Source organism: Elgaria multicarinata, chromosome 19, assembly GCF_023053635.1.
Source record: "Elgaria multicarinata webbii isolate HBS135686 ecotype San Diego chromosome 19, rElgMul1.1.pri, whole genome shotgun sequence".
NCBI classification, from domain to species: Eukaryota; Metazoa; Chordata; class Lepidosauria; order Squamata; family Anguidae; genus Elgaria; species Elgaria multicarinata.
The window spans coordinates 19,221,966-19,293,182 of record NC_086189.1 but is presented as its reverse complement, the minus strand read 5'-3'; the positions used below and the strand labels follow the sequence as shown (position 1 = coordinate 19,293,182).

Here is a 71,217-nt window from a genome sequence, read left to right as displayed (position 1 = left end):
CAGGATCTCGACCCAAGCATGATTTTAAAAATAAAATAAACCTGAAAGTTACCATTCTTTAGGGGCTGGCGTGGAACAACCAGAGGGTAAACAGGAATCCTCTAGAAAAATACAGAGACATCTAGTCCTTGGGTAACCAATGGATCCAAGGGCGAAGCATGCTTTAGGCCGACGAAACACTTTCTGCCAATTTCCTCCTCCTCCTCCTCCTCTCTGTCGTCGTAGAAAATACCAGCTTTCTGGCATGCCCAGGCTTGCGAGTGTTTGTACACACAGCTGCTTGGGAGCGAAAACATTAATCAGCGGCGTCTTGGCTGCCAGCAGCCAAAAGGCTATAAAACGCACCATATGGTCCCCTTCGGGGTGGCGCTGGAGAGAGACGTGTGCCTCTTTCCTCTCCCTGTACGGTTGCGGAGGGATGGGGGCCACGTTGACCGTCCCACGAGGGTCGACGTACCAGGACGCCGGATGTTAGGAGAAGGCTGACGCAAGTTCAGGTGAGTGGTGGATTATCAGCAAGGAAATCTACATTGCATAGGAGTGTCCAGAAATCTCTGGCCCACCAGCTTCCTTGGCTGTTATCTCTGATCACCGGTCAGAGGTAACAGGGTGCTGAAAAGCAAATTAACCTTGAACTACCCTGGAAACAATCTGGCTGTTGCAAAGCGCTTGAGCTGTGCATTTGGTAGGCAAGGATAGGGTGACCATATTTGGGAAACCAAAAAAGAGGACACCTAGTGTGTGTGTGGGGGGGGGAAGCAGCTTTCTGAGTCCTGCAGAAAGTACGTTATTCCCCCACCACCTTAAAGAACCCGATTGGAGTGGAGGAGGGGAAAGGATTTCATTCTGCACCACCACCATCCACTCCAATTGGGGCCTTTTCTATAATGTCCACGAATGACCCACTTTCCCCTTTAAGACCTCGGGGTGGGGGAATGATGTACCACTAGAAAGCATGTCATTCCCTCCTGCCATGCTAATGGCAGCCTTAAAGGGGAAGGTGTGTCATTCCAGGACATTATTGAAAATTATAGAAAATGCCCCCTGACACCATGGAAAGAACAAAAGCCAGGACAAATCCGGGGAAATCCTGACAGTTGGTCACCCTAGGCAAGGAGAGCTACTTCCTTGTGAGTAGGCATCCAGCAACTTGGGACTTGGGGCATTCTTTGGAAGTGCTACTGTCAGCTTTTCCCCACAAGTGGATGTGCAGAAGCCTTGCCCTCAGTGGAGGCTGGTGGCTTTGATGTCAGTGGGGCGATGAATCCCATTTCTTTCAGAACCAGTCAGAACTCTAATAAAGCTCTCCAAGGTGTGGAAGCATAAAATGGGAATAATCACATTTGGCCCTGCCCATCGATGGAAGCCGGCCTCCGAGACCGTTTCCAGTTTGCAATTTGGTGGAAAAAAGCACCCCCAACCCCCTATATTATACAAACTTATTTGATTTGATCAATTGATATATTTATTTCATTTCGATACTGCCCTGTGACCCGAGTGCTCTTGGTGGGTTCGGAAAAATGACAAAACCACAGTTATAAACGCTAGGTGATAACATTATTATTTGTTTTATTTATTTACAACGTTTACATACGGCTCAATTATCTAACACGGACTCCAGAGCGGTGAATATCCGTATGAACAGTAGAAGAAAGAAGGTTTAAAAAGCAGATTAAAATTGTTCAAATTAAAAACAAAGGAGCCAGGAAAACTGTGGCTGGTCAAGTTGGGGAAAGCTTCTCACAACAGAGATGTTTTCAGGAGGCGACGGAAGCAGCCTCATGTTGGCACCTGCCGGACCTCCAGGGGCAGGGAGTTCCACAGACCAGGGGCCACCACACTCAAGGCTCTTCTCCTGGTGGATTCCAGTGAGGCCACAGGTCCACGTGGAGACACCAGGAGCAGGCCCTCTGACGACCTTAACATTATAATACCAAATCCTTTCACATTCAAACTTTAAAACAATTTAAACTGCTAAAACAAAGTCATCATAAGAGACTGGGCCTGATGAAAGCGAGGGACATAAATGTGGACGGAAATGTCAGGTCGTCTTCTCTGAGGTGGGGAGTATTTTAGGCAGCCTGGACGTGGTTGGGAGGAAAAGAGCACAGCCCTCGGGGGAAACTCGGAGGGCCGGAAGGATTGCAACCGCCATGAAACTTGCTCTTCTGCTGCCCTCTTGTGTTAGGAAAAGGGTTTGACTTGACGTAGCTGTGGAGGGAGCTGTTGAAAACACTTCAAAAAGGGTTACCTGGAGCATGTCAAGGTAATAGCTGCACGGAGTGGGATCATGGCTCATCCTGGTGCAGGATTCTTTCTTCCCCACAGTGGTGGGTATCAGAAACAGAAGAGGGAAATGGGGTTCCTCTGCTTTTAATAGCCCCCTCCGCCTCCTCTTCATCATTGCCACCACTTGCTTGCTTGAGAAGCGGGGAGCGTCTGATCCTCCTCCTCCTCACCCCCCAGCTCCGTTGCCTGGGCCAGAGGGGGAGGCGGGTGGACCAGGAGGTTGCAGCGGAGAACAGGAGCAGCAACTCCAGGGAGCTTTTCTCAGGGATCCCTTGCTGGCCGGGGAGTTGCTACGCAGGCACGCAGAAAAGATTCCGGGCCCAGCCCCAGGGGGCACGAATCAACAAAATATCCACATATGCCAACTTCTACCAATATATGCACATTTAGAAATAATTACGAGGATTTATTTAAATTTCACAGAAGGGAAAGCGAGGCAGATAATTTCTCATCGAAATAATCTCAAATAAAATACATCCTTCATTTAATTTGCATCCTGCCCCAGATGACCCCAAACCAACAGAAAAGGGAAAAAATCTTCATATTTCCCCCCCCCCCTTGTCTTAATTGCCCGAGCAGCTGGAGATTATTTTGGGGAGTATTGCAGCATGTGGAGAGGGGAGAATTGACCCTTCCCTCCCCCTTTGCAATCTAGTAATTAGGTAGAGAGAGCGAAAAAAAACCTTCCGTTGTCATCTGTGGAGAGTCAGGGCTCTGTGGAACAGATTCAGGGCCCTGGAAGATAGATCCGGGCCCCACGGGCCCCACGGGCTCACTCCAACAACGCCCCTGCCTACTGGGTGCCCACTCCTGGCACCAGGCCTGATGCTTTGTTGAAGCCAAACTATCAAAGGTTCTTGTTGCACCTTGAAGTCGAACGCATGGCTTTCTGGCCTACGTTTTCATGGACGCCATCCACTTCGTCAGAAGCATGAGGTGTTAACCTGAAGTTGGCAGATTTATATACACTTGCTGGCGGGGTGGGGTGAGCAGTAAACTGTGTAATGCAAACACTTTGACAAGACATTACTGCTTATGTATATAACCTGCCAATTTGAGGTTAACATCTCGTGCATCCGACGGAGAGGACGGCATCAACTAAAGCAAACACCAAAACAGGGCCTTCTCCGCTGTGGCACCCCGGCTGTGGAATGAGCTCCCCAGAGAGGTCCGCCTGGCGCCTACACTGTACTCCTTTCATCGCCAGTTGAAGACCTTTTTATTCTCCCAGTATTTTAACACTTAATTTTAACTCAAATTTAAATTTTACTGTTCTAACTCTGTATTTTTATCTTATATCAATTTTTGCTGCGTGGTTTTATCCTGGTTGTGTTTTTTATGCTGTATTTTGTATTTGTGTTTTTAACCTGTTGGTTGTTTTATTATGGTTTTAAGTTTTGTGAACTGCCCAGAGAGCTTCAGCTATTGGGCGGTATAAAAATGTAATAAATAAATAAATAAACAAATTGGTTAAGTCTTCACAGTGCCTCAAGACTCTTTGTTGTTTTAAAGGCAGTGTTGAAGCAGGAATTTCAGGCTCCGCCGCTTTTCTCACTTCGGCAGGAGAAGTTGCACAGGCTGGAATTCCCTCTTCTACAAATGGAGTGGTTGGGTGGGAGGAACTTGGGACAGCACCACTGTTGAGTTGGTGTGTGTGCGTGTGTGTGTGTGTGTGTGTGTGCGTGCGTGCGCTCAGCTCCTCTTGTGATGATTTGTGCCTCCTGGCTTTTTCCATCTCTGCTTAGATGGAATGATTTCTTCGAGAGCTCAGAGAGGAAGGAAAGAGAAAAAGCACCTTCCCGTGGGGAACGACCCAGATTCCAGGATGACCTGTAGATTTGCAGCTCAACAAGGTGACTTGCCTCCCTTTTCTCTTACAAGAACCGGCAGAGGTTGCTAACTCCCGTCCCTTTTAGCCGGTACTCCAAGTGATGGAGAAGGTCAAGCGCACAGGAGAAATCACGAGGTCCAATCCAGCCCTCTCTGCGAAGGGTCACCAACTGGGGGCACTCAGATCGTGACTCATACCCGTATGGCATCATCTTCTCCTGCCATCCTGTCTCCCCTCCCAGGGAGTTGTCGTCTTGCTTGGAAGTTAGAAGCACTCAAGGAAAACTGTCCCGGCGACCAGAAGTTGCGGAAGCTGAAAGAGAGGATCCGTGAGCAGCGACGGCAGGGCCGTTTCCAGGCCCTGGGCGAGAAGAGGCTGACCCAGGGCTACGTGGGGGACCCCCCAAGCACACCGCCCCTCAAGAGGAAGGTGTGCAAAGTCGCCTTTGTTTCTCCGTCGCTACATCCAGGTCAGTCCGATGGGTTGTCGGAACGCTCTGAGGACAATCTGGGTGTTGCTTTCAGGGGTGAGATCAGAGGTGTTGCTAGATTCGAGGCCCAAGTGTAGAAGACACAGAACTTCTCTGTCTAAACATGCATAGGATTGCACCCTTAATTCCAAAAATGTGGAAATAATTAGTAGGATTTATTGATTACGTTCATATCCCACCTTCCCCCCCTTGCAATGAACCTAGGACAGATTACATGATCCTCCTTCTCTGTATTTTATCCTTACAACAACCCTGCAAGGTAAGATTACACCGAGAGTTAGTGATTCCTGGTTTAGATTCATAAGCAAACACTGAAACTATGGGGTGAGGGAAAAGGAAGCAGTTTGGTGTGAGTGTGATTGGATCAGGAAAATGGGAGGTATGAAAAGGTGAATTGCCCCCCTCCCATCCTGCCAATTTTTCACTCCGCATCATAGCCTCCCAAATGTGATTTTTATTTGAAAAGGGCTTTAAGACTTCAGGGGCTTTGTGACTTCAGTGGCACCTTCTGCCTAAGTAGAGATGGGGTGAAATTCGTCCTGTCGAACAAATATCCATTATCCTTCAAACATTCGCACTTTCCCGAATTTTGTGAGCCGGTTCTTCATTGTAAAAATAAAAATTAAAAATGCATGCAAATGTTTCTGTGTTAGGGGAAAGTGCACATAAAGATGCACGTAGGAGTGAAATGCATTTGTTTAGGAAAATTTCTAGCAAAAATAAAAATCTGTACATTAGGCAAAATTGTGCACAAAGATGCCTGCAGCAAGGGAAGTGAGCTGAATTTCATGTGAATTTTCTTTGCAAAGTTCAGGATGCTCCAGACTTAAAGACTGGGAAAATCCTGAGTGTTTGGAATGAGCCAAATTTAAGATTGGAAAAGCAAGGAACGGGGAGGACTTGAAATTGACAGATTCCTACGTCTGAGTAGACCTGGCTAGGGCTGTGTTGTTTGGCTGGGAAACATGACTGCCGAGTTCACGGGATTTTGCTCATAAAAACAGGCAGATCCACCGTTTCACATATGGTGATTAAAGATAAGTTATGTACGAGTTGTTGTAGAAGAAACAAAAGCGTATTGAGGCTGTTGCCTGGTTCACACAGGATCAGCCTTCAAAAGCAGTGCAATTATGGGATGTTGCTTTATATACGCCAGTGGCTGTGGAATGTGGGTGGGAAGGTGCTGTTGCACCACCGTGTCCTGCTTGTAGGTCCCTGGTCAACAGGCCTCTGCATGAACAGAGCGCTGGGCTGAATGGACCCTCGGTCTGACCCAGCTTCAGGGCTCTTCTGATGGTTTTATGCAGCTCCAAACCCTGCTCTTTCTGCTTGTGGGTGTTTTGTTACCCCAACCCCATTTAAAATGCATGAAATATATACAAAATAATTTTCCTTTGCCCGCCTCTCCTCTGCTGCCCCCTCCCCAAATGTGCTTTGTTTTAATGGATATCTTGAAAAATGACTCAGAGTTCTTTCTCGGAGGCCGGGTCACCCTCTCCCCATGCCACGCCATGCATCCATCATTGTAACTGTCAGCGCGGTTGGAAGCGTGGCCGTCCATTAGTTCCTGTCAGCGCTGAAGCCAAGATGGGGCCGAGGGGAGATGCAGGCAAGATGGAAGGTCGGAGGCGAAGCACTTAGAGCTTTGATGAATTAGGAATTTGCAGCAGTTAACAAAAAATTAAGTCAGGCTGGTTGTAAGATATTCATCTATTCATGGAAAGAAGGGGGGCGGAAGGGGGCCGTGCAGACGCAAAAGGTGCTATTGTCACTTCCTCTCCATGATAATCTCACCACTGGTTGTGGAACATTGTCAAGATTTTATGATTTACTTTAAAAAAAAAGATGTACGTCCTGCCCTTCATTCTTAAACTGCTGGGCAGTATATAGAATGTATATCTCTGGTTGTACTGATCCATTTAGTTTTCACGGCAAGAATACTGGGGTGGGTTGCCATTACCTTCCCCAGGGATCGTATTTAGTCTGACCTCTCTACCATGACTTTTGGGCCAGTTGCTGACACTCAGACTAGCCTACCTCACAGGGGTGTTGTGAGAGGCGGAGGAGGACCAGGTGAGCCGCCTTGAGTTACTTGCAAGAGGAACAAACTGAGTAACCTTAAAACAAAGCCAATATTCTCTCAATTCTCTTTCCTAGGGGGGCCACTTACGCCTCGCTCCCAACGAGGAAACACATCCCCCAAGAAGAGGACCACAGAGGACACAGGTGTGCACAAAACGGGCAAGTGTGTAGGTGCAAACTTGGAAACTCCACTTTAAAAAGGAATACGACATCTCTCCCTGTTGTGAGGAAGTCTTTGGCCGGGTGAGCTGTCAGCCTGGGAACTCCTGCGAGAGGAAGAGGCCTTCTGCCAGAGGAAGAGCTCTGCTCGTGGAAGGTCCTTCTGCCTGGTTTTTGGGGTTCCCCCCTCTTGCAACATGGATCACCCCCCTTCCACAGGGTCTCCTGACTTTCTGTGTAGTGTTTTCTGGGGGAGGGGGCTGGATGGGCTGTTGTGGGAAGGAAGGGGTTAGGAAGTCAGGGGGACGTCTTGATCCTGCAGCTGAGGTGCAAACTGTTGATGGACAATTTCTTGGCCCAAGTTCTTTCTTCTTGGTTCTTTTTCTCCAAGTCAACTTGGACTGGAAGGACAGTCCTCTGTGAAGTGGGACACATGGCCACTCTCTTCCCTCCACTTGGAACAGGATGATAAGATCATATTCTCCCCAAGTTTTGTGGGTTCCATGGACTTGAGGACCATTTGTTCACTCTTGGGAGGATTTGCGCTAATTTGGATTAACTAATGCGCCTGCGTTAATGTGCATTATTTCTCATGTGAATTAGCACTAATGAAAATCCGTGAAATTCTGGCAAAAAGAATATCTGATTCTGTCAATGAGCAGCTGATGAAACAAAAGGCTCCTGACCACCTGCAAAACACAGAAGAGGTTGATCAAAATCCGTATCCCCTTAGTGCTAGGTTGTGCGAGTGTTGGCAAAATATATAGAAGGCTTAAGAAATAGGTCATATAAAGACCGTTGTTTTGGTTCTGAGTGAATCTTCGCTCCCTCAGCAATTTACTAACCAGGTCTGTAGTTCAGGGAGTTGATGATTTCTGAATCACCCAAAAAAGAGGACACACAAGTTTGGACAAAATTTGCATTTGTATATGTTTGGATGCCAAATTAGAAATAATTATTAGAATTTAAATAGAAATGCAGTCCAGAAAATGGTGACCAGGTGAGCTGCTGAGTCTGCTGTCCAGGTGCTGCTAGCAGGTCTTCCGATTCTTTGTCTTTAAACTGGAATTGGACCAGACAGACCTTTAAATAGAGGACTGTAAAAAGGGCACACGGCCACCCTAGTTAATGACAGCCTCTGTCCTTTGTCCACCTCAATTGCACGGAGATCAGCAAAGATTTGTGAGCATGGTGGTGGGCTAGTCCCGTTACTGCATGGAATCTGCCTGGGTCACCCCGTGGGATGACCTCTGTCAAGAAAGAGATGTGGGGTGTACAACCCCATTGATTCTCTTTGACCTCCCAACAGCTTTTGATGCTTTCCACCACGGTATCCTTCTGGAGCGGCTGTCGGAGTTAAGTGGGAGCAGGACTCTTTTACAGCTGTGCTGCTCTTATCCAGACAGTCTTTTTCAGAAGGCGGTGGGGGTGGATTTCTGTTTGACTCCATGGCACCTTCACTTTGGGGTCCTTAGAGAGGGGAAGGTCCAGAAAAATTAAAACAGGACAAATGGGGGGGGAGTTTAGAGGGGGGGAAAACATTTTTCCATATTTTCCCAGGGTGTGTGTGTGTGTGTGTAAATCAGGTGGGGATGTTTTTGCCTGAATTCCCCCCTCCCCAATTTTTGCAGAGTGAGTTAATTCAGGGAATCAGAGGGTGTTGTCATCAGTATACAGATGACACCCAGTTTTACCTCTCCTCTTTGGAGAGCTGATGCTGTAGGGTGCTGGACTGGTGCCAAGCCAAGGTCATGGGCTGGATGAGGCCAAACAGAGTGAAGCTTAGTCCAGACCCGCTGCTAATGGTGGTTCCTCAGGCTGGATGAAGGGGAGTCAACCTGTTCTAGAGGGGGGAGCCCCTGCCCACTGAAAGCTGAGGTACATCGCTTCTCAGGATGTCCGTTGCTGTGGAATCTGGCCTTTTGGGGGTTCAGCGGACTCCCATCAAGCACCCAGCTCAGCTCGCATTTGCAGGCCGGGCTGCAGGTTTTCCCTGTGCCCTGAAATCTAGGAATTTTTAATGTTTTTTAAAAGAACTTAAGTAAATAGAAACATGTGCAGACTGCAGGCCACGATTTGCATTGTTTATGCACTTCTGGGCTGGACATTGCGTGATTGATGCAAATTTCAGCCTAATTTGCGCAAATTGCAGGGCGCAATTTCCAAAAATTACAGCCAAGATTTGCGTAAATCAAACAAATTGTGCCCTGCTATTTACGCACATTTCTATTTATGTAATTTAAAGAAAAAAGAGAAAAAACACAGACAAATCCGGAAGATGCAGATTGAGTCGGGCCATCTCACGGGGAAACAAGCCAACATCTGGAGGGCCAAAGTGGGGAGCTCTGGATGGATTCCTCCGACATCCCTAGTAGTTTGGGGGTACTCTTGGATCCATCGCTGTCATGAGAGGCTGCAGCGGCCTCACCTGGGATTCAGTTGTCCGCTCTGGGCAAGTGCTCTGGAGAAAAGCCACGACACAGGAGAGGCAACTGGAACAGGTTTTAGGACCACGGCCAGCACCTCAGGCACCAGGTCAGGGCCTGGGGGTATTTCAGGACCACGGAGAGCATCCCCGAAGCTGTAGTACGGACAGTTACTCCAGGGCTGGCATTGAGCAATTGCCAGGATTTGATCCCTTTCTGGGAGCTCCGTCTCCTCGAATGATACATCTGGTTTCTTAAAGGGCTAGCGCCCTTTCCCGCAGTTACTGGCTTCTTTTAGGTGCTGAAGGTCTGAGGAATCAAGAGCTGCACAGCCTCTCTGCTCACTAGAGGCTTTCAAGATCCACGAGAGCCAGAGGGCAGCGGCACCTCCTGGAGATTAAGAGGGTGTGGGGCCCGCTAGGGAGGACCTCATTCACGAAGGTCCGGCACCTGCTTCTAACTCTTCCTTGGAGTTACTACCACTTTCAGAGGGTCTTCAGCCATGATACCTCTGTGGCACAGACCACCTTCTACCAGCTTTGGCTAACATCCTAGCTACGACCCTATCAGGAGGTAGATATCCTGGTTGCAGTTCATCCGTGCCTTCGTAACTTTTCAGTTGTATTACTACGATGTGTTGTACATGGGGCTGCCATTGAAGATCATCCAGAAATTTCAGCTAGTGCAAAATATGGCTGAGATAATTCTAACCTGGGCCAGGCATTATGGCCACATTATCCTGGCCCTTTCTTGCCTGCACTGGCTTCCGATTTGTTTTCAAGCCCAGTTCAAATGGCTGGGTTTGACCTATCGTGCTCTACACGGCTTAGTACCTTGGCACCTGAGGGATGCCTCCTCCCATATTCCATCCCATGGAAGCCCTTTTTCAAGCGCCTCCTTGTCCTGAGTCTCGGAAAACAGCAGCAAGGGGAAGGGCTTTTTCAGTGGTGGCCCCTCAGAACACTCCCCCAGGAGAAGCTCGCCTAGCACACACATTGCCACCTTTTTGACACTAAGTTAAGGCTACCGTGGAATATCTAGAAGGATCTGAGCAGGTCGTTTGGGTGGGCACACCAATGAGATAAGGAGCGAGCAGGTTGGATCATTCTTCTGTGGCTCGGAGTAACCCTAAAGCCTGGCTTGGATGTAACACTAAACTATGGTTTAGCATTCTGTGCACAGAGCTTGGCCTCACATGATCCACCATCCCCTCCCCTCCTCTGGTGCAAACATAAGGAGCCAACTGGAAGCTTCTGCTGTTGTGCTTCAGAGGGGAAGGCATCGCTCATTGGCAGAGCCCCTGGTTTGCATGCAGAAGGTCTCGGGTTCGATTCCCAGGGAATCAAAAAACTCGTGCTTGAAACCCTAGAGAGACGCTGCTGCCAGTCAGTGTTGACAATACTAAGCTTGCTGGACCAAGGGGCTGATGCCGTTGAAAGCAGCTTCCTTATTTATTTATTTTTGTAAGGATTTTGTAACAATCAGTAAAACCTTTGCGGGGAAAGGCCTGCCTTCGGCTCTTTGCAGAATCGCATCAGGCGTGGGAGGGAAGTGGAGCAGCCCACAAGGGATCTTGCCGTGGGAGAAGCTCACCACTGCACCTGCTGAGAGTGCCCGGTGGTGGTGGTGGTGGCTTTTCAAAAGTCCCTGTCATCTTTTTTATCTAGGAGCTGATTTATTCGGTGCTTCGGCTTGGAGGGAAGGCCTGAGGCTGGCGAGGAAGATTCTAGGCCCTGCCCTGAAATATCCAAAGAACGGATCCGAGGACGAAGCAACAAAGCTCACCACGGGTACTGTGCTTTTCTAACGCCCCCTGGTTTTCCTGGGAACAAAGTTTTAAGAACACTTGGCAACCAGGGCTCAAAAAAATTTGAAATTTGCTGCTCCTTCTCTCCGCCGCTGTTGCCTGGGCCAGGGCGAGAGGCAGGGGAAGGAGCAGGTTGCAATGAGGATGGGAGGGGCAAGCCCAGGGGGCTTCTGGCTGTGGGCCCCTGCTAGGATCTGGGCCCTCGGGAGATGCCCCACCATGCCGACCCTTGGCTCTGGCCAAAGTGTAGCAGCGCTTGGGAGTGACGTCATGGAAATCAGGTTTTATCCCTGCCATGTTGGGAGAAAACGAGTATGTAAAACCCTGTTCTGATCTAAAATGCTTTCCGCAGGTTCTAAAACAGCTCATTTGGCGATGATCCAGGGAGGACCAAGACTTCGAGGAAATTGCCGAGCCATGCAGAGTGAGATGGAGGAAACTGAGCGGGAATTAAGCGAAATACGTGGAGATCAGGACAGCCCTCGTGAGGCGAATGGCAGGAGCTTGAGGCTCCAGAAAGATCCAGAGCTAAGAAAGAGGGAAGATCGGAAGAGACCAACTAGAAGGAAAGGAAATGGGCCCCCCAAATCTGTCCCTGATGGGGTCAAGGGAAGCCCGACCCTCGTGGTCAAGTATGCACCTGCTGATGCCCTGTTGGGAGACTCTCCAGGGTCATCCACAAATTGCAAGGGCAGAACCGCCAGGTCTCCTCAGAGGAGCGACCATTCCGGAAAGGAAAACCAACCTCGGAGCTGCGGCAGGCCCGAAACGTGCAGGAGGAACCCCTATAGCCCCGAGCAGGTCCATGAATTCATGAAGAGAAAGGTGGCCGAACGGATCAAGAGGAGCCAGGAAGAGAAACTCTCGTTGCGGCAGGCCCGCGAGGCGAGGAACAGAAGGTTGCAAGATGTCTACAGGAAGCAGAAAGAAGCCTTTGGCAGGAAAAAGGGCCGGACGGAGTCCCAGCGGTCTCAAAGGGGAGCAGCTCCTGCAACGGACGCCAAGTGTCACCAGGGCCCGGTAAGGACGTCGAGGGGAGGAAGGAGGAGGAGGTGTTGAGGAGGGAGCCGTGGGGGAGAGCCCTTGCTTGGCAGCAGGTTCAATCCCCAGCACCGCCAGGTAGGACAGGAAAACATGCGGGTGGCGAGAGAGGTAAGAACATCAGAAGAGCCATTCTGGATCAGACCGAGGGTCCATCTAGTCCAGCACTCTGTTCACACAGTGGCCCACCAGCTGTCGACCAGGGACCCACAAAGCAGGACATGGTGCAACATCACCCTCCCGCCCATGTTCCCCAGCAACTGGTGCACACAGGCTCACTGCCCTGGATACTGGAGATAGCACACAACCATCAGGGCTAGTAGCCATGGCTGGCGTTCTCCTCCTCCAGGAATTGATCCAACCCCCTTTTAAAGCCATCCCAATTGGTGGCCATTGCTACATCCCGTGGCAGTGAATTCCATAGTTTAACTCTGTGCTGTTGGAGACCCTGGTTCAAGTATCACAAGTGCCACTTATATTACTCAGCCTGTCCAGTAGATGGGGATAGAAGCTGCCCCTTCTGGCTTCTGCTATAAAGCAATCCCAGCATTTTCAAACACCGTTTTTAAATTCCAGAAATGTGCCGACAATAAACACCCAGAACCAGAAGTCGCAGAGTGGGTCCACCGTGCATCTTGTGCTTTGCTAAGGAACGAGATGAAGTTGCACAGGTTTGTGGTGTCCAATTAGTCCCACAGGTGTGTGATATGACAGATAAAAGTAGAGATTTCCTGGACCCCCCCTGATAATTTGACCCTGTTGCACCATCATTATTGGTCTGTTTCCGGGGTGTTGATCCCAGAAAGCGAAGAGCTGGACAAACTTGACCGAGTAATAAACCCATAGTCCCCTGGCTAGCAGCCAGGTGGATAAGATAGAAGAACAAACCAGGTCAGGCTTCTAATGGAATGAAACCATGACTACTACAGAACATAGTGAACATGCTAGTCTTTTTATACTCACGGAATCCAAGCTTAAAAAGGAAACTCCTCTGGCTATACCTGGCTGCTGAGCAACATTTTTCCTCCACATACACCTGTGATCCCTGTTTGGACCAAAGGCTCTGGGATGCATTAATTCTGCTTCCTGAGTGATGCTTGATAATGCAACCAAGTGCTTAAAAACAACATCCAGGGAACAAATTTAGCCCTTATTGTGCACCTTTATTTGGTGTGATTACCTGCCGTTGTGATTCCAAGTATAAGAAAGAGCCCAGCTGGATCAGGCCAAAGGCCAATTTAGCCCTGCATCCCCAGCCTACATAACCCATTGGGACCAGCCTGACATGGGTAGCTTGCCCTCTTTTTCACACTCTTCTTGGAGTGCAAGAGACTTGCTGTCCTTAAATGTGCCTTCCTTTGTGGTTCCCTTCTTGTATTTCGCTAGTGACTGGTATCCAACGAGGGGGAAAATGGAGGAAGTGACCAGAAGGCGGGGTTCGCCTCTTTCTCTTGCGCCTGAAGGTGGCATCACCAGCCCCCTGAACCTGAGAGACCAGTCCATCCCTTCCTCTCCCACAGCACAATATGTACAGAGTCCCTTTCTTCCGCTGAAAAGGTCCACTGAGGCACCGACATCCTCAGATACCCCAGGGCTCTCTCCATATCGAAACAAGCATGACAGAGTAAGGACCATTCACATCTTAGCTAGGGATCTCAGCAAGCGTCTGGAGAGAGAAATGGAAAGGCTGCAGGTGACAGAGGGCCCAGCGGACTCCAGCGACCAAGGCTGTCCGTCTGGAACGCCGGATCTTTTGGAGAGGTTTCGCCAGATCTCTGAGCCTGCTGTGCCTCAGAGGGAGTTTGGTGTGGCCTCAAACTCGGGTGCCATTTTGGATTTGAGCTGTTTACAGCGTCGGTCGCCCTGTGGTGGGGAAAGACAAGGGAGGACTCGCCTCGAAGAGGGATTCGTGACGCAGGCTGCCGCGGAGAGGACCTCGCCTCTTTTGTCCATGGCCAGGACCAGCGACGAGGCGTGGAGATTGGGATCCCCGCCTGAGGGAACGGCAGGCTGGCTCGACACAAAATGGCGGAAAGAGATGCACGAAGGTTAGCGGAGGCATTTTCTGTATTATCCTCTCTTGTTTTTCCAGGTCTGGCCTGTGATTCTTGTTAGAAATCAGCAGCAGCAGCAGCAGCTCTTTTGATGTACGTCAGCCTTCGAGCTTCTGCTATAGGGCAACTCATAAACTGAATGAATCAAACGGATACTAATTTAATAGATGATTAAATGCAATTTCATCCTGCGTATAGATAGGCAAAAACAATTAAGGCTTTTAAGGGAAACAGTTACTTTAGAACAGGCGTGTTGAACCTCTTTCAACCCAGGGGCAAAATTCCTTTTCGGAGAAGCTCTCGGGGGCCATGTTCCAGGGGTGGGTGGGGCCAGAGGAAAAGGGGCGGGGCCATAAATGCTGGCCCACTCGAACTTAAAGCTCATTCTGCCAGTAACTAAGTGACACGAGAGGGATTTTCAGAATGGGTGGGGGGTGGGAACCACAGAAAAGCTGGGGTTGGGGGAAGGGAGTGTTGCCCTCTGGGGAATCGGGGTGGGGTGGGGGCTGGATTGGACCTGCTTAATGCAATCACACTCATTCTTCTAAAGGTGGCGCTGAGAACATGGAAGGATTTCGGAGGGAAAGAAGCCTCCTCCCAGGGAAGCCCAGAGACCAGCCTGTCACCCCGTCACCACCTCCCCAATTCCGCGTTGGGAGGTAAGCATTCTGCACTTCAGCCCCAACTCCAAGCTCATGGGTGGCTATGCGGCGGAGGCTCCGAGGTCAGTGGGGCGGTGAATCCTTTCCGAGTTTCAGTCCCAACCAATCAAAACTCTAAAGGAACTATCCGGATAGCTCCTTTAGAGTTCTGACCAGTTCGGACTGAAACCCGGAGCGGATTCACCACCCCACTGATCTTGGAACCCCCAGCCTCTCCTGGCTTTGAGGGCTTTCAGGATGTGCGGCTGCATGTCAAAATCGCCCTCTGCCGCTCCAGGATTGTGCCTTCCTTTGCAACATGTCGTTTGGACCGCTTGCAAATTTCTCTTGAAGATGATGCTCAGAACACAATTCTGGCAGGAAGAATCTTTGGGGGTGGGGGAGTGCATTCGTGATGTGCTGTTCACAAGGGTTTTGTGTGGGGTGTGCGTAAGATGGAATCCCATTGAACGAATGCAGTTTAGCAGTTGTCCACAAGGCAGCACTGTGAACCCACTCATAGGCCACCGTTTGGCTCTGAAGGGGGAAAAAACACCATCCACCGTATATTTTTCAAAAGCACTGAAGTTCAGACCAACACAAATGCGGCAAAATATTGTGCAAGCTTTTGAGTTCCACAGAATTCTTCATCAGGCAAGCCCAGCCTTTGCCAACCTGCGGCCCTCCAGATGTGTTGGGGTCATATCCAACGATAGTCCTAGTCAGAGTAGACCCACTGAAAGAAATGAGGGTTAAGTCATGACTAAAGTAAGTCCCATTCATTTTAAGGGGTCTACTCTACAGTGACTGACACTGGATGCTATCCATGGACTGCAACTTCCATCCTTCGAAGCTGACATGGCGATGGCCCGTGGGAATGGCAGCCCCACACATCTGGAGGGCATCAGTTTGGGCACAGCCTCCGTTTCCTTCCAGAAATTCCTCCAGCCTAAAACCCTGTTTTTGAGCGTCTCCTGCCTCTCCTCTGGCCTCTTGCTCTCCACTTCCCTTGAGCTGGAATCCATTTTCTTATCTTTCGGCGCACCTATTTAAATCCCCGCTGATCACCCCTTCCTGCTAAGCCTGAACAAGAGACTTTAGCAATTGGGTCGTCATTTTCACTCACTGCTCTCTTGTGTATTTTTATCCTCCTTGCAAAGGGGAAAGCAGAAATGAAGCAACAATTGTCCATGTGCACATTTTAGTTATAAATAGATAGCTTTAGTACTGCTGAACATTTTCAGAGTGCAGCCTCCCTCCAACCTGTTGCATGCCAAATGCACTCGACAACATTTAGCATGCGCTGGACCTTCTTTTCCCCTGCCTTCAGATCTTCCCGGCACCAGAGATAGGGTTGCTCTGTAGTCTACAAATCTGGAAGTCCCAGGTTTGAATCTCGCTTTGGTCATGAACTCACTAAGTGCCCTTAGGCAAGCTGCTCCCTGTAAGTCTCACCCGGACTCTCTAATATGGATGATAATAATAATACTGACTTGCCTTGCAGGATTTTGGGTTGTGTGTGATGATTACTATTGGGTAAGGTGCATGAAGTGCCTTTTGCATACTCTATGAATGTTCAGGATTATTATTAGGATTGTTATTAGCAGGGGTTGGACTTGATGGCCTTATAGGCCCCTTCCAACTCTACTATTCTATGATCCTATGAATATGGAAACCAGCTGATCAGGAAGGAAGATGGGTGTGAGAGTTCTGTCTGCCCCCACCTCCCGTTGAGTTTCAGACCCACACCCACCCCTTCAGCTGTCAGAGATTTCTTGGCTGCCTTTATCCCCCTCCCCACTTCTGCCTTTATCCCCCTCCCCCCCCCCACACACACCCTGCAACAACCAGGGGGTTGCGTTGTTTTGCTCTTCTCCGTGCTTTACTTGCTGCCTGGGGATTTACACGGATAAGCAACTAACGGACGCTGGCGGCACGGCCATTCCGGCATGTCCAGATGGGAGGAGAGACCCTCAGCTGTAATTGACAAGACTTGGGACAAAAGCTGAAATAAGACAGATAGACTGGGTGGTGTTTCCCCCCCACCTCGCTCCCCCACCGCCCCTTCTGATCAATGTAATTACCGAGAAAGCAGAAACGGGAAATGACAAAGCCGGAATCCTCCCCGTGGCCAAAGGAAGGGGACGGCGGGGTGTTCTTTGACTGGTGGCCGTCGTGACCCTTGGAGAGATGAGCAGGCCAAGATCCCTTGGAGACCCAGGAGCAGGGGGGAGTGCCTGGCGGCTATGCCCACTAGAGAAAACAGCCCCCATGAAGTCTTGTGAAAAGCCTCGCTATTATGGCAGGGGCTTTTGTGGACTACAACACCCATCGTCATCAATAATCATTCATCTAATTATAATTAATTAATAATTTGTATAATTAATAATAGTTTATATAATATTTAATTAATGATTTATAAAAGTTATTATTATTATTACATTTATATCCCACCATTATTGTTGTTGTTGTTGTTGTTATTATTATTATTATTATTATTATTATTATTATTATTATTATTGAGACTTCTATACCGCTTAATATGAAATAATCTCCAAGTGGTTCACACCAAAATGCATATACAATACAACATAAAAACATCATAAAACAATCAGTAATTTTAAGACAATCATGACAGCAAAGACATGGAGCAGCACCAATGGTCCATTTATGATCAGGAAATGGGTGAATAAGCAGGTATGTTTTCAGATGCATGAAATTCTATGCTTAGACACAACCACTGATCGTTACTGGCTGGAAGAGCTTTATGCTAAATATGCTGTCATTTTTAGTATTTTGGCCCCACCTCTATCCCTTGGCCACGCCCACAACTGGTATGTGCCCGCCCCCGAGAACTTCTCTGAAGTGCAGTTTCTCCACTTTAGATCTCTCTCTCTCTCTCTCTCTCTCTCTCTCTCTCTCTCTCTCTCTCTCTCTCACACACACACACACACACACACACACACACACACAGTGGCTATTGCCACCTGTATTTCTTTAAACAGCCACGTTAAATGCAAAGGCCCACTTTATTTTATTTATTTATTGCATTTATATACCGCCCCATAGCCGAAGCTCTCTGGGCGGTTCACTTAATATCCTGTCTAGCCTTCGGTCCTCAAGGAAGGAGAAGCAGAGCCAGAAATCAGGGAAAGGGGATGTGACGGATCGCAGCCACGCAGGAATGTAACGTACCGTTGGTTCTCCCTGGGCTAACGCGGAGGAGGGACTGAGCTACCTTCCACTGCCATGAGTGCCCGGACCCAACGAGGGGAATCACGCTTTACAGGGGCGTAGTGGACCCGGGGTTTCCAGGGCTAAAGTTCTGGGACTTTTTTATGAGCAGGGACGTCGGGATCAACTGCCACCTACTCAGACTTCCGTGTTCCCTCTGAAGGGGGAAGCGAATTTTCCCAGTAAAAAGATATTTCGCAGTAATTTGGTCTTGAGTGAGCAATTCAGACCCATTCCCTTTGCCGATGGTGGAGATAAAAACTGCTTGAACTTAACTGGTTTGCTGACATGGATTAACGCAACAGCCTGGTTTTTGGGACTCTCCTTGGGGGCAATGGCTACCCCCCCCTCGCTAAGGGGGCAAGCTGTCCTCTATCCCGAGCCCTTTCGCTCCTCTTCATGGGTGTGGCAGCATCCCAAATCCCGGTCGATTGGAGGTTCACCTACCCCGTCTCATGGTTTCTGGGTCATTCGGTGGCAGGAAAAACAAGGAAAAGCTTATTAATGTGAAAAATGAAATGAGATTTGCGCTAAGCAGATTGCTGATGAAATAAAAACATTTTCTCCCCCGTTTTGAGGGGTGGGGGTGTGTGGAACATCTGCCGCGGTTCCATCTCTATGCTTTGAGCTCCTGCCAGATCCATAAATGTCCAATTTCTTCTTCTTTTTCACGCATTTCCTGCTAATCCATTTAGTTAAGCTCGCACGAGGTGTTTTGCAAAGGAGGGCGGGGCTCGCGGCCTGGGACCAAATGAGAAGCTCTTAGCTCAAATCCAGCCTCAAAAAGCCGGCAACTTTAATTCAGCTGGTGGTCCCAGACACCAGCATCTTCTAAAGTGAGGGTGGGTGGGTGGGTGTGGGGTGTCTCTCTGAGCTCTTCAGGGCCAGGGGTTCCTTCTGCTTTTGGTGGAATTTTGTTGAAATGGGCTTGTTATTAATTTTCCTTCAAATGCATTTCAATTTAATTTCCCCCCACTAGTGAATGGACCCTGCTTTGCATGGGTGGGAATGCCCCCCTTTCATTGACCCAGCGAGGCCTTTGAGCATAGTTACACAGCTATCAGAGCTGGACACGCTGCTCTCACCACTGGCACCTCTAGGCATGGTCCGTGCCGTGCTCCCTGCGGGAGGGGTCTGTCCACTCCATTCCCCTGAAAGGGAGGGGGCTGCCCCACAGCTGCGGGGAGAAGGCAGCCCTGTGAGCTATTCCTTGGCCTCCTAATCTCCCCTGGCTTCGAACTGAATGGACAGCAAAACTACGCTGGTTAAGGATGTCTGCTTCCTAGTGGCTGAAGTTACTACTGCAGGCTTCAACCACATGGGCCCATTAAAATGAATTAAAACAATTAATGCATTTTAAAAACAAAGTAACCCTGTGGTGCACATCCCCTCCATACACACACCAAGTTTCAAGTGTCTAAAGTGTCATGGTCTCTTGGCACTATGGTGGTGACGGACGGACAGACACACATCCACTTTTACTATCTTCCGACATGAACCTATTATTATTATTATTATTATTATTATTATTATTATTATTATTTGTATCCTGCCTTTTGCCCAATGCCTCCTACCCATACACTGCTCTCAACATCTAAGGTCCTCCTCCGAGTGCTTACTCCGAGGGAAGCTCAGAGGATGGCAACAAGGGAGAGGGCCTTCTCTGTGGTGGCCCCACAATTATGGAATGATCTCCCCGATGAGGCCCGCTTGGTGCCAACATTGCTATCTTTTCGGTGCCAGGTCAAGACTTTTCTCTTCTCCCAGGCATTTAACAGCATATGCTGAGTTTGTAATTCACCCCAGATCTGCTGAGAGTTTATAGTTGTTTTAAGTGTGTGTGTGTGTGTGTATTTAAATTTACTTTTTTGGTGTGCTTTTATGGTTTTAAATTTTGTATATTGATTTTTAATGTTCAGTGTTTTTAATCTTTGTAAACCACCCAGAGAGCTTCGGCTATGGGGCGGTATATAAATGTAAATAATAATAATAATCTGAGTTTAGGGGAAATGCTGCACGAATCAGATGATTGAGGGGATCATTCCAGGCTCTGATTCCATCAATTCCTGGTTACAGTTTTGCAGTCTTTTTTATTTTAACTGTCTCTTTAAATATATGTATTCTTTGTCTGATCCTTTCCTTATCGCTAGCCACTTTGGCTTCTTTCTGAGAATAAAACACCCTTAAATAAATAAATAGTTGTGGGGTGATGACAAAGTGGAGTTGGGGAATGACCTTTGTTTTGATGGAGGGGGGGCGGTGTCCCATGTTGAATTCACATTTCTCCCTCCTTGTTCATTTTAGGCCTCCTCTTAGACCACCAACCAGCCCCGGGACTGAAGGCTCCAGCAGCCCCCACCAGCAGACTGGGATGGATGAAGGCAGCAGCGAAAAGCATCACGGTGAGTCGGGCCTGTGAGAAAACGCCGGCAGCTCAGAGTTCTGACTGGTTCTGACAGAGCCCGGCCCGGAGCTAATTCACTGCCCTGCTGAAATAGGAGCCACCAGCCTCCGCTGGAGTCAATGCTCTTGCACTCCGAAAAAGGCTTTCGGTTGCCCTGTATGTCATTTTGCGGGTTTTGTAGTGTGGGACGCTCCAAAAACCCCACTTTCTGGTGTCGCTCCTGTCAGCTCCCTCCTCGGATGCTTCTGCATGTGACACGTTAAACTTTGTGACAGCGAGAAGCCTGAAAAGGGAGCAGTGGGTCCCTGCGGTCCATCGCGGCAGCCAGGCGGGAAACAGTTAAGCAGGAGACCATAGCAGGAGGAAGAGAACGGGCCTTTGCGTCTCTTGGCCAAGGACAGGTGGAGGCTGGGGCATTCTGGGAGATGCAGTCCAACACATCTGGAGCGCCCCAGGTTGAGGAAGGCTGCTGTAAGGGCTTCCGTTGTCTGCCTTTCTTGGTTTTTGTGCCCGTCGGAGGGTGCTATTCTCTAATTTGTACTTGCAAAGCGAAAGAAATTTTGTGAACCGCCCAGAGAGCTCCGGCTATTGGGCGGTAAAGAAATGAAATAAATAAATAAATAAATAAATAAATGAAGCAGTTTTATCATGAAAAATTCCCTAGGGTTTTATTCTTAGCACTACAGGTTGATACCCGATCTACATCTTGTCTAAGATAGCTGTGTTCGTCCTTTGGGGAGGGTGGGGGAAATCCAAAATCCACACTAGGCAATTCCTGCAGTAGGCCTAAACAAAATTCCGCAGAAATGTGCAAGCTTTCGAGTGCTCCAGAACTCTTCATCAGGCTGGGTGGATTCACTCCGGCATAGGAGCTAGCTTCGGCAATGGTTAAGGTCGCAGTCCTACCTGGAAGTAAGTCCCATTGGACACACCAGGCTTACTTCTGAGTAGATGGATGCATAGAACATGGATTGTTCTATGGGTGTCTCCATTGTTACGCAGCGGTGTAGCGGAGGCAGGCACGTAAGGACGCAGCCCTGACAGAGAGCTTTGGCTATTGGGTGGTATAGACATGCAATAAATAAATAAACGGATATTAGCAGGGGTGCCAGATCTCCGCAGTATAAGTATGCAATAAAATAAATAAATAAATAAATAAAGACACAGAGAGTTGAATGCGCTTTTTTCTCTAGGGCTCCAACCTGACCAGTGCTGCGGCGTCTCAGCCCAGCAGTGGCTCCAGGGCTCTGGTCCGCCATCAGCCCCTTCTGGCAATCTGGCCCGTTGCAAAACAACCGCTGCAGGAGATTTGGGGGATAGTAGGGAGGCATCGGACTCCACCAGCCAGGTACAGGGCTCCCCCTCCCCATGACAGTTTAAAATAAATAAATAAAGTACCGGTACCTTGTGCAGTATTTAACCTGGAATTTTTTTTGTGGGGGGGGGGATGACACTCTAACCACTACACCACATTGCCTCTCAATGTCCCCCCCCCCCGCCCCTACAGCACAGCACACAGGTTTGGCCTCATCCTGCTGTGGTTCTGCTTTCAGTGGAGCGAGATGAGCCAGTTCTACGGGGCCTCCAGCACCTTTTGCCGCTTCGGCTTAACCATGGTGGAACAGTACCTCAGAGAAGAGGAGCTCCGGGCCCGGCACCAAAGCGCCCTCCTCCGGCTGCGGGACAAAGCCCTCCAGGAGAAAGCCACGGCGGAACTCGCCTGGCTGGAACACGAGAAGCGGTGAGGCCCCTTTGGCTCAGCTGTTTGCCTTCGGAGAAATCACCGGCCACGCCCATCGCGGCGGCCATTTTGAGAACAGGCGTGATCCCCCTCAAGGTCAGCCATTTTGTGAGAGCGCCCACGACACTCCCTCCAAATCCACGCCGTCCTCCCTCGTTGTCTGAGCTTGGGCTTTCTGCACCCAGGTGCCCTTTTTGGAGTCTGACTTCCGTCTCTTTCCTGCTTCCAGCTGCCAGGATAGCTTGCAGGATGCAGCAGGCGCATCAGCCACCACTGAGAAACAGTTTGCGCTCCTCACCAAACTGAAGCAGGAGCAGGTAAGTGAAAGGGGCAAGGCTGTCGCTGTGCAGAACATCAACAAAACCCGTGGCCTCCCGATGACGCACCTCATGGGGAAACAGGCAAGCTCCAGTCAAAGTCAGGCATCTCCTTTTGCGGGGCGGGGGGACCTTGAATGGCAGGGAATCTGGACCCCTCAATTATACCTGAAGAATCAAGTCACACTTCTCGATGTAACTTGAAGAGAGGGGGGCTCTGTCCGGCTTCCTTCTGTGTCCTGCACCCTCCTGAAAGATCTCTGCCTCCTTCAGAGTCCCACCTTCCTACGTTTGCCTTTCCTTAAATGTGGGGTTTAAGCTACAGATGTGGGGTGATCGGCACACCAGGCACTTAAGTTTACTAGCATATTATACCAAATTACAAGTACAGGGATTTAGTCAATACAGCTGAGTGATGCAAAGGCATTAAAAGAACCTAAAAGTTGTGAAATGCAAGTTCTTTTACCCTAGCTGCATTTAAACTTCTTCAGGCTTCTTCTTCCTGGTTTTTCTTTATGCTCTGGTCTTTTCTGCTCTCCCTGGCTAGCTGGGTCGATAGATAGATAGATAGATAGATAGATAGATAGATAGATAGATAGATAGATATCCTCTTCCCCCAAAACAGAAAGTACTGTTTCAACCTTGAAGAAATTAAACTTAACCGGAGAAATGAAACTACTCCTCTCAGGGATACCCCTCCCCAAAGAAAATACCCAGGCCTCTAAGCCTGACTTTATGGCCTTGCCTCTTTAGGCCTCTAACCTTCACAGCCTCATTCCCTTCTGTCCTGTGCTTCCTGGTAGGCAGAAATTCAGCACCTGCGGAACGTCGGCAGGGCTGCCCACCAGGAAAGGAAGCTTCTCTTGAAGCAGCGGAAGGACGTCTTGCTGGTGCAGCAGTCCACGGCCCAACTCTGGCAACAGCTGCGCAAGCGGGCAGGAACGCTGCCACCACAGGTGTGTCATGTGCATGTCCATAAAGTGGTGCTTCTGCTGTCCTTTCAGCCTCCTCCATTGTGGGGGGGGACCCTGAGATAGATGCAAGGGGGGCACAGTGTCCAGGAACACCACTGCCCCTTGCTGGTCCCCATGCTAAATGACATCAGTGCGTGGGGAGGTCACATTTAGGGACATTCTTCTACTTTTTGAGTTATGTGCATTCTGTGGACTTGTGGACCAGCTTTTCACTTTTTATGGAGATTTGAATTAATTTGTTAGAGTTGTGCTAACACGAACTAGAACGAAATTCGGGTAAAAACAAAAAATAAAATGCCTGACAATCCGTGAAACACAGATGGAATGGATTGAACAAAACCCGTACTTCCTTACATTACAGTTCAGGTGTATGAGGTACACCTCAGAAATGACAGTGCAGTTCCATGATGACAAAGGGCAGAGCAGGTGTGTACTTTGAGCCTGAGCTCACAAATGCCAGGCCTCAAGATCTCAGAACTCAGCCTTAATGCAGTCAAGAGTTCGCTCCGTTCCCTCCCTCCCGGCACCCCCTGCATATGTAGGTCCTCCACAAGGTCCTGCTCCAAATTCCCTCAATAGAGGAGAGGACATCTATTATTTGCAGCAGGGCCTTTTCGGTGTTTGCTCCCAGGTTCCGGAACAAACTTTGATTCTGTGACTCGCTTTGGGCTCCTGGGAAACAGCTCCCAACCTGACTGATAGCAAGCCTTTCTACATTGTACTGATTAAGTGTGCTTGACTTTTTTCCATCTGGGATGGAAAAGAAGTGTCTGAAATCCAAACGGACTCAGGCAGAAAGGGGATTTCATAGTTCTGCCTCTTCCTTTCCAGGATGCTGGGAACCCAGCCAGTTTTGAAGAGGCAGTTGTCCTGGGACAGGAAAGGGGTGAGGAGACGTCCGGTCGACCATCCTTCAAGGCAACATGTTCTGGAAAATCAGGGAACAGAAGTGATCATAGCCCACAACAGCGCAGGGATAATAAGTAAGGAAGGAAATCTCCTTTTTCTTGAATAGCTGGTGCTTTAAGGTTGGCGGTCAACTTGAAAAAGGTCTCTTTCCGCCCGAGGACTGAATTACATTTCGAGAAGGTCTCGGGGGCAGCATTACAGGAGTGGGTGTGGCCAATTCCAGCATGCCTTGGCTTCAAGCTCTTCCTGCCTTAGGGGAGGCATTTCAGCCTATTATAACTGAGAAAAACGGTCTAAAAGCCAGGAAAACATGGAGTGATTAGTGGCTGGGGAAAGTGGCTGGAGACTTTGGGGAACCTCAAGTGGACTGGATTTGACCCCCGGGGCCAGGGTTCTGCATCCTACGGAGGTTGTGGGCTCTCTCACACTAGAGCCCTTCAAGAGGCAGCTGGACAAGCATCTGCCAGGGATGCTTTAGGGTGGATTCCTGCATTGAGCAGGGGGTTGGACTCGATGGCCTTGTAGGCCCCTTCCAACTCTGCTATTCTATGATTCTATGATCCCTGCCTTGAGTCAATTTTTGTGCAAATTCACCCACCAGAGAGCAAGCCCAGCAGAATCATGCATGCTCCATGAATACATCGAAGGTAGCAATCCTCAGTGCACTTACTAAGGAGTAAATCTCCCGGGTCTTGGTGGATCTCACTTCTGTGTAGATGTGTTTAGGAATATGCACAAGTATAAAAGATTAGCTTCTCAATGAAGAGACAGTTTGGTGTAGTGGTTAGAGTGTTGGGCTGGAACATGGGAGGTCTGGGTTCCAGTCTCTACTTGGCCATGAAACTCACTGGTGATTTTCAGCCGGTCACTGCCTCTCAGTCCCACCTGCCTCGCAGGGTTGTTGTTGGGAGGATCAAATGGAGAGACGGAAGAGGAGGACCATGTAATAAATAAATAGAATCATAGAATAGTAGGGTTGGAAGGGGCCTATAACTTGAGCCTATTAGTCCATGTCCTGCACTCTGGGAGGATCAAGAAGAGATCCTGGCCCTCCTCTGTGTGGCAACCTTTTAAGTATTTGAAGAGTGCACTCATGTCTCCTCTCAGTCTTCCCTTCTCCAGGCTCAACATGCCCAGTTCTTTCAGTCTCTCCTCATAGGGCTTTGTTTCCAGACCCTGATCATCCTGGTTGCCCTCCTCTGAACACGCTCCAGCTTGTCTGCATCCTTTTTGAAATGTGGTGCCCAGAACTGGACGCAATACTCAAGATAAGGCCCAGTTTGAAAAGGTACCATTGATAAGCACCCTTTAAGCGGATTCTGTAAGAAATGGTAGAGCCAGGCTCACACTTGTTAGGGGTCCTCCCCAGATAGAGAGACCACTCAACTTCCAAAGACATTGCCCTCAATGGAGGGAGATTAACAATATCCCAGTGCTGCCAGCAAGCCTCTCTGTCAAAAGGAGCGAAAGCGATGCCAGCAATCCTTTTTAAAAGGTACCAGTGACCTATAATCAATAGCAACATGAATTATAGATCAGTTTCATGCAAAGATTTATTGGCGCGCCTTTCCATTAGCCAAACAAACGGCCGGGCACTTAAGCCACCACGGTCCTCGATGCGAACTGACAAGGCTGAAGAAAGGAGGGGGAAACGTTCGTGGCAGCCTTCTGGAAACAGTCGGGATTGATCGTGACGGCAGGCCCGGTGTGTGGCAAAACCGTCACACTGATTCAAGGCTCCTCAGGCTGCAGGCGCATTCGGCGGTCCAGGGGATGAGATGAAAGGCAGAGCAGTTCGTGGCGGGAGACAGGGCCGGGGTTTGGATGCTGGGCAGACCCAGCACGTTCTAGGGAAATGCCTGTGAGCCAACAGTGCGATATGGCTGCAAGAAAGGCAAATGCTATTTTGGGCTGCATTAATAGAAGTAGAGCTTCCAAATCACGGGAAGTCCTGGTTCCTCTCTATTTGCCCCAGGTTAGGCCTCATCTAGAGTATTGCATCCAGTTCTGGGCTCCACAATTCAAGAAGGACGCAGACAAGCTGGAGTGTGTTCAGAGGAGGGCAACCAGGATGGTCAGGGGTCTGGAAACAAAGCCCTATGAGGAGAGGCTGAAAGAACTGGGCATGTTTGGCCTGGAGAAGAGAAGACTGAGGGGAGACAGGATAGCACTCTTCAAAGACTTGAAAGGTTGTCACACAGAGGAGGGCCAGGATCTCTTCTCGAGCCTCCCAGAGTGCAGGACACGGAATAATGGGCTCAAGTTAAAGGAAGCCAGATTCCAGCTGGACATCAGGAAAACCTTCTTGACTGTTAGAGCAGTATGACAATGGAACCAATGGCCTAGGGAGGTTGTGGGCTCTCCCACACTAGAGGCCTTCAAGAGGCAGCTGGACAACCCTCTGTCAGGGATGCTTTAGGGTGAATTCCTGCATTGAGCAGGGGGTTGGACTTGATGGCCTTAGAGGCCCCTTCCCACTCTACTTTTCTATGATTCTATGGTCTAACCCAGGATTTAGCGGAACCAGGGCTCACAGGTATCCAGCGCCTTTTTACTAGCGGGGTTGCTGATGTGATCTCCCGCTCACTCAAAAGACATTTTTGTCCTTTGCTTCGCCTTAAGCCTGCAACACCCAGTCCAGAACCCCTGTGTTGAAGGATGCCTGTCTTTCCCCCTGCCTTCAAATAAAAAACCCACCTTTTCCGTGAAGCCTGTGGCTTAACCCGTCTAACCCCTGCACCTTACTCAAACTAAGTCTAACTATTTATTTTATTTATTTATTTATTTATTACATTTTCATACCGCCCAATAGCCGAAGCTCTCTGGGCGGTTCACAAAAATTAAAACCACAATAAAACAACCAACAGGTTAAAAGCACAATTTCAAACTACCAGTAACTGTATCAAACAAATCTTCTTCCCTTACTTCCCTTCTCCCTGAATTCTCTTCAAGTTTTTGTTTGTAAACTTCTTGGGGGCATGGACCTTTCTTTTTCTAAGTACTATGCACAATGATGATGCTAAATCAGAGATGTCGAACCTCAGGCCCACGGGCCAAACCTGGCCTGCTGGGGCTCCCCAAGTGGCCACACCCCTTTCCCCATATGCTGATCATTTTGGTGGTTTTGTGCCATTTTTTCCCCATTCTAAAGGCTGATACTCTTCTCTGAAAGCCTAGTTACCGGCGGTAAGGGCTTTAAGCTATGAGATGCTGACTTTTTTGTTTTGGAATGCGGTCCCCGGGATCTTCTCCAGAATTCAAGCCGGCCCTCGGACTGAGAGGTTCAACACCTCTGTGTTAAATAAATGATTTGTGGATGTTGGATTGTTTACAGCCTTTGTGCAGAGAGTGGGGAAATACTGTCACAAGGGAGGACACCAGCAGAGGAATTCCCAAAACGGCTGGGAGATCAAGATGATGCTAAATCCTTGGAAATGGCGGCTGACGAATCACTTTTCTCCAGGAAGCGCCCGGTAGGGCCGGCCCTAAAAGCTGGAGGTATGGAAATTGCAGGTGACTGTGATGGGAGCAGAAACAGGTGCCCGTCAAAGAGCATATTTCCTCAAAGCAATGGCTTTTGTTGTGGGTCAGGGCTAGAAAGTTGTCCGTAAGCTGAGATGTTCTTGACAGAATCAGCGGTTTGCAAAGGCATTTCAAGCCATGCAAATGTCAGAGCTCCCAGGTAACCTTCTCTCCGCAACTGACGCGGCTCTGAAATGCTCCTTGAGGAGGGGATAAATTACACTGATGGCTGTTATGTCCAATTTGCTTCAGCCGTTTCAATCACACTTTAATACAGACAGAAAGAGCAATCTTCTCATTTATTACTAAGTGTCCTGCTCCACATCTCCTGGGTGTAAATCAAGCAAGGGCCAAGATGTTAGGAGATCGCCCCAAGGTTTATGATAGAATATGATTATGTGACTTCTTAAGAACAAAATCATAACTTATTGTGATTGTGCTATTAAAAATGTGCTTTCTTCTGAGGCATTTCCGACATAATTTAAGAGCCCACATTCTTCTTTTTTTTAAAGAAAGAACACCTCCCCCCTCCCTCCGCCAAACACACATATATCAACTGAAGACAGACCCGGACGGGAGTGATTTTGGTTTCTTGGTTTTATCTTCAGTTCATATTTCTTCTTTCTTCCCACTCAACATACTACAAGTACATCCGGATCTTATGTATGAGACATTAGTATAATTTATATAGTCTGGTGGGATGCCTCATCTGTGGGAATTATAAAATATTATGTGGGTGGTTATAACTCTGCAAAACTGTCCTCATTCATACCATTTTAACCTAATGAAATATTATTTATCCCATAAAAGCTTACCTAGAGAGTATTACTGTCAATTATTGTAGTGGGTAATAAAAATACTACTTCTAACTAATATTATGCCCCAAAGCCCCTGTCAATAGGAATAATAATAATAATAATAATAATAATAATAATAATAATAGCATCCACACCAACATCCAGAAAGCAGTCATATTTAAAACATGTTCAATAGTCAGGAAATTTCTGAATCAGTAAAAGACAGCATGACCTGGCAAAGCCTGTCATGTCCATCTAGAAAAAAACAGCATGAGCGAGAAAAGAGAGTTCATTATCATAACGACAACAACATTAAAAGATCCCAATAAATCTAATTTTTCTCTTGAGTCAATCCCATCCCAGCTAGATTCTGTAAATCCAGTACGAATTCTGATTGAGCCAAAATTTAGGGGTATTCCTTGAATGAGCACAGGCACCAATCTGCCTTGCATTTGTTCTTTACATCTTTCTACTTCCTCCAGGAATAAATGATTTTGCACTACATGAAAGTATGGGTTTCTATGGAGTAGTGAACAGAATCCAGCCAAGTTTGCATAGCCCTAAGCTAAGATCTAGTTGACGGAGATCTCTTTTCTGGCTGTATGAGACAGAACCACATTGAGTAGAACAGAGGTGCAAACCCTCTGCTCCGTGGGCCCTTTTGAGATCCAAGTTGGCTTTCCGGGATTCCTGAAGATGCCCCATCCCCCTTTTCCGCAACAGCTCATCAATTGGTCGTTTCTCACCATCTGTGCACTTTCCCCTCTCTATTCTAAAGGTTGAAATGCCTCTCCTAAGGCTGGATTGGTTGCAATATTTCAGTCAACTCCCAGCCTTCTAGAATTGCTGACCCCTTTGCCCATCTGCAGCTGTTGTGACTCCTAACACCCGCAAATCAAACCGAAATGTAATGAGTACAGAGAAAAGCTTTTTCAGTTGCATTTCTCTCCTGCCGGTCCATCATTAAGGGTACAGGAGCCTCAGGCGGGAAAGGAGTTGGCAACTCTGAAATCGCCGTAAAAACTACAGATGAAATCATATCCAATTTCTGTTGCTTCCTAGATTATTTGGCGAGCAAAGAAGAGAAGGAGCATAGAGAGGAGACCAGTTTGATCAAACCTTCCAAAGAAGATCATCCTCATAGTTTCTTGGACAAGGGGCCAGAGCCTTTGTCGCCTGCATTATACTTCGCCAAATCGTACGGCTTCTCTCTAGACCTGGAGAACCCCCAACTAAATCCTGAATTTCAGAAGGCCCATGCAATTCTAATCGATATCTCCGGAAGCTCTCTTTCAGCCTCGGATCTAGAAGCCGACGATGCTGAAGCCACGGATGTTAGCCTCCCGGAGGAATTTGTCTTTCAGGAAGAGCCGCACGATTACTCTGCGGAAGCTGTGTTTTGTGACACACCAGCAGTGCCCCAGAGAGCAAAAAGTGTAGGGTGCGCATCCCCGTCATCTGGCGAGAGACGCCACATTCAAGCGTCTTCTGGTCATTCAAATCGGGAGAACTCGTCTTTCATGAGCAACCAGGAGAAGACCCGGGAAGGCACGTCAGGTGGTGATGGGATCTATGAACCTGATTCTGTGATTTTATCCAACAATGGAACACCAAGACTCAATGCATCTTGGACAGGGGGGTCCCTTTCCTTTCAGGACCATGCACCTACTGCCAGAAGGAGTGCAACGTCTTTGGAGAGCGACAGTGCGAATGTGACGTTTTCTCAAGGAACACCTGCGTCAGAGGCTGCTCCGTCATCTGGCACTGCGGTTTCTCACCGCCCCGGGGAATGGACATGGCGAGGCACTGTACCTGCCATTAGCATAGCAGAAGCAGATGGTGACTGTGAAAACACATCTGATTTTAAAGATAAATACGAGGCCATGTCACTTCCATGTGACGTTAATCCATCCCAAGGTTCTGCGTTTGGAATGAGTGGCAATACGCCATCATTTCCCATAATGGTGCTGAGTTCCTCTGAAGACCCGTTAGTTTCTGATAGCAGAACATGTTCTGCAGAACATTTAGCTGATGAGCAAGAATCTGGCAGGCCAGATGCTGATGCTGCCCAGATTGCCCAAGAATCCACGGGTTACGAAGAGGCTGGGGTCGGTTTGCTTTGCCCTAACACCAAAGAAGGGACCGCTCAAGAAAATCAAAAGAGTTCTCCAACAAACAGTCAAAGCCCCAAGGAATCTGGGATGTTGATGCTTCCTTCAAGCTCACCCCAAACTGGGAAGCTATTTCCAGCCCAGAGTTGTGTTATGAGATGTGAAGATGATACAGGACTTCCCAAAAATGAGCGTCTGCTGAAAATGGAGGATGATATATCATCTCCTGTTGATGAAGTCCTGTCTTATGGAAGCACTGATCTGCCGTCTTCTACTGAAAAGGATGCGTCTTTCCAATACGAAGATCTTCCTGCCCTACCTGAAGACCTGAATGAGAAGAGTGATGATGGCTCTAACCTCAGCCTCCAAGACTTCCCATCTCCACCAGAACCGCTTGTTTTCTCTGAGGTGGAAGAGCTTCCATATTCCATGGATGAAATTGCATCCCTAGAAATCAGTGACCTGCCCTCTTTATCTGATCATCTCCAGCTAGAGGGCCTTCCTTCGCCACCTTCAGCACTAACAGATGCTGAAGGTGTTTCTTCAACTCCCAAGTTGCCTCTGGGGCAATGAAAATTATCAAGCAGGAAAGGAGAGTTTCATGCAAGACATATTTGGGGAAGAGCAGCCTATTCTAGCAATGGGATCAATCTCCTGGATCAAACGGCATTTCCCCCAGGTTCTGTTGGGCAAAGATCTGACCACACACAGGAACAACAGAAAGACTATGCTAGGGTGACCCTATGAGAAGGAGGACAGGGCTCCTGTATCTTTAACAGCTGTATTGAAAAGGGAATTTCAGCAGCTGTCATTTGTATATATGGGGAACCTGGTGAAATTTCCTCTTCAACACAACAGTTAAAGCTGCAGGTGCCCTGCCCTCTTTTAAATCTGGTCACTCTAGTATAGCTCCTGCAGCTTTAACTGTTTTGATGAAGAGGGAATTTCACCAGGTGCTGCATGCATACAAGTGACACCTGCTGAAATTCCCTTTTCTATGCAACTGTTAAAGATACAGGAGCCCTGTCCTCCTTTTCATAGGGTCACCCTAACTATACTCAATACTCTCCAAAGGTCATTATGGCAATAGTGTTGCCCTTTTATTATCATTTGAAGTTGGAAATTGGGAATTAATGAAGCACAGCAAACCCAGAACTCTGACAATGAAGAATGCACCTCTTTTGGTGGAGATTTTGGGGGCATGTACAGTTCTTGATTAACTGTCATGGGACAGTGCTTTGAACTCTCATACTAAGATGACTCCCACCTCTTGTCATCAGAGGATGCTCCAGAGTTAATGGTTCAGGAAGGGGATTTGTTCACAGAAAGGCCTCATGAAGCTTCCATCTCTCCAGGACTCAATTCTCCAGAAGGACCTCAGAGTTTGGCTTCTTTGCATCCAGGGGAGGTTGCCTTGCTGTCTTCAGACTCTGAGGAGTCTGGCCATGAGGACACTCACATGCCATAGCCATTTCTACATCATCACAGTTTGAAGCTGCTGAAAGAGGCAAGACGCCTTTAAGAGACAAAGTCAGCATGGAGGCAGGGCCAACCGACTGAAATAAAGCTAACCTCATACTTAAGACTGAGTCTTGTCCTGCCCCTTGTTGGAGCAACATGCAGACAACCCTGGCTTTTCCCCCCAGCCCCAGCTCCACTCAGAGCTTTCTGTGGTACTGTTCTATTTTTATCTGGCTGTCCTGTGAAACCTGACCTACTCTGATCCCTGCTAAACATCTGACCGCTAGCAGAACCTGACAATCCAAGCTCCAGCAAGTCCCAATGCTCCAAAGCCCTCACGACAACTGAGGCAGAGTAGGGCATCAACGGGATACACAACCTGAAACGGTCCCTCAACCAGAATGTGATCACAATGGAACTTATGGAGATGTAAAGTGTGCTTCAGCATCTGAACGTACTGTGACGTTTTTGTGCAGACTGATGGCATTTGGGTGGTAAGGCAAGGCACAGGCTTAATAAATAAATACAATACATTTCCTTTGGAAACTGTCAAATGTCATTCAGGCTTTTCTGGAGAGGAAAATACATTCGATAACAACAGATCATCTTCATGAGGGAAAGAGAACCATGGGGCAGGATACAAACCTTAAAGAGAAAAGGAAAATAAGGGTGTTGTTGCCCTGGTCAACGGCTGGTTGGCCACTGTGTGAACAGAGTGCTGGACTAGATGGACCCTCAGTCTGATCCAGCATCAGGGCTCTTCTGATGTTCTCAATGGTATATTAAAACGGGCATTCCATAAAAGTTGATTGTAATGGGTCATGCTATCTCCCCATAAGATGGGGGAGTTGTGAGCTATTTTTGACAAGGGGGTTTAATAAGTGGTTTTGCTAGGAGTGTGTAAAGGGGGCCAAAGAGGTGAAAGTTTCACACAGTGACTTGACATTTCTAGCCAAGGGTCCATGTAGTCCAGCATTCTGTTCACACAGCGGCCAACCAGCTGTTGACTGAAAACCCACAAGCCGGATAGGGGTGCAACAGCACTCTCCCGCCCATGTTCCCCAGCAACTGATGTATATAGGCATACAGCTTTTGACACCGGAATTATAATGCTGATTTAAATAGGAATCCAGTGCCTCTCACCATCATGCAGAACATCAGGTGAGCTGTGGGTCTTGCTTGGTCTACTGAAATAGGAACTTGTATGGGTCCCAAGTGGTGGAGTAGGCGAGTGGCCTTCAGAGCAGATTAATCTGGACGCCGATCCGAACTGGAGAAGGAGTAAAAATGGGATGCAGAGAACATGCGTGACATATTAAAGACTCCCTGCCGTTATGTGCATGGCGCGCTCAGCGCTGTCAGCCAAATATATCGCCCTCCTCTGTCAGTGGCAAGCCTTCAATATCAAGATTATTCTTACTTCAAGGTCTAATATTTTCTTTGCCGCGGCTTTGATCAATATTAACCTCTTGGGTCAATAAATCTTCGTACTAGCCTCCAGAGGAGTCATTAACTTTCATAGAAAATGATTATTTCTCAGTTAAACTCTGCATTTAATTTTCCCGTAATCCATCTTTTTCAGACTCACACATGGAGCAATTCTTCTGAACAGCCACGCAAAACAATGGCCTCTATAATATATAAACACCGTCCCGTTTCCTTGATTTTTGAGATGCTTTGAGTTCATTGAAATTCTGCTCAGGGAACGAAAGCACTTTGCTGGACTGTGGACGGAATAGAAAGCCTTCCAAAGCAGGGAATTCTCTGGATTAAAACTGGGTGTGGAAGAAGGAATAGTGTATTTTCATCCCTAAAAGAATTCTGTCACTTAGGGTACAATCCTATGCATGTTATATGTTTGGGAGAAGCAGAGGAAATAGAAAGATTTTGCTCTAGCTCCTGCAAAGTGTTGTGGAGCGGTGGATAGTGTCCCAGTGTTTAGCCCTGTGTAGAGTAGGCCCATTGAAACGAATGAAGGCTTGTTAAACATGAGTAAATTGTATGTAGAGAAGCAGTTGCAACGGGGAGGATCCAATGTGAGGCCCCCTTGGAGTAGACCCATTGGAATGAACGGGACTCAAGTTAGTCCTGAAATCCAATAAAAATACCATCAATAAATAGTTTGGATTAGCGTAAATGCCATTCATTTCTATGGGTCTACTCTTCACAGGACTAACATTGGATACTATCCATTCAGCCAGTGCAATTTGCATCTCTCCAGATTTCTGCCAGCTGATCTTGAAGGCCACGTTTACTTCTGAGTAGACATGCATAGGATTGCCTGGAAAGGCAACAGGAGTGTAATCTTTTGTTTTTGTTTTCAAGGTTTTATTTTTTGTTGTCATTTCTTATTTTACATTTTATTGGATGCTATTTAATGTTTTTATTAAATTATGAGGTTTTAAAAATGCTTTCAATACATTTTTATTGTCTCTTGTGTTTTTTAAAATGACGTGGATTATGGGTTTAAAATATTTATTTTTAGTGGATTATGGGTTTTATGTTCTCTGATTAGGTTATGTTTATTTAAGAATGCTTTTAATTTTTTTAACTGGATTTTTAAAAAATGTTTTATTACGGTTTTTAAAACGTCTTATTGGATTACGAGTTTTTGAAATGTTTTTGATGTCTTTTAAAATGTTAATTGATTATGATTTAAATGTTTCTTTTAACTGGATTATACTTTTAATTTTTTATTATGTTTTTACAAGTTTTTTTTATTATTGCATAATAATTTATTATTGTTGGATTTTAAAATGTTTATTGCATTTAAATGTTTTTTTAAAATTGGATTTTGTTTTAAAATGTTTTTTTAATTAGATTGTTGTTGTTGTTGTTTTAAAAAAAAGCGTTGATGTTTTTTTAAATTTATTTTTGTTTTTCTTGAACTTTTTGTATTCCGCCTCAAGAAAGGCGGCGCAAAATCATGCAACGGATCCCTACGACAACCAGCGGCCCGGAGGCGCCGCGTGGAGGCGACTTGCCCTTTAATGGCGGAGCAGGGGGCGGGGCCCGCCGCACCGCGCCACGCCCCCTCGGCCGCCTCCGCCCTGCTGATTGGGTTAATTCGACGTGCGGCGCGCCAGGCAGGCTGTGCCCGCCCCCTCGCCCGGTGCATGCCGGGCCCGTCGCTAAGGCAGGCGCTCCGTTGCTAGGGAAGGCCTCGAAGCCTAACGCCTACCCCGAGATGGAGGAAGCCGGTCGTAGCCGCTCGGAGGGCGGCCGCGTCGTCCTCCCCGCGCCGTGGCGGTGGCCGCTGTTGGCGCTGCTGGCCTGGGCGACGCCGGCCGCCTCGCGGCTCTACCAGGCCGGGGTGGACCCGGTGTGGGTGCTGGAGGCCGGCACGGTGCGGCAGGCGCTGCGCGACTCGCCCTCGGCCTGGCTGGTGCAGTTCTACTCCTCGTCGTGCGGCCACTGCGTGGCCTTCGCGCCCACCTGGCGGGCCTTGGCCGGAGACGTGCACGGTGAGGAGACCCCGAGGCTTCCGCGGCCCTCTTCCCCCGTCCAGAGAGGAGGCGTCTGCTCTGAGTAGGGGGATGCTGGGAGTTGTAGTCCCAACGCACCTGGAAGGAGTCAGGTAGTCCCAACACACCTGGCGGGTGGCTTTGCTGCCCGGGGGATGCTGGGAGTTGTAGTCCCAACACACCTGGAAAGAGTCAGGTAGTCCCAACACACCTGGCGGGTGGCTTTGCTGCTCGGGGGATGCTGGGAGTTGTAGTCACAACGCACCTGGAGGGTGTCTTTGCTGCCTGGGAGATGCTGGGAGTTGTAGTCCCAACACACCTGGAAGGAGTCAGGTAGTCCCAACACACCTGGAGGGTTGCTTTTCTGCTCGGGGGATGCTGGGAGTTGTAGTCACAACATACCTGGAAGGAGTCAGGTAGCCCCAACATATCTGGAGGTTGCATAGCTGGTTGTGGAATTCTTGGACTTGTCATCCAAGAACATCTGGAGGGCGTCAGGTTGGGGAAGGCTCTAATTTAAACGATGCACGAACATAAAGAGCAAAAGTAAATGCTGTACGTCACCCTTTCCCAGCTTCGTGGTGTCCTCCAGGCGGGTTGGACTACAACTCCAAGCATCCCCCAGCCGGTATGGGCAATGATCAGGAACACTGAGAGTTGTAATCCAAAATATCTGGAGGCTACCAAGTTGAGGGCAGCGTCTGTACATGTTGGGTGTTAGCGGAAGGCGAGATCTGCCTTCCTGGGAACGCTTGTTGGGAGACGAATGTTTTCAGGAGGCGCCTAAGAGCCCGAAGGTTGGCGCCTGCCTAATTGGTGGCAGGAGGGAGTTCCCCATCCTGCTTTTGCTCTCCTTTGCAGTGTTTTTCAATGCTTTTTAATACGAGGTGTGTGTGTGCGTGTAGATATATGCAACAAACCTGGCTGCAGATGGCAACTTGGGGGGGGGGGAAGAGCGGTGGGGAGGGAAAGAGGAGGAGGGTCAGTGTCCATAGGTGGTTGTGTTCATTATCCGACTTCTCCCATGTGTGTGGGAGGGTATCGTACCCCAAACATCCTCCTAGCTGAGCAGTCAGTCAGCTTCAGTAGCCATCTCGCTTCTCCCATGTGTGTACAGATGTACGTATAGATCTTGCGTCCATTGTGGGGTGGGAGGGCGATGGCTTTGTGTGTGGGGAGCACATCTTGGCATGCAGGTGGCCCAGGGTGGCTCTTCCTCTCCATCTCCTGGCACAGACTGTGAGAGAGAGAAGACGCCTGTCTGTGCACCCGCCTTCCCTGGAGGGTGTTGCAATACTGTGTGCAGCAACTGGTTATCAGATGGGGGACGACGAAGACGAGGACCCTTTCCAGCCTTCCCAAACCAGCTCAGTGTCCCCATTCCTATGTGCAACCTCAAAATGTCAATGGCTTCTATTATAACTGCTGTGGCACCTCCATTGCTGTGCACAGCCAGTTCTTCCGTTTGGCCCGTAGACGGGTAAGAATGGAATGCAGGAAGCTGCTGTATAACTCAGGCAGATCATGCGTCCGTCTAGCTGCTGGCAGCTCGCCCCGGTTTCCGACAGGTTTCTCCCCCACCCCTTAGTCCTACTTCTTGAAGCTGTGACCTGCTGCATGTAACGTGTCCTCCTAAGCCTGCTTGTCTAAAAAAGAATTGGTCTGCGTAACAGACACGCAATAAAACTGAAGCCCACTGGTGAGAAAACAATTTGGGTGGTGTTGCTGTTCAGGCAACTCTTTGCTAAATAATGTGTTGAGAGAAAGAAGACAGGTTTGGTCATTAGTGCAAAGAACTATGGACAGTACAGGGGGGAAAACATGTGCCTTTGTGCCATATTTCCTCCTTCTGTTGCTTCTCTCTGTTTATTTTAAGACTGTAAGGCCCTTGGGGTAGGGGGCATACCACACCTGTTCTCTGTAAAGTTTCATGCACATAGGTGATGCGATATAAATAGATAATCATAGTTTGGGCATGACGAAACTCCTCTTACGCTTGCTGGGCCAGAGATACAGTGGTGCATCATTCTTAACGTCGTGCCAAATCAATTGCAATTAAGCCCTTAGTTTAGGCTTGCAAGGTTTTTATTAGCATGCTAGCAGTTACTTGTCATAAAGTATATATTACTGATGCATCTAAATCTCTGGCCTGCATCATAGCATGAAGACAGAGCCTACAAATAAACCCGAAGACAAGGATGGATTGAGGCAGGGCTGCCATCCTTTCTTTCTCCCCCCCCCCCCCCTTTGTGAATGCTGAGCAACTTCGCCTGGCAGCTGGTGCACTTAGCCAAGTATTTGTCTCAGAGCTGGCATTGTTGCGAAGGGGATCCATTTGCATTCGCTTTATGCTGCTCCTGTTCGTTGTTGTGTGAGGGTCCGAGACAGGTGGGGAAGGGGGAGGCAGTGGTGCTGAATCATGAATGAGGCAGATAACCCAAAGCCAAACTTCTTGAGCTGGCCTTTTTGTGTGTGACAAAAAGTGGCTTGTTGCCTATTGTGTGCCTGCCTGAATGCTTTGCCCATCTGCTCAGAGATGCTTCTAGTTGTCCTGGTGGTCATTATTCAGCTGTCTGCATATTACGTACAATGGCAGTTTTCAACAGGCTGGCAAATGCTGCATCTTTTAAAGGGAAACGAAGCCGGGGGAAGATGCATTTCTGCACTTCTGCAGAAAACGTCTGGGGACGAGTGAGGCTTGCTGTTGCCTCCGAATGTTCACTGTCCTTCTATGAAACCAGAAATTGTTTTGCTTTCTGCTGTGCGCTTTATTCCCTATTGTTCTAAAAGAGAAAACCTTCACAAAAACCCAGGATACAAATACCTGAACAACTGGGGCGGGTGGGGCTTTGCGCTTTGACTGACAAAGAGCAGTCTGCACCCACCCACAAAGGCCACATGGCGAGATTCTTGAGGTGTTTGTGGCGTGAACGCCTGCTGCTTCAAGAAGAAAGGGGACATCTCCCACCTTGGGGGTAGTGAAAGTAAGTTCCTGTTCTGGATACCAGCAGTGTTAGCTACCCAGAGTCTCTCTCTCTCTCTCTCTCTTCCCCCCTTTCCCTTTTCAAAGACTTTGCAAAGGAGAAACTCCTTAAGCTGCTGCTGTTATTGTTGTTATTGTTATTATTACATTTATATCCCACCTTTTTTCCTGCAAGGAACCCAAGGCAGCATGCATAATCCTCCTCCCCTCCATGTTATCCTCACAACAACAACCCTGTGAGGTAGGTTGGGCTGAGAGCCTGTGACTGGCCCAAAGTCACCCAGTGGGTTTCCATGGCCGAGTGGGGACTAGAACCCGGATCTCCCGACTCCCAGTCCAACACCTTAGCCACTACACCACACTGGCTCTCAAATTTGACAAAAGACCACAAGCATAAGTTTGTTAGGAGTCTGAGAACAATTTGCATACTGGGACTAAGCCCGCTTTGTAAGGTCAGCAATAGTTTAAAAAGGTTAAACATTGTAGGCTGCTGTCTTATAGTAAGTCAGACCATTGATCCATCTAGCTCAGGGGTGAGTAACCTCAGGCCCTGGGGCCAAATCCAGCCTCCCTGGGTTCCCCCGGCCCTGCCCCCTTCTCCAAAACACTGGTTATTTGGTGTTTTCTCAGCTTTTGTGTAGTTTCCCCACTTCTAAAAGGTTGAAATGCCTCTCCTGCGTCTTGGTTTCCAGCAGTAAGGACTTTAAGCCAAAAGATTCTGTTGTTTTGTTTTTTTAAACGCCCGGCCCTATTTCTTTTGCCTGTCACTGGAATGTGGCCACCAAGAGCTTTCTCCGAAATTCAGTGCGGCCCTTGATTTCGCTAATTGTTGTCCTACCTAGTAATGCTAGGAATTGGACCTGGGATATTTTCCATGTGAAGCGAGTGGTCTCCCACCGTACTATGGCTCTTCACGTGAGGGGATGCTGGGACCGCAGTCCATGGTTGGATTCTAGGATGGCAACAAACTCTGTCTGGTTTGGCACGGTCCCATTTTGCTTAACTTCTAGGCAGGTGAGCACCACAGAATCCCTAAACTCTTGTGAGAGGAGAGACTTTTTTAACCTTACATTTTTTGAGGGGATCTAAGCTAGCAAACAAAACATTGAAGGTATGTTTTGAGCGGATGCCGAAATGGATGGAACAAGCCACGCTTGCACTGCAAAGCTGCGACCTGTAAACCGCTCTATCTCGGCCATTCTTCATTACATTTTTCTGATATTTGGCCAGCTTATACCCCTTACAGCTTATACCACGCGAAGAGCCGGTGTGCTGTAGCAGTTAAGAGTGTTAGGCAAGAGACATCTGGGCTCAGTTCTCTTCTTGGCTGTGAAACATACTAGGTGACATTGGACCAGTAACTCTCAGCCTAGCCGTCCTCACAGGGTTGTCTGTCAGTATAAAAGGCAGCACCATGTGTGGTGCCTGGAGCTTGATGTTAGGCTAAAACCAAACAACTGGGTAGATCGATTCCGTGTCCCAAATTTCATACCGGTTGGAGAAATCCTTTTTTGGTTTTATAACAAGTAGAATTGTCGGGGTTTCAAAGGGTGGATCATTGAAGAAGCGCTCTGTCTTAACTACACAGCTGCTCCTGAGGTTGTGTAATCTCTCCCCTGCAGGTGATTGTATCATAACCTGCCCGTTGCTACACAATTGTGGGGAGGAGAGAGTGTTAAGTATCCCTAACTTCTCCACTTGTTCAGCTGGAAACGCAAATATAATGATCATCACTGCACCCTTTGTAGTGAGTATTTCTTAAAAAAAAAAAAAATCCCCAGAAAGTATGTCATTTGCTCTACCGTACAGGTGGGGGTATTAACTGTACCGTATTGGTTGCATGCAACTCGAGATTTTGGGAAGATATACCCGGTGATTCCTGTGCCGTTCGGCTTCTTCCACAGGATGGATTAAGTGGATTACACAAAGCTGTGAGAACAGTTGCCGTAACTTTTCCTATGAATTATAATCTTTAATGTTAACCCTTGTATATGGTGCACACCTCTCCATAGTGGGGTTTGCTAAGTTTGGTCCTGTTGCTACAAGAATTTTTCTCTGACTAAATGTCTAGAAACATTTTGGGTTTGGTCTTGTGCATGTAGATGTGTTTTGCTTCTTTTAGGATTCCTTCAGCAACTCCCCCGATACCTTTTTAATTTACTGAACTGTAGTTAGGGAGGGGTGAGAAATTTGTTCGGTTTGCATTTCAATGTGAATTTACTACATTCACACTTTCTGTACCTAAACATGAACCAGAACACAGTTTGATGTTCAAATCTGTACGTTTCCAAAGTTTGCAATGCAGTTCACACAAAAATATCGTGTGTTTTGAAAAATGCACACAAAAATGTATATATTTCCCCAAAAGCCACACCAAAGTGTTGTACATTTGCACAAAAACACTTTATTGAATGGTGATTTGCAAAAGTGTGCATCCAAATGGGTACAAAAATGTGGATTTAAAAAGATGTTCAGGATGGAAACAAATGTTTGTCCAGACTAAAATGATTTTCCCAGGCTGATGCAGAACTGGGCTGGATGAGAACCTGAATGAAATTGAGGTTGACCAGTCTGCTCATCCGTATCTTTCAGCTTGTATTGGTTGGAAGGAGCCAATTTGATTAAAGTTTTGGAAACTGTACATCTCTCCTCGTATGTGCGGGAGGAGGCTTGGGGATGTTGCTTGGCCTCTCGTTCAGGTCCCTCATGTCCTTGGCGGAATTGGTACCGGGACGTTCAATGGCTGCACTGAAATATAAGGACCGTAACAACTCCTGTTTTCTTTCAGAGTGGGGACCTGCTATAAGCGTTGGAGTACTGGATTGTGGGGATGAGGTGAATTATGACACGTGTAAAGAGTATGGAATCCAGTATTATCCCACTTTCAGGGTAAGCGTCTCTTGGCATGCCGGAACCAATTCCATTTGGTTAAACACAGCCTGGAATGTGCATGCTGGTAGTGAAAGTCGCTGGAATTTCTCTGTGCCTTTCCTTTTTTGCAGAACAACTAGCTGGAATCTAGGAAGGATGTACTAGATTTCCTTTCTGACAGTAAAGAACTATTGGGTCCTAAGGGCTGTGTTCACCTTTGATCAGTTTCTTAGGTTATCCCAGTACTGACATTTAAGTTTTTACAGGAACCAAAGGAAATTGGAGCAAAGATCATAAGCATTTAAACACTTTGCGGGAACTGGGTGGACTTTTAAATATTTGCTCAAGATTTTCTTATTCTTTTTTTTGCAGCCATGATGCATACCCCCTTTGGAAGTAATATGTTTATCTGTGTGGTTCAACAAAACACAAATCTTTTCATGATCACTCAGTCTTCATTTCTGCCTGCCTTTCCCTAGATAGAAAGGCAGGCAGAAATACTTCCTTGGGGAACTATATAAAAGGTTATATAGCATATAATGAATCATCTTTTCAATTTAACTCTAGTTGCATATGTATTTCTGCTGTTCTTTTGGAGTGTTTGCATAGTTACTATCCTCAGAAAGTGTGGTTTGAAATTTGAGGTTAATTAAATGTTTCCCGAAGGAGTAAAATGTAGAATCCATTTGTCAAACTGAGCCCATAAGAAATGCTGCGTAGAATTTCATTCCCATAGCCAATAAAACACCCTTATCAAAGAAATCATCTTTAATAAACTTCTTAAGGGCATCTGGATAAAACATATCTATTGATATATCATAATTTAAAAGCACAATCTGCCATTTCTTGCCCCGCTCATCCTGCTCCAACCTTAACAAAGACATAATTTTAGAAAGCTTTTGCAATGAGGGGACATAAATCAGGAAACAAAATCAATCTTCTGTCATTTATTGCAATGCATGATTACTGATTTGTGTGACCAGACCAACTTCTACCCTCAGTGTTTTGACCGGAGGAGTTCGTGGTAGGCACAAAATTACTTTCAAAAACTGAGTGATCTCAAAATCCACTTTTCTCTTGTACTTGGGTTCTTGGTCCAGAGTCTCACCAGTTTGGGAAATTAGTGTTTTCTGATTGGTCATGCCCAGCAGCCATTTTGTGAATAGGCAAGCTCCTCCCAGTGGAAGACATTTTGTTAGAGCGCCCACGACCCTCTCTCAGAATTCCAGTGTGCCCAACCAATGGCTGGGGACCCCTGCTGTAAGTTAACTACTAGTATTACATGGCTTTATGTTTCGCTTTTTTTTTTTTAGAAAGCATAAAGGTTATTGTCTAAGCTGAACTGCCCTAGAGGTGTTTGGCTTTATTATGAGCAGTGATGGTTATTTTAAACAAACTTTTTCTTTTCCCACCCCCCACCCCCTTAGTATTTCAGAGCTTTTACAAAGCAGTTCACGACTGGAGAAAGCCACCTTGGTAAGAAATGTGAATTTCTTCTCTCAAACATCCCTTTTAGACTTCTGTAGCAAACCACTAAAGAAAAATTAAGGTATTTTGCAGGAAACGTAATGTAACGTTTGAAATGTGCCCTAAGGTTTAGAGTCTAAACCTTAGCCTCTCTAATTGATGAAGTGAGACTAATAGTTAACAGATTATTGAAATATGGTTTCCTGTGTACCATGTTGGCCTCTGTCAAGTCCTTTATGGGCACACAGAGGCAGCTGACGACAGATCCTCTGATTCAAACCTCTAAGCAGCGCTGAGGTTGCCCTGTAGGAACGGTTTTGGCCCGGTAGTCCCACGTTCTGAATTCCGGGACCTTCCCGGTTAGTGATTGATCAGAGGAAGCTTTGGGGTAGATTTCTGTGCTTGTAAGCAGCGGTCGTGAAAAGGTGCGAAGGGGACCTCAGGTCCATGCTGAAGCGTGTTCTTCATTTGTCTTCGACAGGCACAGACCGGGAACTTCAGACTGTCCGCCAGACGATGATTGATTTTCTGCAGAACCATTCCCAAGAAGCGAAACCACCTGCTTGTCCTCCTTTGGAACCAATTGTGTGAGTGCCTTCCCTAACATAAACCATGGCTTGCCTTCCCTAACATAAACCATGGCTTAGCGTTATGTGCGGACACAGCCAGAGTGAGCGTACAGTCCTTTCACATACAAATCTCCTCTATTTTCTCCCCACGCTTCATTGATTAGAGGAATTTAATTTAGAAATAAAAAAGAACTTTTTAGAATGCAATCCTATGCGTATTTAGACAGGAAAAAAATGTCCTACAACTTCCAGACATGCATAAAATTGCACACTTAGGCTGCAATCCCATACTCACTTTTCTGGGAGTAAGTCCCAGTGAGCTCAGTGGGGCTTACTTCTGAGTAGACAAGCCTAGGATTGCGCTGTTAGTTACTATCGTTAAACAGTTGGGAATCTGAAATTCTTTTTAGACCTTTTGCATCTCATCCAGAGATCTATCAGTAGATCCAAGTCTGCCTTCTACCTTCTCTTGTGCTGTATGTCAAATAACTGTTGTCTTTTGTTTTTCAAACAGGCCCGAACAAATGTTTTCCCTTTTTAATAAAAACATTCCGCATTATACCGCCGTTATTTTTGAGAGCGCGAACTCCTACGTCGGGCGAGAGGTAATATAGTCTTTGGAAACTTCATCCCTCTCTTGAAGTATAAACATGATTTAGTATATTTCTATGTCATCCTGGGTGCTTAAAAAAAACTGGGCTGTTTATACAACGAACTCCTCGCTTATGTGGCGGGAATAAGAATGGGTACAAATGATACAGTTGTACCGGGGGCTGAATTGGGCTTGGGCAGCAGGCATCCAGAAAGGAACGCCACAAGTCTTTGTTCTGATTGCTCTAGATTAGTTCTGCACTGGATGAAAAGTCTTGAAATGTGTCGGTTTTCCAGTTTGTCAGATAATTTCAGCATCTCCAGGTCCCTGTTGCCATGTTTCGCACTGTTGCTGTGTTCCCATCACAGCTGATGGGGTCTCCTTGGTGCCCGCCAGGCTTTTTATTTTGGTAAGATAATCTATTTTTAATTGGGAGGCTGGTATGCTGCAAAGCGGCGTGTTTTCCTCCAGCGCCATCTTTTGGTGTTCCAACGAGTGCTTCGGAGCTCGCTCTCCACCTCTGCCTGGTACTTGCGCTCTTCGCTTTAGTCTCATCCATTTGCCCTCTGAGTGTTTTGTGATTGGCCATGCCCGCCACTTTATGAATGGACAAGGTGCCCCCAGTGGCAGGCATTTTGTGAGCGTGCCCACAACCTTCTCAATATTCCACAAGTGCCCACTGACTCAAAAAGGTTGGGGGAGCCCTGACTTATGGTGACCTTTCCTTCTAGGTGGGTTTAGCTATACCTGTTACAGAGATAATCCTTAGCCTTGGCTTGTTTTCCTGAATCATGCCTGAATATCCAAATCGAGATCAAGGATTGGCAGCAAGTCGTGATGTGATGGTTTGAAGTTTGGATGGCTTTAAAAGGGGGTTGGATAAATTCCTGTTGGAGAAGGCCATCAACGGCTACTGGCTACCTCCAGTATCCGAGGCAGTAAGCCTATATGCACCAGTTGCTGGGGAACATGGGTGGGAGGGTGCTGTTGCACCGTGTCCTGCTTTGTTGGTCCCTGGTCAACAGCTGGTGGGCCGTTGTGTGAACAGAGCTCTAGACTAGATGGGCCCTCGGTCTGATCCAGCATCAGGGCTCTTCTGATGTTCTTATGAAGTTGGTGTGCAAACTATGGTTGGTGCTGCTTAGGGATACACTAAATTATATCTGTCCTGAGCAAAGCATGATTTAGGCAGTTCCTCTTGCCTCTTTGTTCGAGAGGGTTTTAGTTCAGCAAATTATGCCATGGCTTCATTTCCTCTGAGTAAACCTGTGTGGGCGTTGAGTCATCTTTGCGGCCGCCAGGGCTGTGTGAAGCTGATTACAGCATATTAGCACCTTCTGAACTTTGCTTTTCTGTGAGCCATTAGTTGAACTTTCAGTAAACATGCATGCTTGTGCTTTTGCCCCCGCGCCCAGGTGATCTTGGACCTGAGTCAATATGAAAACCTGGTGGTGAAGCGAGTGCAGAATTCTGATTCTGCTTCTCTGGAGAAGCTTGGTGTTACTTCAGTCCCTGCGACTTACCTGATCTATCCAAACGGGTCCCATGGATTAATTAACATGTAAGTGTGGATGTGAGTTTTTAGGCACCGTGTTTCAAGGGCTGCAGTAGAGTTTTGAAGGGAGGGGTTGACTTAGCCCCCTCTTATCTAATGCAGTTCATTTTTCCTGCCCTACCTTTTGATGCCGGGTATTGAACCTGAGACCTTCTGCATGCAGAGTAGGGGGCCCTACCACTGAGCCACGCCCACTCTGCGGTTCCCCAAATGGCCACGCCCCCTTCCTCGGCTGCTGATTGCAAGGTCCTTTCCCAACGTTTGCATAATCCTTTCCTTTGCATCCTAAAAGGTGGAAATGCCTCTCGGAAGGCTGAGTTAACTGCCAGTAAGAGCTTGAAGCTACAATATGGTGGCATTTTGAGCTATAGTTTTGCCTTTGGCCCCCCCCCCACCGCTAGAAAGGCCTTCCCCCCTCAAGAGTTTCACAAAATTGAATGTGGCCCTCTGTGTGAAAGATGCTCAACACCCCTGCTGTATGGGATGCTTAAAGTTGATAGTAAATTAGAATTCTCCTCTTTGAGGAAAAAATAAAACTGAGCTTTAGTAATAGTTAGTCGCAGTCCTGGAAAGTGTGACCGCTTTGCTGTGCTGCCTGTCTTCAGGATGTGCCAAAGGCAATGCAGCCTTGATTATTTATATATATTTATACTTAGATGCTGCATATTATGATATTTCTAAGCAGTTCACACATAACAATATTAAAGTTGCCGCTTAAAATGCATTATTAAAACAGTTTCAGCTGCAATAACAATGAAACGGAGCAGCAGCATGATTCATTGGAGAAAGTTACCTGTGTGGCAGGTGTCCAACAGATGGGAAAGTGAGCACAGGTGGAGATGGTGGTTTTCCAGAGAGTAGCGTAGGGGCAGGATGTTCAGCCTGAGGCCTTTTTTTAACCTTTTCGCTATCCTTCCATACACAGTTTGAAGCCTCTCCGGTCTTTCTTTTCTTCCTATTTAAAGTCACTCCCCGGTGTTAGAAGAAAACTACCTTCACAGCTCCCAACACCTGTCAGGCAAAACAGTGAAGAAAACATGGACATCAAGGAATGGAAAGACTTTGATAAGTAAGTACCGCTGTGGTGCCCTTTTCAAGGCCTCATTTCTGCCATTTTTATTGCGCATTCGCTGGATATGTGGTTTTCTATTGTATCGTGGCTTAAAATTGTTGTGAGTTGCCAAGTGTCGTCCATAATAGTGTGAAATAGAAGATGCTAAGGATAAATAACTGTTTTGAAATGCTAAAAGCACCGACTGTTTCATCGTTTTGCCTTCCTGACCTTGTGCCGGTAAAATCAACGTGCCACTTTCAAAGTTATCTGTGTGTCTTTTTTCAGATCTAAGCTGTATATGGCTGACCTTGAGTCAGGCTTGCATTACTTGCTCAGGGTAGAACTTGCCACTCACAAAACTCTTGAGGGAGCTGAGCTAAAGACCTTCAAGGATGTTGTTATACTCCTTGCCAAGGTAAACATTTTTGATCTTTCAATTGCATTTACAAGAGTGCCGTAAATCTCAGCGCGCCAGAGGCCTCTCTTCTCTAAGCCTCTGGAAATTTCTAATAAAGCAAACTTTGATACGTTTACATGGAGGTAGGGGGAGGATTAATAGCTGCTGGCCAGGCACCCCATTGCCAAGGTCAGATCAGAACCAAGGCTGCTAGGTGCTACTTTGCTAGAGCAGGTTAGTGCGGCCTCGTGAAAACCACGCAAATCAAAGTTGTTTTATATTATAGAGAGCAGATTACAGGACACAGCAGTCCTGAAAATCCTTCAAGTTCTCTGCTAAATCATTCGTAAAGTGGCTGAAGAGACTGACCTGGAGGTGGCAATTGTTTTGCTAACGGCAGCTAAAATAACTATAGCCCATTAACGGAAGAAATCGGTTCCACTTCCCCTTTCTGCATAGTTTTGCAGGACCCTGTTTGCAGAAACAGTTCTCTTTGGGAGAGGAGACCCAGTCACTGTTCGCAGGTGTCCAGATACAGGTACAAATAGGAACACACACACAATTCAGGGAGAGAGAGAGAGACAGGATTCCCATTGGGCCTGAGAACACCCCCAGTTTCATGCCAGGTCTTTTGTATCGTGATAATATGGCTTGCCTGCCCACCCCACCACCACCTTGTAGGACTTCCTTCTGTCTCAGCATGCATAGGATTGCACCCTACATGTTCTAGCCTCTTCTTCTACGAAGTGAGAAGTGGTAACCATTTAAAACGAAGCAGTGTATAAAACAGAGCTGCCATGGTGCTAAAATGACTCCAGCTAACAGTTTATTTATTTATTTATTTATTACATTTCTATACCGCCCAATAGCCGGAGCTCTCTGGGCAGTTCACAAGCTCTCTGGGCGGTTCACAGTTGAGGTTTAGACACACACACACACACACACACACTGTTGTGTTTTTAATTGTAGGCTTTATTATTTTTAAGCAAGGCAGATCAGTTTTAGTTTCAGTGTGGCGAGGAGAGAGGGTGTGTGTGTGTAATGTGCCACGTGTCCAGATACCTGCTGTTATGTGAAAACTGTTCTGGCGTGCTCTCAGCCCCATGGCAGTAGAAGGTCAGAAGTTGCCGTCTGGCAACTTGGGAAAGTGATGTTCAGCTGTCCATCTTTTTATCCCTTAAGACAGCCTTCCTCAACCTGGGGCGCTCCAGATGTGTTGGACTGCATCTCCCAGAATGCCCCAGCCAGCAGGAAGGCTGTCTTAAGAGAACATTCCTTCTTCCCAGTGGATTTTGACTGGCTAATGCAATTTACTTGGGTGAATAAGTGAAGGTGGCCCTCATCTGGATCATAGAATCATAGAATAGCAGATCGAGTCCAACCCCCTGCTCAATGCAGGATCTCATTTTTATTTATCCCCACCACACCCCCATGCCCCATAACTCCCCCAAATGTGCCATTTTGGGGCGGGGAGCATGCTTGGTCGAAACCAAACAGAAGCCAACCAGGCCTTTTCTGAAATTAAGACCCCTGTGGCATTATCTTCCAACAGAGTACAGAGAGGTTGAATTTCAGCCCCCGCCTGCGTTCTGTTGATGTGCTTTGCCCCCTCCCCCCCCAACCACCCACCCCAAAAGATTTTCACTCCTGTTTTGTTGATCGTAAATATTTTAGTGTGAAAACAGCTTGGTTGATGCCAGATTATGGGATGTCTTACACTGTACTAATTTTCTAAAGAAAAGCACTTAGAGCATTTGTTGTTAAGTCGCTGGACTCTACGCTCAGTTTTCAGACCTGGGATTTTGATGGCTACAGGGATTACTTCCTGGGCTGGTAATGCCGCTTGCTGCAGTGTTGCATTCTCAGCACTTCCTAAGACCCCAGCGTCTTTCTGGTCCCACCGAGAGCCCCCACCCCGTTGTGAGTGCTCTTTGAGTTTTGCAAGTGGAAGCCTGGGGGGTTTCTGTCTGAAATCTTCCTTTTTTTATTCTACATGGGGGCTGGGAGGATGGGGCGTATCGCCTATTCCAACCTGTAAATCCCTGAGTGCTAGTTGAGGTCCAGCAAAGGAAGAGAACATAGGAAAATAGGAGAGTGCCTTCTACGGGGTCAGACTGCTGGTCCATCTAGCTCAGTAGTGCTGGCACTGACTGGCAACACATCTCGGGTTTCTGGCCAGATTCTTTTCTAGCCCTTCCCAGAGAAGCCGCGGATTGAACCTTGGTACCTTCTGCATGCAAAGCAAGGTCTCTGCCACAGAGCCACGGCCCCGCTCCGTGTACAAACTGACCCAGCCCTTATTTATTTAATTTCTATACACCCCCCCAATAGCCGAAGCTCTCTGGGTGGTTCATAAAAGTTAAAACCATAAGTGCACCCTAACATACAATATGAAAGCTTAAAACCACAATACAAAAGTACAACCAGAGTAAAACAGAGCAGCAATGCAGAGATTTAAAATGCAGATTTAAAATGGCAGAGTTAAAAGACCAGGATAGTAAATTGCTAAGATACTGGGAAGGTAAAAAGGTCTTCACCTGGCACCGGAAGGTGCTAGGCAAACTTCTCTAGGGAGCTCATTCCACAGCCGGGTGCCACAGCAGAAAAGGCCCTCCTCCTGGTAGCCACTCACTTTGCTTCCTTTGGCAGGGGCTCAGAGAGAAGGACTCCTGAGGATGATCTTAGGGTTCGGGAAGGTACATATGGGAGGAGGCGACCTTTCAGATAACCTGGCTCCAAGCCATTTCGCTCCTAAGGACTTTCTCGCCCAGTAAAGATCCAAAAAGCAAAGTCTGGTTTTCATTTCATGTTTCCTACTCTGGTAATGTTCCCCCCCTCGTTGGTTTTAATGTCATTTTTCACTTTGAAAGACAGGGATGGTTTTAAAAATGAAAGAACCCATTTTCCCTTCTGAGTGCACTCGCTGCATTTCCCTGGCAGATTGAAGCTTGCAGGTCATGGCCAGAGCCTCTTGACCACATAATCAATAGTCTCTGAAGAAATCATACCCAGTGTTTAATAGCTGCCCTTCCATATGAAAGTTTCCTAAATAAAAGTTGGTACAAATATGAACCGTAATTGTTTTAACTTTATACTAATGCTTAAATACTTGTATTTGTTTTCAGTATTGTGTATGGTAGGTTGGTGTTTTCAAAAGTAATTTTTAATGTGGTATTTCAGGACAAGTGTATTTGAGAGGTTTTTATTAATTTATTTTAGTTGAGAAGGGACTTTATTTATAAAAGTAACTTGCTGGGTCAGTTCTTCAAAAAATCTCTCTCTCTTATTATTTGTCCTGTATCTGCAGTCACAATTCTAAGTGCTCTTTTGCCATTTTCACTGTTCAGGATTCTCTGTTGCCTTTAGCTGTTTCTCACCCTGATTGAGTCTTTAAGGAAAGGAAAACGGATAAAAACATGGGTAGCATATGTTGCTGACACTAAAGCTTTAAGACGTGGCTAACCTTGTCCTTTGCACAGCTATTTCCTGGCCATCAGCCTGTGATGAAGTTGTTGGAGACTTTGGAAGTGTGGCTAGTGAGCCTCCCATTAGACAAAATCCCTTATGATGCCATCCTTGATCTGCTCAACAACAAAATGCGGGTAAGCCCCGACGCGTTTTCAGCGTGAAAATGCAGCTTTAGCCAAAGGGAGGGTGGGTGTGCCGTAATCCAAGACACTTCTGCGTGACACTTAACTCACAGCAGGGATGGTATGTATGACAATCAGCCATTCAAGCAATCCTCCAGGCTGCATTTCCTAGCACAGGGGTATTGAACCCCTTTCAGCTGGATTCCGTTTCGGGAAAGTTCTTGGAGGCCACATTCTGGTGGTGGGCGGGGCCAGAATACCACACACACCAGCACCTTTTCGCCTAGAGATTTTACCGGTGATCACTAAGCCTACAGGGCAAAAAGTTGGGGAACCATCAGCGGCGTGGCCTCCGGACCTGGGGTTCAACACCCCTGTCGAACCTCAACATTTTCTGCATTGCGTATAAGCAAGAACAACTTCCCAAGAGTTTTATTAAGTGGGCCTTGGCTTTCATGGTTTTAATCCTTGCGTTGGGAGAGAAATAAAGATGATGTCAAATAGCACTGTGAACAAAGGACTGGAAACAAAGATTCGCGTCAACGATTATGAGTCTCCAACTTTTGTAATTTCGTAGAGCGTGTATTGAGATTTTCTTTCAAAAGTCAATTCACAATGGCTCAGTTCAAACGACACATTAGTCAACGCAGTGGGAAAACTCCACTCAACGGTGGAATTTTTAGTAGGTATTCCCCACACAACATGTTCTAACTCCGCTGTTGTGTGAGTGTGGGCTACCGTGGAGTTGAGTAAAATCCATTGCAACATTTGAGTGACAGTTCCTCCGCCCTCTCCCCTCCCCTGGATCTCCTGATGGTATCCCATCAGCCATTGCTGCAAAAAAACCCACAATCCCAATTGCTCTCCTAGAGTGGCACTCGCTCCGTTTGCCACTCTTGCCAGGGAACTCTGGAGCCAGTGGGAAAAGTCAACGCAATGGAAAACCCCGTGGAGCCCACCACACAACACGCAGCAGAGCAGTTGTGCTGGAACTCTCCTCTGCACAGCATGGACATTCAGGGTGGAGTGTTTTCCGAACAGACTCCACCTTTGCGTGGAGTTTTCCCCTCCAGACAACTCATTTCTGAACGGTGGTGTAAAAACTCCACCGTGGAGTTCTAAAACCACCGTGGAGAATCGTGTTGTCTGAACTGAGCCAGTGGGCTTCCAGGCATGTAGCCTTTTCATCAATCTGGTGGTGTGATCAGGTATAAGTTTTTTGTGGGTCTTTTGCCCTTTCTAGATCTCAGGACTGTTTCTCACCAGCCGTGTCCAATGGGTTGGTTGCCAAGGCAGCAGGCCGGAGCTGAGAGGCTACACTTGTTCATTCTGGAAGCTGTTCCACACGCTCACGGTTCAAGCGGCCCTTCAGCCAAAGGCCTTGCTCAGCACAGGTAGGAGGCGAAAACGTCTCAGAGTCAGCTGCTCAGCTGCGTTGTTGCTTGGGCAAACAACTGAATCTCCGTTCAGTCTGCATCCGTATAGCAACTTGCAATTTATTACAATAGCCAAAGCTCTCTCTGCCGTTCACAACAATTAAAACCCATAAAATAGAAGGCGATAAAATGCAATATGCAGATTTAAAAGTTTCAAACTGTAGTATAAAAAATAATAGCCAAAGAGAACGTATCTGCAGGACAAAGATTTAAAATACAAGGCCAGGTTTAAAACAGAAAAACTAAAAGGCCTGAGAAAATAAAAGGGACTGGCGCCCAGAAGTGCACGAGGGAGGCACGAGGCCAGTCTCTCATTCCACAGCCAGGGTGGCTCAGATTGGGCAGGAGGTATTCCCGTCCGAAACCCTGGGGAGGAATTGCTGCCAGGACCATACTGGGACCATACTGGGCTAGATGGACCAAGGGGATGTCTCAGTAGGAGGCAGCTTCTGAGATTCCTGTGTTATCGGTTCTTACCCAGTTGGTCTATTTTGGTACAAGGTTTAAAGTTTGCTTCTTTACATCCTTTTTCCTTCTCTCTCTCTCTCTCTCTCTCTCTCTCTCTCTCTCTCTCTCTCTCTCTCTCACATATAAATATATATATCTTCAACACACACTTTGCTGTACATTTAAACCAGGCCATATTTTTTGATGATCATTTCTTACGGCCAAAGAATTGGGTCAACCCTGAGGCTGCCGGATTATGTCTTGGGAGGTTTTCCTCTCCTTATTGCTTGCTTTAAATCCCATCTACTAAAAAGCCCCCTAATCCTTCCAGCCACAGGTGGGGTTTTATGGTTCTTGCCCACTTTAAAGATTAGGGTTACCCTGAATTGCAGTAGTTTTGAGAGGAAAGAGAAATGGGTGGGGTGGGGAGTGGGTGGATTACGAAGAGCGACGTGGCAGCTGTTTATGGAAGATGCAGCCCTGGGCTGATAAAAGGAAGGAAAACGCAGTGAACCTTTTGGCGGTTCCTTTTAATTGTCAAGGGTTTGCTGGGGTTGTTCTTGTGAGTGATCTGAACATCCTAGCGAAAGTGCTCTTCTTCTCCCTAGATCAGGGTTGAGTAACATGGGACCCCTGCAACTTCTCCAGTGTGGCCCACGGCCACCACTCAACTTTCATGGGACCCCCAAAATATTTCAAAACGCAGATGTAAAGAAAATGGTATTTGGAGCTGCTAGGGAGTGCCCAAAGGTTCCGAATGAGCTTGCTTGTTCATTTTGACCTATTGGGCCCTTGATTGCAGTTCTGGATGCCTTTTTGTTTTTAATTATTTATTTTTAACCCCACCCAGAGTTTTGTTACCTGCCAGGCGTGCACCCTGCGTGGGTGTGTCCAGGGGGGAGTGAAAATGCCCCCTGGACCTGTCAAAGTCACCCACCCTTGCCCTAGATATTTTGTTTCCGTTTCCACAGGTGAGTTAGCCCCATTTTAATTTCCCCCAAGGTCTTAAATGTAGGCTCTGAAGCAATCCCATGGTGAAATTTTGAGTTGAACCATTTTATTCTAAGGAGTCTTTGCAGAATGGAGTCTTGTAGAGCTGTGTGTGCACGTAGGCAAGAGGTCGGCATGCAGCCGCGGGGTTTTCAGCTGCATTTTCAACAGCAGCCAGTCCTAGGAACACAGGAAACTGCCTTCTTCTGGGTCAGACTCTTGGTCCGTGTAGCCCAATATTTTTGACACTTACCAGCGGCAGCTCGCCAGGGTTTCAACAGCTGCCTTTCTTGTGAATTACTAAAGTGCAGTGACATCCACAGGTACACACTGTCGTTGCCAAGAGCATTTCTTGAGCTGTTGTACCTGTGAAGGTTAATCAAGATGGTTTCAGGTTGTACCGTTTTATTGGGGCAATTGTGCTTGCAAAGGCGGCAAGTTTTCAAAGAAGAGTCCTGTGTCTCGCCAAATGTTTGCTGCACTTTGCCAATCCAGGTGGTCCGATAAAAGGTGAAGTTTCCGGTCTGCACAGATCTCCTTAAGCCTTCCTTTTGTCTGTGTTTGTCCTGACAGAAGTTCTGTTTTCCCTTATTCCTATTTCTTCCTAGTTTCAGAATCAATTGGTATATAAGCACTTGGGGCGGGAACATGTTCTGAAGCTAGAAAAAGAGATAGGCCAATGAGAGCATGCTCTGTGCAGGTAAGGAAAGGCCTCTCACAAAAACAGAGGCCTGGTCCACCATGGTTCAGAATAGAGCCTTTAGTATCTGTGCCCACCCTTCTGGGTTTTCAGCGCCAACTGAAAACAAACTTTTTCCCACAGGCAAATCCCCAGGAAGGTCATCCTGTCCGCTTGTTTGTGTACATTGCTTAAAAACTTATAAGCGATTCATAAATAACTGTTAAATAAAATACAAATCATCCCAGTTGTTACTTTGTTCATGTCTTAAAACCAGCGGTGGGTGGTCCTCTTACTTGCATAGCTTTTGAGATCATTTCCTCGTGTTCCTACTTCTTTCTACCTTCAGAACAAATATCTCTGTGTGTGTTTGCTGCTCTGCATTTTCCCTTGCTGCACGGCTTGTAAGATCATCCCCAGCAGATGTAGTAACCAACAGCCCAATCCTCCTTGGGTTTACTCAGAAGTAAGTCCCTCTGAGATCAGTGGGGTTTACTTCCAAGCAATAGCCTGATCCTCTTTAGGGTAAGGCTCACCTAAGCCCATTGAAATAAATAGACTTAGATACGCCTCACTGCTTAGCACTGGGCTGTCAGCGTGCGTAGGAGGATTATGGACTCCGTGGGTGAGCTGTGAAGTCCCTGCTACAAATCTCTTCTCAGCTGCAAGTTTACTTAGGCAAACCTCTTCGCCCCGGCCTCTTGCCTCCAATAAGGGGGTGGTACTGACCTACCTTACAAGATCGCTGCACGTTAAGCCCAGCTACGGCTGTGCCGTAAACGTCAATATGTCTATGTATGCCTGTTAGGGTCGCTTCCATGATTATTCAGATAATCAATGGGGGCTACAGGAAGAGCAGACAGTCCCAAAGCAAAATGGGCCCCCTCTCCTGCCTGAAAGCCCATAGCAAAAATCTGCTATGTTGGCTGGGGGATTATGGTTGCTGTAGTCCAAGCTGGGGAAGGTTGACTTAAGTATTAGTCAATCTGAGGTTCCATTATAGCATTTTTATTTTCTAATTTAAACGAAACATCCTTTCTTTTTGGTAGTGCAGGTTTAAAAGCAAAATATCATTAACTTTTCGTAGGTGAATAAATTCAGAAGCATGGTAAAATATATTGATTAGCATGTGTGCCTGGCTTTTCCCACACAGAGCTCAGAACACTTGGAAAAAAGGCTGTTTTATTATGGTTTTAATTTTTGTGAACCGCCCAGAGAGCTTCGGCTATTGGGCGGTATAAAAATGTAATAAATAAATAAATAAATGGGGAGACATGATAGAGGTGTACAAAATTATGCCTGGTTTGGAGAATGTGGACAGGGAGGCCTTTTTCTCCCTCTTCTCAAAATACTAGAGCCCAAATGGGTCAGCCCATGAAGCTGATTGGTGGGAGATTCAGGACAGATCACACAGCACGTAGATAGACAAGAAAGGCCAATGCTATTTTGGGCTGCATTAATAGAAGTAGAGCTTCCAAATCACGTGAGGTACTGGTTCCTCTCTATTCGGCTCTGGTTAGGTCTCATCTAGAGTATTGCATCCAGTTCTGGGTTCCACAATTCAAGAAGGATGCAGACAAGCTGGAGCGTGTTCAGAGGAGGGCAACCAGGATGATCAGGGGTCTGGAAACAAAGCCCTATGAAGAGAGACTGAAAGAACTGGGCATGTTTAGCCTGGAGAAGAGAAGATGGAGGGGAGACATGAGAGCACTCTTCAAAGACTTAAAAGGTTGTCACACAGAGGAGGGCCAGGATCTCTTCTCGATCCTCCCAGAGTGCAGGACACGGAATAACGGGCTCAAGTTAAAGAAAGCCAGATTCCAGCTGGACATCAGGACAAACTTCCTGACTGTTAGAGCAGTACGACAATGGAACCAGTTACCTAGGGAGGTGGTGGGCTCTCCCATACTAGAGGCCTTCAAGAGGCAGCTGGACAACCATCTGTCAGGGATGCTTTAGGGTGGATTCCTGCATTGAGCAGGGGGTTGGACTCGATGGCCTTATAGGCCCCTTCCAACTCTGCTATTATATGATTCTATGATTCTATAAATTATAGAATTCAATACCACAAGATGTTGTGAGGGCCACCAATTTGGATGGCTTTAAAAGGGGGTTGATAAAGTCCTGGAGGAGAAGGCTATCAATGGCTACTAGTCCTCCAGTATTCAAGGCAATTAGCCTGTGTGCACCAGTTGCTGGGGAACATGGGTGGGAGGGTGCTGTTGCACCATGTCCTGCTTCATTGGTCGCTGGTCGACAGCTGGTGGGCCACTGTGGGAACATAGTGCTGGACCACATGGACCCTTGGTCTGATCCAGTATGGCACGGCTTACGTTCTTAATGCCATTGATCGTGGTGCTCTCTTTCAGTCTCACCCCGTGAGGGAGACTGGACTGAGAGAGATGGGTCATCTCCTAAACTTACTGGTGGAGCAGGGGATTTGAAACAGCTTCCTATCCACCGTGCTCCACTGGCTTAACTTTATGGAAGAGCTTGCATCCACTTCACCGTGTCTGCATACCTCTCCTCGTAGGTTTGAAAGACAGCCCACAGGCGGTCCTGCAGGTCATGCAGAGGTACGTGCAGGATTTCTTTGGCTGCCGAGCCTGTGCGCAGCATTTTGCGGAGATGGCCGGGGAGTCTCTGGATTCGGTGAAGACCTTGGACGAGGCCGTCCTCTGGCTCTGGGAGAAACACAATGTGGTGAACGCCAGGCTGGCAGGTACCTGCAACAGCTGCTAGCGATTTTTAGTTTCATTTTTGATTGATCGCTTCTGTTTTGGAAACAAAGCTTATATTTCTTTTACTTTGACATTTCCTGTTACCGGATATACATGTGGGAGGCAAAAAGTTGCGCCGTTAGTTGCAGTCAAAACATTGCCGCTCGGAGCGTGCCCCTCTTCAGTCCTGCCATTTTCCAGAATACAAGTCTTTTCCCCTTTCCCTCATCCCCGGTCAGGGTTCTACCAGTCAGCGTTCTTGCTTGCTGGGAGTTGTAGGGCTCTTTTCTATCTAAACATCTGTAGGATTGCATGTTAAAAGTCCCCCCCCCCCCCCCGTGGGAAAGCTCATGCTACTAAATTAAAAGACAGCAACAATGTACCTCCGCTTCCACCCGGGTTTTTGAAACTAGAGAACAAACTCATGGAGTCTTCAAGAATGAATTAAAAGCTTGAATCTTCCAATTTATTTTTTTTAAAAGAAATTTGATGGGAGCAAGCAGGGAAATGTCTAGCCGACTGCATGGAGGTCTCTTCCTTGCAGCAACCGAAACATAAGATGCTCCCACTCCCAGGTGGCCTGAAGCATTGAAATAATCACTCTCCTTAAAATCCTCTTGCAAGACGGTTAGGTTCCTTTCTCTACCACTGACTGCTAGGTTGCATTTAATCCATTTTGTTATCCAGAGATCATATAGTGAAAGCACTAAAGGAAATTGGTTTTGTTTCCTTTTAGGTGGCATTTTTTATAAATATAACTTAAGGATTCAGCCACTTTCTTTTTCCTAAACAAGGCTTATAGCCAGAAGATATAGGTGGAGGATTTCAATATTGCTGTAAAGATTCTAGACACATATACATATATTCTTGCACCTGCTAAACGAGCAATGATGGATATGATCAGGAGTCACAAATGTGACTGGACATTTTTTTAAAAAAAGAAATGCACAGGAGTATAAAGAACAAGCAGAAAGGAAGTCCTCTGGTTCATTTTTTAAGTTGCTTTGGCAAAGTGCATCCTAAAAATCCCCAGGATTTTCCTAGGTTTGGGAATTTCTGTATTAGAAAAAGTCACCATTTCCTGTCTTTCCCTCATTAGTAAACAGTTCCTGGCTGAATAAAGAGGTGAATGCCAAATGATGTGTAAACCAGTTTCGTCTTTGCATTTCACGGGTTTATAATACATGTGTTTACGCAGAGCTCCTAAGCTTCCTTGGTCCGTTGAACTTTTGCTTTTCTTCCACCTTCTTCCATTAGGTGATCTGAGTGAAGATCCAAAATCCCCTAAAGTCCAGTGGCCAACTCCAGATATTTGCCCAGCATGCCACGAAGAATCTCAAGGTGTACACGCCTGGAACAAGGGCCAGGTGATAGAGTTCCTCAAGCATCACTACAGCAGCGACAACATTTTGTATACGTACGCGGAGGGGCAAGGACATCCCGACGAAAGTGAACTTAGAGAAGAAGAAGAAGAAGTCAGGGAGAAAAGCCTGCCCAAGAAAGAAAGCCGACGGAATGAAGACAAGCTTCCGGATCCAGAGAAATCCTTAGACTCAAGGTCAAGAGTCCTGGACAGATGGATGGCTCAGGATGGCCCCGTCAAAGACCGAGGGAAAAAGGCGGACGAGTCGGTGATCGAGGAGGAAATGAAACAGGCTGTGTCTTTCTTGGGGATCGGATTCTCTAACGTTGACATGAGCCTCTGCATAGTTCTGTACGTCGCCTCATCTTTATTTTTAATGATCATGTACTTTTTCTTCCGGATGAGATCCAAACGCTGGAAAGTGAGATATTCCCGTCCCTATGTATAGAATTTCAGCCCAAAGCCAAATGTCTGCCCTTAAATGGCTTGGTTTTGTTCTGCCATGGCTTTAATATTTATGATCAGGGATATTATTATTTTTTACACTACACAGTATTTCCTCTTTTGAAATGGTGCTCTCTCTCTCTCTCTCTCTCTCCTCGTTCCATCTGCTCACTTACTGATCTAATTCCCCAGTGTTGGACCTATTGGAGTTGGAATAGTTGCGTGTAATTACCGAAACCAACACACATGGAAAACACTAAACTGTTTCTGGTGACCTTGTCATTGCGTGCTTCGGTCTATAAAATAAAGAACCGCGTGAAGTCATTTAAGACAGGTTTTAAAAACACTGCTCTGAGAAGTTTAACGAATGCCTGGATTGTTGTGAAGTGTGCTGATCAGACCCCAGTAGGCTCTCAAACTCTTGGGGACAATGCGGACCGCGAAAGAGGTGTTGCCGAATGCAAAGTCTGGAAATTGATAGACAGCCAAAGAGCTCCCTCTCTTGTATATTATTTACTGCATTTTTATCCCGCTTTTCAGACCATTATTGACCCCCAAAGCAGCTCACATCAATCAAAAAAGAGAAAGAGGCCCTGCGGTTAGGCATACAAACGAAAGGCAAGAGAGATCAGTCAGGGCAAGCTGGTGAGCGGCAGGCGGGCATTTAAATGCTCTTTGGACCAAACTGGTCTTCCCTTTCTGGTGCTCTTGCTTGAATAGCAATTGGTATTTCTTATTCCTTTGGCCAATGGATGGGCTGAGTTAGTCTCCTTGTGGGCTCTCCCACACTAGAGGCCTTCAAGAGGCAGCTGGACAACCATCTGTCAGGGATGCTTTAGGGTGGATTCCTGCATTGAGCAGGGGGTGGGACTTGATGGCCTTGTAGGCCCCTTCCAACTCTGCTATTCTATGATTCTATGATTCCTTGGCTTGGTGTCATTTCTGGGAAAGGCCGTAGATTCGAGATTGAAAATACTGGCTTGTCCCTGCTGGTTGCCCCATAAACCAAAGCCCGCCCGCTTTCTTTGTTAAAGAGGATCCTAAAACCTCCCTATGTTAACTGGACCCACCTATCCTTCTTCTACTAAAGTTGGACGTCAACTGTGACGCTATGGAGGGGCTAAGGACAGGCTATCCCTGGGAAAGAAGGTAGATAACTACCTTGAGAAGAGAACTCTTGCCTGGGGCACACCAGGAAGTGGGGAACTTTCTGCGGAAGGGATAGAAAACAAAAGGCACAAAATTTAAGATGCCGCCATCCCAGAAGTGGCTGGTCAGTTGGCATTTTGAATCTGTATTTTTGAGTTACTGGGGTGATGAAAAACCTATACTTTTGGGAACTCCATAATGGTCTTCTAAAACGCACACGCACATATCCAAGTACTTTGGAGGGGGAAACGATCCATTTCCTTGTGGTCAGGGGAGACAGGCATGGGGAAGTTTGTGTCTGGCTAATCTTGGAGAGAGAAAGCAGGCATGTTCTGTAAGGTATGTAACTTGTTTCCTAACAGGAAGATGTATAAAGAGAGACCTGTAACCTCTCCATCCCAATTCACACTATTTCTGTACTCCTGTTAGGACCCTTTCAGCCTCCATCCTGACAGAACTAGTTCCTTTTGCCCTTCCTGACTCCAGGTAGCTGCTCTGCCTTCTCCCCCCCCCCCCCCCCATCTCACGTCTCTTGGTTCTTTCCTCTCTGCTGCCATCTGGTGCCTTATCAAGAGATATTTTGTCCCATGTGGATGCGTCCACTTTATCATCACAACTGTGTCCTACTTTGAACCAGTTTTTAAACTGAACTAGATTTGACCCTGCGCCGGTTACAGCTCATTTCTTTTAGCCCGAGGGTGGAATTTGCTGCCACTGGCGTTGAGCAGGAGGCGAACGTAACTGCTCTTTAACCGAAGGCCACTTAGGTGGAAAGAAAGGGTGCCTGCCACCTGGCCTAGCAAAGAAGGGGGCTTCCTATGGATTTGGGGTAGGTGGGGCAAGCTCCATTCTGTTACTGTCAAAGAATCATAGAGGTGGAAAGACTATAACAGCCATCGAATCCAACCCTCTGCTCAGTGCATGAATCCTGTTTCAAGCATCCCTGATGGGAGAGCCCACCACAGTATTTGAGTTGAGGTCTGGCCAGTAGAATGGAAGTTACTTCCTTGTTCTTGCCTTAAAGAAAAAAGCAGAGCCAGTTTCTAGCAGTTGTGAAAAGGCAAATTCCTCGCTAAGTTATGTCATGGGAGGTGCCAAGAGAGTCATCAGTAAGGATTTCCTTTTTTCTCTGGTCATCCCATGAAATGAATCTGGGATAGTTCCCCAGAACGGGGAAGGGAGCAACTTTTACGTGAGTCATAAAGGTCTTTTAGTATTTCTCGCCCTGGGATAACTGGTAGCGGCAGCTAGCTACTTGGCATCTCTGGTCCTTCCAGGCTGTCACCCCTTGCATACTTACCTGGGAATAAGCTCCACTGAACACCAGTTTCCAATGGGTAGCTGTGTCAAGTCTGTTGAACAAAAGCAACAAAGAATCTTATGGTACCATGAAGGCTGACACTTCTCCTGGCATAAGGTTTTGTGAATTATTTTATTTATTACATTTATATACTGCCCCATAGCTCTCTGGGCGCTTTACAAAGATCACAAACCACTTCATTAGTTACACGGAACACTTTGGAGAGTTTCAGGTTTATATACCATATGTATGGAGGTGTGTCCTCTAGATGTCTTGGACTACAACTCCCAGCATCCCTCAGCCAGCAGGGGCTTCCCCAACCAGTCTGGCATGATGGGAGTTGCATTATTATTATGCCACCTTTCCCTCAATACTGGGCCTCAAGGAGACTGTACATGTAGTCCAACCTATCTGGAGGGCAGGTGAGGTCAAAGCCCACTCCCCCAGCCTTCTGCTCCCTTCAGGGGAGGTGGAGGTGGGCTTTGCACCTGCATGACCAATGGAAGCAGATGCCAAGCAAGTTGAATTGATTTGTTTCATTGGATATAATAGCAAATGTGGATATTGAGAACCCTTACAGTGGCAAAGAGACTCCTTCAACCTTGGAAGGAAAAACATCCACTACCTATCTTTCTAAGGTGTGAAGATCTTGCTGCATATAACCTACAACCGTCAATTTCTTGCTGCCTTTGCATGTATATTACCTACAATCGTCAATTTCTTGCTGCCTTTGCACATATATAACCTACAATCGTCAATTTCTTGCTGCCTTTGCATATATATAACCTACAATCGTCAATTTCTTGCTGCCTTTTCATATATATAACCTACAATCGTCAATTTCTTGCTGCCTTTGCATGTATATTACCTACAATCGTCAATTTCTTGCTGCCTTTACATATATATAACCTACAATCGTCAATTTCTTGCTGCCTTTTCATATATATAACCTACAATCGTCAATTTCTTGCTGCCTTTTCATATATATAACCTACAATTGTCAATTTCTTGCTGCCTGCACATATATATAACCTACAATCGTCAATTTCCTTCTGCCTTTGTGCATATATAGCTTACAGTTGTCAATTTCGCACATATATAACCTACAATCGTCAATTTCCTTCTGCCTTTGCATAGCTTACAGTCGTCAATTTCTTGCTGCCTTTGCATATATATATAACCTACAATCCTCAGTTTCTTGCTGCCTTTGCACTACATTCTACACTCTCAGTTTCATCTAGATACTGACTTATATACATGGGCCACTTAGGTTATATATTTGAAATAGAAGTATCCCTTTTTTCTTTTTATGAATCTTGTTGTGAATGGTTATTGTGAACAAATGTGATTTTTGCCGTTTGTTCTTTTTTCTGTTTCCCTCCCCCCTTTTCCTGTTTTTGTTTTTTTATTTATTTATTTATTACATTTTTATAACGCCCAATAGCCGAAGCTCTCTGGGCGTTTCTCAAAAATTAAAACCATAATAAAACAACCAACAGGTTAAAAGCACAAATAAAAAAAAATACAGTATGAAAAGCACAACCAGGATAAAACCACACAGCAAAATTGATATAAGATTAAAATACAAAGTTAGAACGGTAAAATTTAAATTTAAGTTAAAATTAAGTGTTAAAATACTGAGAGAATAAAAAGGTCTTCAGGTGGTGACGAAAGGAGTACACCAGGCAGACCTCTCTTCCTGTTATCATTGCAAAGGATATATTTTCCATTCACCTCCTCCCCTCCATGCTGTGCTTGCCAGCTTGTCCTGGCCCAGTTGAATTCCAGTGCAGGTGTGATCTGGAAGGATCTTCTTGAAGCAGGCCTGGAGGTGGGTCTTTTTCCCTCTCAGTGCTGCCGCTCCATGAGAGAGAGAAATGTGTCGCAAAACATGAACCAGCTGTTGCTGCTGCCTTCAATTTTCATGCTGCTGCAAAACTTGTTGTGCTTGCATTTTCTTTCCATGAAAGTCCTAAGAGAAATCCAGAACACACACACACACACCCCTCCATTGAAGAAAAGAAGAATTTAAGAAAGGGGAGGGCTTTTTCTCTGCTGTGGATCAATTGCACACCTGCCCTCCCTATACACGCTAAGACTGCAATCCTATACAGGTTTACCTGGGTGTAAATGTCATGGCACTCTGTAAGGCTTACTTCTGAGTGGATCTGTACTGGATCCTGCTGTTAATTGGGGTTACATCCCATGGAGGTTAAGGGCAATTTGTTTCCCTGTTTTGGGAATTCATAGGTTCCCTTGGGATTAATTCCTTGAAACTCCGAGGCGGGGGTACAGCAGAGTAGGTATCCCCACGAAATGTGTGAAAGACTATTTCTGAGTAATTAATGCCTGTGATGGAGATGCAGGTGTAGCTCTGTTGGAGCTGCTGAAATCAGCATCTGCGTAAGGAATGTTTTCAAGTCATGCTTAGAATCTGAGGTAAGAATCCTTAAGGATTTTTATCGTGAGCAGCCCTGGGTGCCACCTTTTTGACAGAAAGTTGGGCTATAAATAAAGTAAAATAATATAAAACCATCCTTTCTAATTTTCCTTGCTCTTTTCTTGCATCTACCACACCCTTTTCTTTCTTTTTCTCAGTTTCTCTTTTCCTTTTCTTTCCGTTCCATTTCACCTCTCTTCAGCATCTTTCCTTTCTTAGTTCACCTGCTCTTTTCTCTTTTCTTTCCACTCCAACTTCCCCTTTGCATTCTTTCTTTTTTAGTTTCCCTGGTCTTCCTTTCCTTTCCTCTTTCAGTTCTATTTCTTCTTCTTTCTTTCTTTTCTATCCTGCCCAATAGCTGAGGCTCTCTGGGCAGTTCACAAAAATTAAAACCATGAGTACAGCATAAAATATAATATGAAAGCTTAAAAGCCATTTTTCCTCCCCTTTTCCTTTCTACCATTCAGCCAAATTTCTCCAAGGTAAGCCTCCGGAATCTTTCCTGCCTTTTCCCTCGTCTCTGTGAAACCATTCCCCAAACCAACAAGTATTTATTTATTTATTTATTATAAAGTCCTGCGCTTTTGAAGAGTGATAAGCTACTTTTCCTTTCATCCAGAAGAGGTGCAGGTGTGCATGTCTGAAAGGCTGTTGAAGCGTGGCGCTCTTGTGCGCCCTTGAAGATCCCGTAACCATCTAACGACGCACGAGATCAAATCCTACTGGGACCAATGAACCGGCTCGCAGCCCAGAGCAGCGCTGGAGATCAAGGGCGGTCCTTAGAGCATGCTCTTCTCGGATGCTAAAACCTTTCCTCGTTTAGGGACTATTTCTAAGGGTGGCAGGGGGTGGTGTTTTAGTTACAATTTCAAGGCTCTGCTGTGACAACGAGAAAAACCACAGGTGCATAAACTGTCCCTTCGCCTCTCAAAGATGAATCAGGGAATCCGAGAACATGGCAGCCATTTCCAGAAGGGGAGCAGCCCGGTGAGTCTGTTGCAGCTGGCACCTGAAAGCAGGGGAGGCTCCGATATCAGGCAGCTCCTTTAGAGTTCTGAGTAGTTCTGACTGAAACCCAGAGTGAATTCCCAGCCCCACTGAAATTGGAGCCAACCAGCCTCCATTGCCTGAAAGTAAGGATTGGAACCTGGGGGCAAATTCCAGGGAGCTCCCCCACCCACACACCCCATAAACCACCCAGAGAGTGACCAGTGATGATGACAGCAGAAGCAAACTCCATTTAATTCTTGTGGTCCCAATGGTGCTATGATTTCAGTGGGTTTAAAATTCAAAACCGCACATGCTCAAGAGTATTATTTTTTTTAAAAGCTGACACTTCGGGTGATGTTTTAACATATCAGGAATGTCGAAGCAATTTTAAGGCATGGAATGGCGGTTGGAGGAGGAAAGAGAAAAGTTACTGGTGCCCTTTGCACTTGGAGAAACATGCCAGGCTATCTAAAGCTCCAATCAAACCATGAAATACAAGGTCTAAAGTGACCTAGCCACTCCGGTGTAGGCATTTATTATAGCAGAAGGGTTTGTAGACTTGGGTCCACTTTCTCAGATCCATGGAGTGTTGGCATATATTCACATGAATGGAAGAGAATACTTTCAAGGTGCTGGAACAAAGGTTTTACTCATTTTTTTAAAAAAAAAGCAAACACACAAAGCATTCCATCCTATTCTTATTTTAAGGCCTTCTTGAAAGGGTTGTAGAACAAGAGAAGACATTGCTGAAATAGCGTAGAATTTTAGTATTCAAGAACAAATCATTTGTCGTTCCACACTGTTCCTCAATGTTTTGTTCAGTGCTAAAATTCTATGCTGTTTTAGTAATTCATTGCACTGTCTTATTTCACAGTCCCTTCAAGAAGGCCTAAAAATAGAAACAGGCCAAAACGCATTAAACAAAAAATGAAAATTTTGGACTCTCTTTGGGTAACTGTTGCGATGAGCGCTGGCACTTCTAAACTGATCCCTAGGCCATTCCGTTCGAGCCGGGCCCAAGCTGAAGCGGGACAGCTAGAGACAACAGGCTTGCCACCTCAATGAGGACTAGCCCTTTGCATGGGCGTGGAGATGGGAGACCATGTGCTTGGCAAGGGCTAGCCGGCTGGCTAATTGGCCGTCCGGTAGGCATCATGGACGGCTTCACTTCTCCTGCTTTGCAACACTTGGCTTGGGGGCTGGAAAATCTGTTGGGCGGATCCAAATTATTGTTAGGGTAGTTGTGTTTCCCTTCAGCACCGTGGACAGCTCCCCCTTTCCCTGCGCCGTAGCGTCTTACTGGGGGTATTCGTTGGCTTGTGGGTGTCCTTTCAGCACCGTGGACAGCTCTGTCCCTATTGCTTTTTGCATCACCTGGTTTTACGGGGTGGGGTGGGGGGAAGAGAGTTGATTGGTTGGTTGGCTGGATGGCTTGCTAGTTGGGCGTCCCTTCAGTACCACGGACAGCTCCGCCCCCCCCCCCCCCCCGGACTTTGGCTTTTGTTCCGTTAATTCGGCTTGAACTGCAGGGAAGAGGAGGAGGCGCGAGCGCAGGCGAGGGAGGGCGTGTGCGCACAGCACAAACGACGCCGGGCGGATTCGCAGCGGGAACTCCCTGGCTGCTGCTGCCGCCCCCCCTCTTTCTAGCTTCCCCACACACCTTTCCAGCCTCCTCCATCAGAGCGCCCAGAGCTCGCCCTCCTGCTGCATTCCGGCTCCAGCGGTGGGGAATGTAAGGCGTGCCCCCCGGAGCTTCCAGCGCCCGTCGGGGGAGCTCTTGCTGAAGTTGGGTTCCCCCCCACACAAAAGCAGGAACTCCCCCTCCCGGCAAGGCAAGGATCCGGCGTCCCCCAGCTCAGCGCGATGCTCCTGGAGAGAGCGCGGGGCGACAAAGCGGCCCCCGTGGAGGCGTGCGCCTTCGGCCGGAATCCAGGTAAGGAAGGGAGGCCCCCGACGGGGCGCGTCCGTGCAGGCTGGCTTGGCCGTTGGGCTGCGACGCTCCGGAAAGGGCCATCTGGTCGGCGTGGGGAGGGGGGGCGGAGAGCCTGTCTGGGCATCAGGAAGGGGCTGCGCTGCCTGGCGATTAGCAACAGGTACGAGTGGCGGAAAAGAAGCCAGAGCCCAGGGCCGGGCAGCAGGAGAGATGCCGTTGAGGGGAGAGGAAGGGGATGGGCGGCCTAGTGGTTAGAGCCACGAAGAGAACCCCCCCCCCGCCCCCTCATCCTGGCTGGCCAGGGCAGACTCTGGAGTTGCTTCGGCTGCGGGAGCGGAGTTAATGAGGACCCAGGACCGCCGGTTGGTGGTCCGGTTGTTGTTTGCAGTTTTTGTTGTTCTTGCTGTTGCTGCTATTATTCTTAGCATAATCATTGCGTTGTATCCCATGTTAGCCCTACTTAGAGTAGACCTGTTGGAAGGAATGGGATTTAAATTAGGGGGATGTTAGCCCTACTCAGAGTGGACCCATTGAAAGGAACGGGGCTCCAGTTTGTCCAGTGTTAGTCCCACTCAGAGTAGACCCACTGAAAGGAATGGGACTGAAGTGAGCCACGAGTGACTAATTTCACTAGGGTGGACGTTGGATGCAACCCTTTATTTATTTATTTCTGCTGTAGAGTGATTTCTGATAGGAAGGTTGGTTTTTTGCCCTTCCGGCTTTTATCTCAGTCATCTTATTTAGCGTTTGTGTTTTTAGAAAATAATAATAATAATTTTAGAATGTGTTTTGGGAAGGGATCCTGTGAAGAGTTGGAGCGGCTTTGCGTGTAAGGGAAATGGTGGTGGTGATGGGTTGGGGGAAAGATCCGTCTAAGGTCGACTGCGGAGTTATTTATTGTTCCATAGATCGCTGTAAGAACTCTTCCTAAATCCATCCCAAGCGTGTGAGGTTCTTTCCAGTTGCTTCTTCTATTTTGGGGTGCGCCCCCGCTTTTCTCTTTTTCCTGTTTGTTTTCTGTTGTACCCAGTTGTTAGAGAAGCAGCCCTAAACTGAAAACAAAACGCGCAGTCGAAAACCTTGGGAGGTAGCCGAGGTTAGTCCTACTTTAGAGGAGACCCGTTGAAAGAAATTGGATCTAACTTTCTCCAATGTCACTTCTGCTTAGAGTAGCCCCATTGAAAGGAATGGGACTTAACTTAGTCCAATATTAGCCCTGGTAATCAAGTAGACCCATTGAAAGGGATGGAGGTTAACTTAGTCCGACTTTAGAGGAGACCAATTGAAAGGAATGGAAGTTAGCTTAATGTTAGTGCTACTTTAGAGGAGATCTTTTAAAGGAACGGATCGCAACATAGTCCAATGTAAATCCTACATAGAGCAGACCCAATTCAAGGAATGGGGCTGAAATTAATTTTGAGGAGGACACGAGACATGAAAAATTGGAGGCTTAAGTGATGGGGGGGGGGAGAGAGAGAGAGGGCCCTGCAAAACTCTTCTCTGGTGGGAGGGCAGTGCCTCGCACCCCAGCATTAAAAACACAAACAAAACGTTGACTGCACGTATTGTCTGGAGTGATCTGAACAGCTGCGGGTTGCTGCCTGCCGCTTGGATCTGCTTGTTCTCTGGGCTTTCCCCTCCCCCCCAAAGCCCCCAGACACGCGGTGCCCCCCTTTGCCACACTTCATTCCCCATGCCACCATCGATTCCTGGTAGCCCAGTTCCCTGTGGCTCCTTCGTCTCTTTCTCCTTCAGCTGACTGGTAGAAAGCTGGGGAACTAAAATAATAATTGATAATAATAATAATAATAATAAATTGGCATCACATCAAAAAAGCTATACACAAAATCTTCAGAAACTGGGTCTACCAAAATATACCCACACCATTTTTGTTGTATTTTCGTTCTTTTAGCCACGTATAACTCATCCAGAGAACACTGGTTACCAGGCGGATTCAAAATACAACACTTAAGTTCTAGGCCAAAAATACTTTGGCCTAGAAGTCAAACACTATCAGCGTTTGGTGCAGGTGGGTTCGGATTTTGGGAAGAAACTCCAGGGCTCCTGCAGCTCAAGAAACACAAAAGACCTCCAGAGAGTAACAGGTGATGGAGTTATGGCAAACACAACAAGGCAAAGCCATGTTTCCTTTCTTCCTATTTTTCAAAATATTTTATTGTCAAGGAGTCACCAACCAAGGTTACAAATGCACATTTTGTTGTTATTTTAAATATAGATATTACTGGGGGCTTATCCTAAAGGCACTGCATTTCGCATCAGGGCAGTGGACGCAAACTCTGTTTTATTCCTGTGTCTTCCTGTTAAGATGGTGCAAGGGTTTAAATGAGTTTCAAATGCAAAACCACCCTCAAAGTATTACTTTTCCTTCTTTTCTTTTTAACATTGGAGTATTAGTTCATTTCTATTTCTTTTCACGGCTGGTATTTTTAATCTATCTGATAACCCATCTTCCCTGGATGGATTACACAGGGCTCAAAGAATGAAAATAACAACAGAAATGGTTAAAAACAATACCATACGGGCAGGTAAAACACAATTTGCTTTTGTATCCCAAACTGTCAGGAATGGAAGTATTTTTATTGATTGATTGATCCGATTTCTATACTGCCCCAATAACCAGAGCTCTCTGGGCGGTCCACAAAAATTAAAACCACAAAACCCAGCAGGGTATGTTAAAGGAAGCAGGGGAGAGAAGAGAAATGTGCATTCCGTGCTTGCAACTGAAGTTACACACATGGCTGCCTAAAGCCAAACGTAAAACCATGCGGGATCTAAAATGACCAAGCTACTGGGTCAAACTCCGTACCTCTAATGAGTCACTGGGGATGGCCCTTGATGTGTGCAAAGGGCCAGGCCCTGTAACAGGAGGCTTTGGGCCTCAGTCACTCATCTGTTAAATGGGAGAAATAATTAAGAACGGCCTTCTTCAAAGGTCGGGTGGAAATGAAATCAAGGGTCCCACGCCCATGACCTGATCCACATGAAGTGAATCTAATTCCCCTGGGGTGTATTTATTTGCAGAATTGTTGACCTAACAGACAGAGAGAAGATAGATATGAGAGCGAGGTGGGAGGGAGAGAAAGAGAGAGAGAGATAGTGAGAAGGAACAAGTTAAAGCTTATTATTATTATATTTATTTCTATACTGCCTTATAGTCTGAAGCTCTCTGGATGCTTAACAACAATTCATAAAAATACAGCATAATAAAAATAACCTAACATTTTTGGCACAGAAAAATTAAAACAATACGAACAGCTAAAAGCAATTTAAATAAAGTTTATTTAAATGAGAAGAGTTTTGCTTATTTGCACATCGTTGCCAGACCAATACAAAACAAAATTTATTTGTGTTTTTCTTTTATTTATTACCTTTCCATACCGCCCAACAGCTGAAGCTCTCCGGGCAGTTCACAACAATTAAAACCATGAAACACCGCGTGAACGTACAGTCGAAGATAAAGATAAGAAAACAAAATAAAACCCAGCAGCAGTGCAAAGTGTTAAGAGGTTTAAAATAACAGGAATGGGAAGACTAAAATGCCTGGGGAAATGAGAAGGTCTTCACCTAGTTTCCAAAAGAGCACAATGTAAGTGAAGCTCATTTCATAATGGGGTGCCACAGCAGAAAAGGCCCTCTTCCTAGTAGCCACCCATCTCACTTCATTTGCCACAGGCTCCAGGAAAAGGACTGCTGAAGATGATCTTATGGTCTGGGCAGGTATATATGGGAAGAGATTATCCTGGCCCCAATGTTTAACAAAAGATATCAATACAAAGAGTGTGGTGAGCCAGTGTGGTATAGTGGTAAGAGTGTTAGACTGGGAGTGGGGAGTTCTGGATTCTAATCTCCACTTGGCCATGAAAGCTCACTGGGTGACTCTCAGCTCAACCTACCTCACAGGGTTGTTGTTGTAAGGATAAAATGGAGAGGTGGAGGATTATGCACACTGCCTTAGATTCTTAGGAGGAAAAAAAGGCTGGATATAAATGCAATAAATAAATAAAATGCGAAGATACAAAGAGAGCAATACAAAGATAATCTATTTACATAAAGTTAAAGCAAATTCACATCATATAGAATTAACTTAAAATTCTGAACCACTTGCAAATATAAACTGAAGTATACAGACTTGTATAAAATGATAGAAAATCATGGAATGCTGAATCTTCCTGATTTGTTGAACCATAAGTGTCCTCCTTTAAGAATTCTCCTGTCTGCCACAACTGCCCTCCTTGAGTGCGATTTTTCTTGGTAGAAAGGTGGTGTATGTATCAAATCAAGGAAGGAAGGAAGGAAGGAAGGAAGGAAGGAAGGAGGAACCACTGTCCCTAATGTGATTGTCCCTGTTTGCATTTAATTTCCTTCTGACCTCAGGGTTTACAATTCTTCATGACCCCCTCCCAGCCCCCTCCCCCAATATGTTTTAAAGTGCATTAAGAATGCTATTCTGTGCACACCTAGGAGTAAATATTA

General features: G+C 46.8%; 1 protein-coding gene across 1 annotated transcript; it reads left to right on the top strand.

The window, feature by feature from the left end:
* The first annotated feature begins 35,476 nt into the window (after positions 1-35,476).
* Positions 35,477-59,220, top strand: QSOX2 (quiescin sulfhydryl oxidase 2). The gene is made up of 12 exons (XM_063144426.1): positions 35,477-35,754; positions 41,526-41,626; positions 43,036-43,084; positions 43,557-43,662; positions 44,159-44,249; positions 45,652-45,797; positions 46,717-46,860; positions 47,131-47,260; positions 50,722-50,844; positions 52,076-52,226; positions 56,918-57,106; positions 58,362-59,220. The coding sequence occupies exons 1-12, from the start codon at positions 35,478-35,480 to the stop codon at positions 58,913-58,915; spliced, it is 2,061 nt and encodes a 686-aa protein (XP_063000496.1). The 5' UTR covers position 35,477; the 3' UTR covers positions 58,916-59,220.
* Positions 59,221-71,217: the final 11,997 nt, after the last annotated feature.

What these genes read in the sequence shown, in the direction of transcription:
- QSOX2 (XM_063144426.1), top strand. Translation starts at nt 35,478, where the DNA reads ATGGAGGAAGCCGGTCGTAGCCGCTCGGAGGGCGGCCGCGTCGTCCTC. An exon ending in CTTGGCCGGAGACGTGCACG is followed by an intron (nt 35,755 to 41,525) that starts GTGAGGAGACCC and finishes GTTTTCTTTCAG; the next exon opens with AGTGGGGACCTGCTATAAGC. An exon ending in TGCTCAACAACAAAATGCGG is followed by an intron (nt 50,845 to 52,075) that starts GTAAGCCCCGAC and finishes TGCCCTTTCTAG; the next exon opens with ATCTCAGGACTGTTTCTCAC.